General features: G+C 48.5%; 1 protein-coding gene and 2 pseudogenes across 3 annotated transcripts; 2 read left to right on the top strand and 1 right to left on the bottom strand.

Annotated features, from left to right (window-relative positions):
* Nucleotides 1-7,930: 7,930 nt before the first annotated feature.
* Nucleotides 7,931-15,316, bottom strand: CFC1 (cripto, FRL-1, cryptic family 1). 3 transcript variants are annotated; one of them, XM_025405357.1, is made up of 6 exons: nt 14,906-15,316; nt 14,550-14,599; nt 14,282-14,455; nt 13,499-13,613; nt 13,173-13,282; nt 8,496-8,794 (listed from the first exon to the last, which is right to left on the bottom strand). In XM_025405357.1, exons 1-6 carry the CDS (start codon nt 14,926-14,928, stop codon nt 8,562-8,564), a joined length of 705 nt encoding a protein of 234 aa, XP_025261142.1. In that variant the 5' UTR covers nt 14,929-15,316; the 3' UTR covers nt 8,496-8,561. The 3 variants fall into 3 exon arrangements, with proteins under 3 accessions (XP_025261143.1, XP_025261144.1, XP_025261142.1); XM_025405358.1 differs by lacking the exon at nt 13,499-13,613 and having other exon boundaries at nt 7,931-8,794; nt 14,906-15,310; XM_025405359.1 differs by lacking the exons at nt 13,173-13,282; nt 13,499-13,613 and having other exon boundaries at nt 7,931-8,794; nt 14,906-15,310.
* Nucleotides 15,317-40,619: 25,303 nt separating this feature from the next.
* On the top strand, nt 40,620-41,563 carry LOC112636434 (annotated as a pseudogene).
* Nucleotides 41,564-44,692: 3,129 nt separating this feature from the next.
* LOC112636432 lies at nt 44,693-56,629 on the top strand (annotated as a pseudogene).
* The last annotated feature ends 867 nt before the right edge of the window (nt 56,630-57,496 follow it).

Raw genomic sequence — 57,496 nt, 5'->3', positions numbered from 1 at the left:
TTTTGAGACGGAGTCTCGCTCTGTCACCCAGGCTGGAGTGCAGTGGCCAGATCTCAGCTCACTGCAAGCTCCGCCTCCCAGGTTCACGCCATTCTCCGGCCTCAGCCTCCCGAGTAGCTGGGACTACAGGCGCCCGCCACCTCGCCCGGCTAGTTTTTTGTATTTCTTAATAGAGACGGGGTTTCACCATGTTAGCCAGGATGGTCTCGATCTCCTGACCTCGTGATCCGCCCGTCTCGGCCTCCCAAAGTGCTGGGATTACAGGCTTGAGCCACCGCGCCCGGCCAATTATTGTTGTATATAAAAACTTACAACATAAAATGCAAAAAATATCACCAAAGCAAATTCGAAATCTATACCATTAGTAAACTAAATAACCAAATATTACCAAAGCTAATTCTAAATCTATCCCATTCGAAAACCAAATCACTAAATTAGCTGATTTGAGAGACAGGTGTTCAGGGAGGAGCTGCGTGGCAGTTGCTGTCCTTTAGCCAAACGTCTGATTGAAGCTTCAGCTCCTCTGAGGCTCAGCCTTTGGCCTTCTGGTCACGGTCAGGTCACAGTCACAGCCTTCGCAGGGTGAATCCCAGAATCTGCAACACAAATGCAGGTGCTAGAGTCACTGGGGAGGCACAGATGTGACTGGAGGAACCTCAGGCTGTGTGTGGCATGTCAGCCTGAGACATCCAGGCATCAAGGCCACAGGGCGCTGAGGCCTTTTTTCGCCTCGGTGCTGAGGGTGTGGGCCGTTGCACACAGAGGCAGTTTAACCTGGGCGTTCAGCTGGGCAGCTTGTAGCTGACTGGTCCCCTGGACAGTGAAACGGATGCTGAAGGAAGAGAAGGCCCCAAGACTCTGGGATGAAAATCAGAGTCCCACACACCTGGGCTAGGTGAGGAGCTGATTAGTCTCAGGTCTCGTGGAACGGGCTGGAAGAGGCAACCTTTCCTTCTACTCCTCCACTCATTACAACCATGTCATGAGATCTTCATGTTAAAAATGAATAGCTCCTGGCCAGGAGCGGTGGCTCATGCCTACAATCCCAACACTTGGGAAGGACGAGGCAGGAGGCTTGCTTGAGGCCTGGAGTTTGAGACAAGCCCAAGCAACACAGTGAGATCTCATTGCTACAAAATAGACAACTAAAAAAAGTGGCCAGGCTTGGCGGCTCATGCCTGTAATCCTAGCACTTTGGGAAGCTGAGGTGGGTGGATCATCTGAGCCCAGGAGTTGGAGACCAGCTTGGCCAACGTGGTGAAATCCTATCTTTACTATAATAAAAATACAGAAATTAGCCAGCCATGGTGGTGTGCACCTGTAATCCCAGCTTCTCCGGAGCCTGAGGCAGGAGAATCCCTTGAGCCCAGGAGTCTGAGGCTGCAGTGAGGTGTGATCACGCCACTGCACTCCAGCCTGGGTGACAGAGCAAGACCCCGTCTCCCAAACAAGAAAAGAGTTTCCTGGAGCTCTTTCTTTGTCCCCTAATGATAATTTTTCTTTCTATAAACACAACCACCAAAATTTCAATTTTAAAAACATATGCTCTGTTAAGAAAAACATAGTTCTATGATTAACAGTATGTTCCAACATGAAAATGTTACAGAAGATACTGCTGTTTAAATGTGAAAAATCGACCTATATTGATTTTTATTTATTTACAAAATTGGGAAACAGGTAAAAGGAACATAAGTAATGTCTTAGTCTGTTTGGGCTGCTATAATAAAATGCCATAGGCTGGATGGCTTGTAAAGAACAGAAATGGCCGGGTGTGTTGGCTCATGCCTGTAATCCCAGCACTTTGGGAGGCCAAGCCAGCTGGATCACAAGGTCAGGAGTTCAAGACTAACCTGGCCAACATAGTGAAACCTTGTCTCTACCAACAATATAAAAATTAGCCGGGCGTGGTGGCGGCACCTGTAGTCCCAGCTACTTGGGAGGCTGAGGCAGGAGAATGGTGTGAACCCGGGAGGCGGAGCTTGCAGTGAGCCAAGACTGCGCCACTGCACTCCAGCCTGGGCGACAGAACGAGACTCTGTCTAAAAAACAAAAAACCCAGAAATTTAGTTCTCACAGTTCTGGAGACTTGAAGTCTAATTTCAAGGTGCTGGCCGACTTTGTGTCTGGTGAGGACCCACTTCCATAGATTATGCCTTCTGGCTGTGTCCTCACTTGGCAAAAGGGGTGAGGGGGTCTCTGTGGGGCAAACAATTCTATTTAAACACAATGTATTTCACACATATACATGAGCCAGAAGGAAACTCAAACCAGCGGTCTGTTTGAGGTTTGTTTTGTTTTGTTTTGTTTGAATGGAGTCTCACTCTGTCGCCCAGGCTGGAGTGCAGTGGGGTCAATCTCCGCTCACTGCAACCTCCACCTTCCAGATTCAAGTGATTCTTCTGCCTCAGTCTCCTGAGTAGCTGGGATTACAGGCATGTGCCACCACACCCAGCCAATGTTTGTATTTTTAGTAGAGAAAGGGTTTCACCATGTTGGTCAGTCTGGTCTTGAACTCCTGATCTCATGATCCATCCACCTCAGCCTCCCAAAGTGCTGGGATTACAGGAGTGAGCGCCACCGCGCCTGGCCATCTGTGTTTTTATTTATTCATGTATCTGAGACAGAGTCTCATTCTGTCTCCCAGGCTGGAGTGCAGTGGTGTGATCAGGGCTCCCTGCAGCCTCTACTTCCTGGGCTCAAGTGATCCTCCCTCTTCAGCCTCCTGAGTAGCTGGAACCATAGGTGCACACCACAACGCCTGGCTAATTTTTAAAAACTTTTTTGTAGTAAGGAATCTCATGTTGCCAGGCTGGTCTCGAACTCCTGGGCTCAAGTGATTCCCCTGCCTTGGCCCCTCAAAATGCTGAGATTACAGGGGTGACCCACTGTGCCTGGCCTCATTTTATATTTATGTTTACTCAAAATGACAGCCTTGACAGGTTTCCCTGCAAAGGTGTGCAGAGCACAGCAAGAATTTAAACCGGTAAACTGGGCGGACTCAGGAGGGGAGTGGCACCTCCTCCCGCATCCCCTGCGGAGCTTTTCTCAGTCTGCGCCTCCCAGGGCAGGAAGAGGGCCGCGTGCGGTCCTGACACTCCTCCCTGAAGAGCCCCTCATGTATTAGTGTTTTTTATCCACCACACAGGAATGGCCCGCAGGAGTGAAAGAGACAAGGCTTTCCACACGAGAAAGGCATTTCCTATTCTTGGCAACATTGTTTAAAGCCAAGTGTTAGACCCCAAATGGTGAAACCTGGAGGAAGATTCCCCCAGCCCTGCCTGGTGGGCCTCTTTTTCCTGAGGTTCTCAGCAGCGCTGGGTGGATGCAGCTGCACCGGGGTCTGACTGCAGAAGGCAGGAGCCCTGTCCTGCATTGAAGCTATTGAGATCCTGGAAGGGCTGACTGAGGTCGCCTGTAATACCAGTGGGAATGAGGGAGGGGCAGGAGTGATGCTGCAGTGGGGGAAGTTTCTTTTATTAAAAAAATATATATATTATTTAATTTTAACTTTAAAATTTTTGAGACAGGGTCTTGCTCTGTAGCCTGGGCTGGAATGCAGCAGTGCCATCATACTATAGTTCACCGCAGCCTCTACCTCCAGGGCTCAGTGGTCCTCCTGCCTCAGCCTCCCGAAATGTGGGGATGACAGGGGTGAGCCACTATACCTGGCTGGAAGCTTTCATTTGATGCTAGAAGTGTCTGAGGGAGCAAAGACTCTGGGATGACTGAAGTCTCAGGCCTGGCAAGCACCCCACACAGGGAGGCTCAGGAACAAGGATTAAATTGACGTCAAACTTGTAGTGGAGGTTTACAATCTCTCCTAGACAGCAGAGAACATGCCTGGGGGTTGGAATCAAGGAACCGAACTGCAGCCCCCTGGTTTCCCGTTCGCTGGCTTCGGGACCTGCTGGATTCTCCCACCTCCTCAAGCCTGGGTTTCCGCATATGTCAAACAAAGACCATAAAAGTGGCTTTTCTTTCATCGTGATCTATCACGTGCCATGAAGGAAAAATACAAAGGTCTGCCTGGAGGTGAGATTTATTATTAAATTAAGTCATTGATTCAGTGACGGATTCAGAAGCAGAGTGTGTCTGTTTAGAACCCAGTGAGCGTTTTCTGGGTGGTGATGAGATTTCCCCTAGGTTTAGTGAGGTGCCCTTGGCAGAGAGTAAACCTCAGAGGCAGCAGCAGGCTGCGGAGCACAATGCTGGGTCTGAGCAGATGCCGGTTACTCATCATCCTCGTCTCAGCTCTGGGCCGTGCCCCGCCAATGAGACAGAAAGTCACCCCACTAGCATCGCTGGAGCTTCAGCAAGGACAACCCAGGAGCAAGGCCTCAGTGACTCTTAGTCCGTGGTGGTTCTAATGGCGTCAACAGCTCTTATTTGTTTTTAATGGGTGTTTTATTGTTATTTAGGTAGGACAAGAATGCAGACATGGAAATGATGAAAAGACAGTCTGTTATATTCACAGGGCAAGAGGACAGGCCATTCCACATCACACAGGGCCACATGGAGAGGCACCAGGGTCGGTCAGGAAACAAAGGGAGCAAGGGGAAAATGTACCAGGCAACTAGGGACAGCCCCTGTGCCCTGGAGTCTGCAGAAATGACTCACTAGCCAACCCTACACTATCTGCCCCTGCCTCCTTCCCACAGAAGTCACAGTACAGGCTCCTGCCCATGGTGCCCGCTCCTTCTGCCTCCCGGCCCACCCTGGGGCTGCCCCATGTGGCCCTGCAAGACACACCTCCTGTTTCTAAGTGAGTATACACACTTTTTCCTCCTTATCATTTCCAGGTCTGTATTTTTTTTTTTTTTTTTTGAGGCAGAGTCTTTCTCTGTCGCCCAGGCTGGAGTGCAGTGGCGCAATCTCGGCTCACTGCAAGCTCCGCCTCCCGGGTTCACGCCATTCTCCTCCCTCAGCCTCCCAAGTAGGTGGGACTACAGGCGTCTGCCACCACGCCTGGCTAATTTTTTGTATTTTTAGTAGAGACGGGGTTTCACTGTGTTAGCCAGGATGGTCTCAATCTCCTGACCTTGTGATCCACCCGCCTCGGCCTCCCAAAGTGCTGGGATTACAGGCGTGAGCCACCACACCCGGCCAATTTTTTGGATTTTTAGTAGAGATGGGGTTTCACCGTGTTAGCCAGGATGGTCTCGATCTCCTGACCTTGTGATCCACCCGCCTTGGTCTCCCAAAGTGCTGGGATTATAGGCGTGAGCCACCACGCCCGGCCCATGTCTGCACTCTTACCTTACCTGATTAAAACGAATCTCATTTGAAAACGAACTGATTCAGCAAATAAATCACTCATGTCAACAAACTGGTAACATTCTCACATATATAGTGCCAAAGTTGAGCTGTTTCAGGTAATTAACATAATTTGTATAAGGATTAGAAATATCTCTACAGTAGATCTCATTTCAGATTTAATGGCAATAAATTTGTTGGAGAGGCCGTGAGTTAGGATGCAACTCCGTTTGTCAAATCATGGTTGCATCACAACTGTAGGTTTGAGTACAGATAGACGATCTCATAAAAATCAACAAACACATATAGGCTCTATGGAATACAGAGTATTGTATATTTTGTTATTGTGAATTCTGTGCTATAATGTACTTTATATCAGTAAAACTTATAATAAAGTGATATCAGCCGGGCGCAGTGGCTCACGCCTGTAATCCCAGCACTTCAGGAGGCCAAGGCAGGTGGATCAAAGGTCAGGAGATCAAGACCATCCTGGCTAACACGGTGAAACCCCATCTCTACTAAAAATACAAAAAAATTAGCTGGGCGTGATAGTGGGCGCCTGTAGTCCCAGCTACTCAGGAGGCAGAGGCAGGAGAATGGCGTGAACACGGGGGGCGGAGCTTGCAGTGAGTGGAGATCGTGCCACTGCACTCCAGCCTGGGCAACAGAGTGAGACTCTGTCTCAAAAAAGAAGGAAAAAAAAGTTATATCAGCATACTGATGCACCTTTTTTGTTTCTGGAGAGCCAGTTCTTACACACTGAGCAGCACATCCTTCCCCGTGGGAGTGCTGCAGACATTTCCCAGCCCAGCACTCCACTCACTTGGCAGCATTCAGCTTCTGGGGATCCAGCTAGCTCTGTGGCCACAAACTTCCATAGCACTGTGCCAGGTTCCGAAGGGGTCCAGGCGCTGGCCAGATCAGTGGGAGTTGAGCAGCTGTAACCGTGAGAGACACAGCCCCTTGTTTTCGTTTCCCCATAACAGACAGTCCAAGTGAGATGAGAAGTGCCTGTGCATAGAAAGCTTATCAAACTTAATTTTAAATACTCAAAACTGAATTCCACGGAAAAGTCACTCCCAGAAACTTTTGCTGGTGTGATGTATGACTGTATGTGCCAGAGTGGCTTTGCAGACAACGGAAACTGGGAAAATATCCAGAGGCTGCTTCTGAAAGCTCACAGCCAGAAAAGACCATTTGGTTCTAGGCTAGAGCGGGGAAATTGTGATGTGGCTGAAAGGACCAAGAGCGCCCCTCAGCCGGCAGGCATGCACTGGGGCTCTGAAGTGAAACTCCGACATAGGAATGGGCTGAACATACCAGCCCTTTGCTGGTGTAAGTCCTTATGCGTCCCCTGTATCTCCTCCCAGTACGCCTGGCGAGTGGCTCCCTCGGAGAAGGCATGTGAGGACAGATTTTGCTCTTCTGGGATGTGTGGGGGATGACTGAGCCAGGGCTAAGCTGGCAAGTAAAGTGCAGCTTCTACAAACACTGCAGAATGGACACAGCTGGGGACTGCTCTGGGAAGGGAGGTGCCCTCCCTCCATCTGGGTGAGCAAACCCAGGGGTGTGAACAGGCTCTTCCCAGCAAGGGGTGCTGGCAGATAGTGGCCTAGAGGATGTCTCTATTTGTCCTCCTCAACCGCAGGGGACAGATAAGATCTGGGACACATTTATATGATGCTAACAGCCATGAGCCCAGCATTGCTCTTTTCTCTCCTGAGAAGTTTCTCCTTTTTAACTGTCTCCCTGGACGCCTGGGCTGCGAAAAGAAAATGCCTTTTTTCCTCAAATTCTCCTTGTCTTTTCAGGGCTAGGCAGGTAAAGGCTTTTCAATTAGTAGACAGATAAATGGTGACTCTGACTTTCTTGCCTATAATCAAGAATCATTTCACTGGAAGGACCCTTTCTAGTATTCCAGTACAGAAATCCATAGAGCCTGATTTCTAATTTTATAATTAAAACGTATTTATACCCTAGATATTCATACTAATATTGAACAGTTCTGGTTTCCTTTTAACCACAACTGTGACCTCTCAGTTCCATTTCCTAAGTGCACCTACTGAAAATAAGGCAGTGTCTTTTTTGCCTGGCAATGTTGTAAAAAATAGGCATTCTGTAAACACAAATTTTATGAATAGCATATACATATTCATCAAGCTCTTAGGATAATTTGCAAAGTTTATCACTTGTTTATTCCTACAATAAACTGAAATAAAAGGCACTGCTCAGAATGCACTTGAAACTACCTTAAGACAACTTTGGTATAAAAAAAATACATATATATATATATAACATATATATGTATTTTTTTGTCACTTTGTTGCCCAGGCTGGAGTGCAGTGCCACAATCTCGGCTCACTGCAAGCTCCGTCTCCTGGGTTCACACCATTCTCCAGCCTCAGCCTCCCGAGTACCCCGGACTACAGGCGTCCGCCACCACACCCGGCTAATTTTTTTTTTTTTTTTTGTATTTTTAGTGGAGATGGAGTTTCACCGTGTTAGCCAGGATGGTCTCGAGCTCCTGACCTCGCGATCCGCCCACCTCGGTCTCCCAAAGTGGTGAGATTACAGGCGTGAGCCCGGCCTCAAAACATATTAATGCCTAGAAATATTTATGTCTTAAAACTTGAATAATTATTTTTCTCATGAACCACTGAACTCCAAGCCAGCCCTCTAATGAAGTTCTACTCTATTTTTATTTAATACTCATTTGAATGTTACGTTAAATTCGTATGTTCATAGCCACTAGTTGAAAAGATTGAAAATGCCAATAAACTCATTGACAATATAAAGCGTAAAAGTAATTGTGTCACGCAGGCTCATGAACTACCGTGCATTTTAAAAGCTGAAGCGCTCAATGCAAGTGTCCTTTACCTGAGGTGCTCGCTCATTCCGCATGGCCAAGCCTGTGTGGTGCGGCCCGGCCGGGCATGCTCACCTCGCGGCGCCCGTCGCCCTGGACTGGCTGTGGAAGCGGCCTGAGAAGCGGCGCTGGGGAGACGGGGGAGGCTGCCTGGGGCTCTGTAGGCTGAACTCTGCCTGCCTCGCCTTGCGGTGGGTTCCGCAGCAGACGCGCCCCCCTTAAGGGAGATGTTGTGAAAGGAAGGTGCTAACTGTCGGGGGAAGGAGGCGGTGCCAGGCTTTCTGGCTCCAGCTTTGGCTCCTTGCTGTTGTCCTACTATCTCTACCTACAGGTCCCAGCCGTGATGGGGACACACGGATCTGGATCTGGAGCCAAAGGCGCTTTCATGAAAATGTTTATTACCCCGTAAAAATATCCACCCAGCGCTTCAGCTTACGGTAAACTAAACACACCTATTATTTACAACAGTGAAAATGAAAGGCAATGCCCAGGTCCGGGCCTTCCGCAGGGGGCGCCGCTCCCCCTGCAGGACGGAAGGCACGAGGGAGCGAGGGTGCGCGGGCGCGTCCGGGCGCAGGAGGCGGTGCAGGAGCGCGCAGGGCAGCAGGAGCAGCAGGCTGGGCGCGCCCCCGGCGCCGCGCCCTGGAGCGTGGGAGGCCAGGAAGTCTTTCGGGTCTGGAAAAAAAGACAAACCGGAGATGTATGAATACAGTGTTGCGGCTCGGTTTGAGGGCGTGCAGTAGAAACGCCTGCTCCCTGCCTTCCGCAGGCCCTTTTCTCCTAAGCCCTCACTAGGCTCCGCCCCTGGGCCGCGCTGTAGGGCGAGGTGTGCGGGGGCTGGTACCTGCCGGCTGCACGGAGGGTTTCCTCTAAGTGTGTGTAGAACTCAGAGCGCTGAAGGAGAATTACAGTACTGTTTTTAAAGGGGAACGAAGAACAGCCCTTCCGTCTTTCTCATTTGGCCTATGACCTTTCAGGGAGTCCCGCTCCAGGTCATTGAGCGATTGGGCAAATAGACCCGATTTAAAACAGTGCTGTAGTATATAAATCAGCTCACCTCCATCTGCTGCAACAAAGGTTCCACTTTTCCCCAAATGAGTGCTCGAAATATTTCTTTGACGAGGGACAGCTGATGGAGCAGGAGGGTGCAGCCACTCAAAGTCTGGTTGCTGTTCTGAGGAGGCCTAGCCCTGTGAGTGCCCTCGCCCCCGATGGGACTCACCTGCTGCTCCCCTTGTCCACATCGCTGGTCACAGGAGGCCATGCCTGAACGCCTAGTCCCTGTCTCCCCTCCCCACCCCTCACGGCAGGCCTCATTCATGCTGAACCCTGAGGGTCCCTGAGCCTTGGTTTCTATGTAGCTGGGACCCCAGTCCAGAACAGTGGAATGGGAATCTCTGGAGTGGTGGGGCTGGGCAGGGTCTTGGCTAATGCCCTGGGTGGTGATTGCCATGTGAAGTGGACAACCTTGCAGGCATGGCAGCCAACACCACTAGAACATTCTCACAAGTGAGTTCAGGCCTGGCTTGGAGTGGGGTCAGGCTGGTGGAAGAGCATGGCCAACTACAGGGACCCTCTCCCCGGGGCAACTGAACAAAGGCCAGCCACCTCCCCACCTGCCGACCAGGTCCGCCCCACCCTCTACTATACCTCCAGGAGATGCCCTCTGGACTTGGGAACCTGGCATGAGTATGAAACTGGAAATTAACAAGGAATGATGCAGACCAGCGCCTGCAGCAAGAACCACTGTACACCTGTCCACAGGTAGGCTGTGGTGGCATTGGCCAGGTCAGGCTCACTCCAGGCTTGGGTGCCACCTCCCCAGAGCACCCCACCTTGGGAGAGAGGGTTGTTCCAGGGGTGCCGGAATCCCCAAACAGGAATACTAACATCTAGGTTCAGACGAGGCTCCAGAGAAGCTGATGCTAAGACAGGCGCTCACAGCATGTGAAGCTATTCAGGTGGGAAAGGGGTCAGCAGTACTGGGTCTGTGCTGGCCTTTCCCTGATGGAAGGAAACAGGAGGGCTGGACACAGGGTGCATACTTACAGACTCAGAGCCAGCTGGACCTGCGAGAGCCATTCCAATGGCATCCCAGAGGTCTGTAGACTGGGTCTGGCCCACGGATGTTTGTTTGCTTGTTAGTTGGTTGGTTGGTGGGTTTTTGCCAGAATTGCATTTTTAAAAATTAGTTTGCAGCAGTGTGGTGAGTCCTGACCTTGCCCTGTCTCACTTCTGTGTTATCTGCCCATCTCTGAAGACACCTGACTTGGCTACATCACCGTGTCATCGTATAGACTCTAAATTTTAGAGTCTATGGAATTAAATTGTCTCTTGATACTTGTGAAAACTGATACTTGATGCTGTAGGGCCACAGTAGAAAGAGCCACCCACTCAGACTAACAAGGAGATCCTGGCTAGCTCAGGACTGGGGAAAGGTCCCTGCTAGATGGAAGCTTTTCATTCTTGGACCCGCAGAGCATCAGTCAGAGCAATGAGTGCTCTTGGAGATCCCCAGAGAGAGAGTCCCTGCAGGAGCCAGGGGGCCACGCTTTTGTAGCAACATTCTATCTTCCACATATTCTTCGAAACCATCCTAATCTCCCATTAAAGGATTTAAAACATTTACTTACCTATTACTGTGCTGTTGGCTTTGGACCATGACCAAACTTTCTGTATTCTATACAACACTATAAAAAATATCTTCATGTGTTTCATATTTATTCTTTCTTTTCTTTTTAAGAGAGAGGATCTTGCTCTGTCACCCAGGTTGGAGTGCAGTCATAGTTCACTGTAACCTCACACTCTTAGGCTCAAGTGATCCTTCTGCCTCTCAGCCTCCCAAGTAGTTGGGACCACAGGTGCTTGTCACCACACCTGGCTAATTTTAAAAATTTTTTGTAGAGACAGGTCTTGCTATATTGCCCAGGCTGTTCTCAAACTCCTGGCCTCAAGCAATCCTCCCACCTAAGCCTCCCAGAGTTCTGGGATTATAGGCATGAGCCATTGTACCCAGTCATATTGATAATTACTCTTATAGAAAGAGTACAGGAATGGGCCGGGCATGGTGGCTCATGCCTGTAATCCCAGCACTTTGGGAGGCCGAGGTGGGTGGATCACGAGGTAAGGAGATCAAAACCATCCTGGCTAAGATGGTTAAACCCCGTCTCTACTAAAAATTAAAAAAATTAAAAAATTAACCAGGTGTGGTGGCAGGCACCTGTAGTCCCAGCTACTCAGGAAGCTGAGGCAGAATGGTGTGAACCCCGGAGGCGGAGCTTGTGGTGAGCCGAGATTGTGCCACTGCACTCTAGCCTGGGCGACAGAGCGAGACTCCATCTCAAAAAAAAAAAAAAAAAAAAAAAGTACAAGAATGGCACAAGGTTAAGAATCAGAATCAGACCCTTTTATCTATCTGTAGGAGTTGATCTGTTTGTGTCTCAGCTTTCCCAAATGTAAAAGGTGTACCTACTTCATTGGCTTTCGTAAGAGTTAAATGGGATAATGGGTATATAAAGTGCCTGAAATACACTGAGATCTCCTCTCCTGCTGTAACACCCAGAAGAGCTTGCCCTACTGCAATGGCACCTGCCACGGAGGATGTTCCATCTATCATCACTCTTGTGAACTTGAAGTCCTCATAACCACCATCTGCACAGCCATCACAAGCATCACTGTAACTTGCCTTGAAGCAGGATGAATGGGTAAAAGAACACAAAGGTGTTACTACCCTCTCTGCACCTGACAGATGACTCTGAAGGATGACTGTACTATTTCGTCCAGCTTTGATGAACAGAGGCCACATTTTCAGAGCCACTATCACTGTCCTTGGTAAATAGCAGTCTCAGTACTGGATGTTTCCAAGAATGTAAAATCGTGACCAGATATCCTGGAAGTCATCACAGCTAGTCCGTTCCCCACGTTCCAACCTGGGCGGTCTAATGGCAGGTGGGAACTGACTTCATCTATGAGGACCACACAAGCACCCGCTGTGATTCTGATGCCTGTCCGTGAAATCTGTGTCTTCCTGTCTCTGGGGCCTAGAAGAGCAGCTGGTGACTCAGAGGCAGAGGACCAGCAAAAGGAGCACACATATAAGAGGGGGTGCTTTGGGAAAATGTGGGAAGTGGGGTTAGGGGCTGTGCCTGTATTAAGAGTGTTCCTTGACTGCTGGTCCTACCAGGGAGAGAAGAGAGGACAGGAAGGTGAAGGAGAGCTAAGCATGCATTAAGTGTTCTCCTCCATTGCAGGCCTCCAAGAGCAAGAGGGAAGCTGAGGGAGCCGGGTTGAAGATCTTTGGCCACTGGTACTGCCCTCCACACAGCCCTAGCAGGATGGCCTGAGGACGACAGGTGGGAAGTGGGGTTGCAGGGCTGTGCCCTTTGACAGATGGAGGTTCCCAGGGCTGACTGAAGTGGAGGCAGGGGGCAGGAGAGTGGCTCAGGGGCCTTGGCCTCATCAGGCGTGCCCCTGGACACTGCACCACCAGACCACCCAGGCCTGGGAGAGGGCAGAGCCAGGGTTGGGGCCGAGAGGCTGGGCCTTCACTGGCTGTGCCCTCCATTGCTAGTGCCAGCCAGTGCTCGCCAAAGAGGAGAGGCTAGAAGGCACAGGATTCCAGAGGGAAATGCCGTGCTGCCAATGCCATGCTGCCTGTGCCCCTGCTGGTCCCACAGCTGAGCAGATGGTGCTGGCCTAGTGCAGAGAAACCACCTGATATTTACACAGCTAACTTGTCTCCCAGATTCCTCTTCGGTTACCAGTTGGTCATCTCCTGAAATTCCGCTCACTGAAACAGACACGTGAGGACACTGGAAATCATTTTTAAACTCAGCAATCTGGATATGAGCAACTTCAAACCAAAATTTAATTCACTATATGATTCCCAATGAATGCGATTTTCTTCAATGATGAATCCATCTAGTTTGCTGAATGCTATATAGCCTGGCAATGGAAGATGCACTGTGGATCGGTATGGAGGGTGAGCTGCAGTGAAGGCGCAGCAGTGTGTGGTGTGGTGGTGAGCTGGGGACCGAATTGCAGGGCCTCTTACCACAGCTGCCAGGCGTCTGGAGGGGAAGGCAGTGCAGGGTCCCGAAGACGCACCTGCAGAGGTGGCAGCCGCGGAGGGTCCACGCTCCATGCTCCAGGGCACCGCATTCACTGAGAAGACCCGGACCTGCGTCAATGCGGTGGCCTTCGTGCCCCTCGCCCGGCGCCCACTCCCGCGACCCCCGACCCGCACGCCCCTCGCCCGGCGCCCACTCCCGCGCCCCCGACCCGCAGGCCCCTCGCCCGGCGCCCACTCCCGCGCCCCCCGACCCGCACGCCCCTCGCCCGGCGCCCACTCCCGTCCTCCCCGCGCACCCCGGTGCTCACCTGCGCCTCTGGTCATGCTCGCAGTAGCGGCCGGTGAAGTGGGCCGGGCACACGCAGAAGCTGCCCAGCACGCAGGTGCCGCCGTTCCGGCAGCAGCGCGGCCTCGCGGACGCACCTGCGGGATCACCCGCACGTCAGCCCCGCGCCCCCAGCTGCCCGTGGCCCTCCCGATTCTCCCGTAGGGACGGGGCCGAACGTGGCCGCCCCGGGGAGGCAGTAAAATCAGCTCCCCGCCAAGTGTGTTTGCTCAGGTAAACCCTGCTTGTTAGGGACATGAAACAAACGACCAGGGCTGCGGCCTGCAAACCCGGCTTGCTCTCTCCCTTCCTTTCACATGTTAACCTCTGGCTGTGGCTTCACCTGACAGTGATTAAGCACAGGCCTCCCGGGCGGGACCACCCACGGGTGTGATGACGCCAAACCTACCGGCGAGGGGCCTCCTGGGGACGCGGTGTCTGCGATAAGCCAAGCAAGGGTCCACTGTTATCTGGGCTTGGGATACTTATTTGCAACACATTTAAATCACAGTTCTCTACATCTGCAGCAGAATAGCCATTGAAGAGCAAACACGACGTTTTGCCAGTGAAAGAATACAACTTTTTAACACCTCACTAGGAACTGTCTCTAGCTTTACAGCTTTATAAGTGCATCATCATTTGAAGACAACAAGATGCTCTCCTTGAATTTTATCCTGAATTTATACTACATATTCTTATATCCTAAACTCTTGAGTCCGCAGACTGAGATGACGCCCCGGATTTTGTGGGCAGCACCGCAACTTACCCTCTCGGAAAGCCCGGGAGTAGGGGAGGGGCTCCTCCGGCCCCCAGCCCTGGGCGCTCCCAGTCACCTCCCCGGAATGACTGGAGGTCCAGTTGAGCGGTGACTGTTGGTGCTTCTGAGTGGCAACCTTGGTGACTTCCTCTCTACGGCCATTATGTTTCTCTCTTTGATAGCCTTTAAAAAATACCGAAAATGTGAGACTGATAATGATTGAGAAACAAATATTTTATGCAATTAAAACTGAAATTATGAATAAAATGTTTCTTACTGTTTCCCAAATTGATGATCTGTAATGCCAAACTGACCGTAAACAGAAACCTAGAATATTTAAAGAAAATCATTGAAGTTGAAAATGTCTTTAAAAGTATAAGCAGAAATTCACCTATACCTAAAAATACAATGCAATCATTATATATAAATATAAAATTATGTAAAATAATTATAATGAATAAGGCAGTCATTTTGTAACTTGTAGCTTTTTGTTAATTTTGCTATGGCTTAGAAAGATTTTGAGACAGAAAGTGTACACCTCCTTTAATGAACAGTGGCTCATGCACTGCGATTGATTCTGAGGCTCTCAAGATGCCCCTCTTGGCTCTAAGATCTCATGACCTCTGTCCTCACCTGACATGGTGCCTCCAGGTCATTTTTGGTTTGAGAGTCTCCTTCTCTTAGTGCATTGAAGATCAGTTTCCAGGAAAGCTGAGTCTGAAGAGCCTCTGCATTTGAAGGTGTCTTTACTCCAGGCCCCGGGGACACAGAATGGACAAGTACGGAAGGTGTGGACGTTCCTTTCCCTTCCTCAGCCAGGAGAAACAGGATGGTATCTCGAGTTCTACAGCCCCTGAGCTAGGGTTGGGGGTGCAGTGACAGGCAGGCCCCTCCGAGCCTGAAGGACGATCCCCTCTGAGACCTGGCTGGGGGTGGGGACTTGGGCTGACTCCCCCCAGCAGTGTTTACAGTGCTGACAGCAGCAGGAGTGACCAATCCCTGGGGTAAAGCTTTGGTATCCAAGGTGACGAGCCATATTCTCACTGGAAAAAAAAAAAAAAAAAAAAACCTAACATGAACAAAAAGCTTTCATAGGAAGATGGAGATTTTCTATCGCATACTCCTTGTACTGGGAGATGGTGAAGGGCCCTGCGGGAGAGGGAGCTGCCGTGTGGGGCACAGGCCACAGCCTGGGGTCCCAGCTGCCCTGAATGGGGAACACAAGGATAAGGGAAAGCATGTCCCCCCTGCTTTAAGAGAGTCCCCATCACTCCGCAGATGGTGCCTCTTCTCTGTGCCCAGCAAGTGGGGGAGGGGCACTGCCCCCATTTACTATAGGACCCTCTAGGGTAGGCACGATTATTATCCCCTACATGAAAAGAGAGATAGGGAGGCTTAGAGAGTTCCAATCCCTTGGCAGTTCGATCTCTGAAAAACATGCATGGCACAGATATGATGAGATACCCACAGGTATTTAAGGCAATTACAGGGAGCCCTTGGGAGCACGGGGCAACTGCAGCGCCTGCCCTTGCCAGAGGAGCCTGCTGAATCCAAAAGGAACTCAAAGAGGGAGTGATTTGTGGTCTTTTCTAGCACCTTCTAAATCTGTTTTTCTAACTACGGGATTAGAGACTGAGGCCCTTTTATCAGCACTAAAGAAAACACTTTGCAACCTAGTGTTGCAAATTGTTCTGTGATTTTAATATAAAAACTTATTTCTAAAAATAGTATTCTTCCTCCAAGGCTGAAATAATCTTCAGTGGTGATTTAATTTCTTACACCTTTACATGTGAGGTTTATTAAAGAGGCTGTTGAATAAAGCAAAGGGAAATTGGAGGACCGGGCTGTCCCGGCGACCTCCCAGCAATGGGTCCTGTGGGCTGCCAGGACCAGGTCAAGGCCAGCAGACCCGAGTGGGCAGAGCACACGGAGGAAGGTGCCCCAGAACTTCATCAAGCATCTGTAAGTGGAGTCATGAGACAAACACCTTGTTAATTTTGTTTTTTTAGAGGCAAAGTGTCACTCTGTCTCCCAGGCTGGAGTACAGTGAGTGATCATAGCTCACCACATCCTCGAACTCCTGGGCTCAAGTGATCCTGCCACCCCAGCCTCTGAATGGCTAGGACTACAGGCTCGTGCCCCTATGTCCAGCTGATTTTTTTTTTTTATTTTGTGGAGATAGGGTCTTGCTATGTTGCCCAGGCTGTCCTCTAACTTCTGGCCTTAAGCAATCCTCCTGCCTCTGCCTCCCAAAGTGTTGGGATTACAGGGACAAACCCACCGTGCCCGGTGAAAAGTACATTTTTTTTTTTTTTTGAGACGGAGTCTCACTGTCACCCAGGCTGGAGTGTAGTGGCGCGATCTTGGCTCTCTGCCAGTTCCGCCTTCTGGGTTCACTCCTTTCTCCTGCCTCAGCCTCCTGAGTAGCTGGGACTACAGGCGCCCACCACCACGCCTGGCTAATTTTTTGTATTTTTAGTAGAGACGGGGTTTCACCGTGTTAGCCGGGATGGTCTCGATCTCCTGACCTTGTGATCCACCTGCCTCAGCCTCCCACAGTGCTGGGATTACAGGCGTGAGCCATCGCACCCGGTCAAAAAATACACTTTTAAACTCAATGGTTACTACTGGTTAATTACATCATTTAATTATATGTAAAAGTAAGTACATTTTATGACTTTAAATTAATAGAATCTTCTGCATGAGCTAAATTGTTTGTATACTAAAATGAAGATGTATATAAGCTAGAGGATTGTATTTTTTGTCTAAATAAGTTTTAAAACTGTTCACTTTACAGAGTGATGTTGAAACCAAACTTCTCTGACAATACGAAAGCTTTAAAAGCAGCGTCTAAAATCTAACTTTCCCCCATAGTTTATTTATTAAATTTTACCTTAGTGGACATTTCCAAACATACACAAAGGCTGGGAGAATGAGCCAATAAGCCCAGGTTCAGCAATTCAGTATCAGCCTTGGCCAATCTTATCTCATTTGTTTCCTCCCTAACTTTTTTCTTGAAGTTTTAAAAACTCCAATACATCATGACATTTCATATGTAGAATAAGATTTTTGAAAATCTGCACTTTATAAGTGGAAACTAGGAAAAAAAATGTCTTGCCAGCAAGACAGAACCGAGAGGCAAGAAATAGTGCGATATGCTTAAGCTGCTTGCTTAAGCTCTGCAGTTGGCTCTGAGAAGGGCCGACGGCCTGGCGATAAAGCTTCTGATGACCTATTTTCGCCAAACTGTCACTTGCTCTCCACACAAAGCTTTGTGGTCCCAGGTTGCCGCGTTGACTCAAAGGTCTTATAAAAGGGTTTTGCATTTTACTGCAGAGGAGCTGCCCTGTTTGCCATCAAGAGGCCCAGCTGGAAGCGTTGCCGGGAGCACGGGAAGGGTGGAGGTGGGTCCCTGCCAGGAAAGGCCTCTTTCCTCCTTATCAGCTGTAAACAGATAAGGCTGGAGCCGACCCACCCATCAAAACTCCACTGGAATGTTCTGGCTCATAGAGTGTGTGGGACCGGAACCCGTGCCAGGACTGGACGCCCCGTCAGTGTTCTCGGCACATCCATCATGCAGGAAAATGCTCTGCAACAAGTTAGGTGTGAAGGGATTCTCTGAGGAGGACTTGAAAGCGATGGCTGTCCAAGCAGGCTGCCCCTGGCACCTGTGGGGAGTGAGAAACACCTTTCTCCATCGTCCTGGCTTCTTGGGCGGGGCTGCTGTCTGTCTCCACACATTTTCCTCATCTAGAGATTGCATGTGAGGGGAATCATGCAGTATTTTCCTTTTGCGTCCGGCCTATGCCACATGGCATAATGTCTTAGGTCCGTCCGTGCTGTAGCGCCCATCAGGGCTTCACTCCTTTTGTGACTGAATAATAAATATTTCACGACACGCATCCACCTTGTTTTGTCTATTTGTCATCTGTTGACGCATAATTGTTTTTTCTGCTTTTTGGAAGAGCACAGTGAGAAGACAGCTATCTACATGCCGATGAGGGAGGACGCGGGGGAACCCAAATCTGGTGACGCCTTGATTTCAGACTTCCAGTCTCCAGAGCCGTGGGAGGAAACATTTCTGTGGCTCAGGACTCCCAGCCTGCGGCATTTGGTTAGGGCTGCCCGAGCTGACGGATACACCAGGTTTTTGTTTTTCCGTGATTGTGATGTATTATGTAATGTAGTAATTTTTGCTGCATGTAGAGTGCATTTGTACTGGTGGCTTTCCGGAAGTACAGAGAACACCTTTTACGAAGGGTCCTTACACAGACATTTTCATTCACGGGGGGACTCTGCAGGCAGCCCTCACAGGCAACGGCGTGAGTCCGGCTGATGTTCCTTTAAATCAAATGGTGAACCTGAACTGTTGTGTGGCCCTTCAGAAAGCCCAGCACAGTCTGAGATGCTCATTTTGGCCACCAGGCAGCGACCATAGTGGACAGAACATCACCTCCGCAAGCCGCCGGCATTCCAGCCTGGGTGACGGAGTGAGACTCTGCCTCAAAAAACACACACACAAACAAACAAAACAATGGATCATGTGAATCTGGGAGGCGGAGGTTGCAGTGAGCTGAGATCGTGCCACTGCACTCCAGCCTGGGTGACAGAGCGAGACTCGGTCTCGAAAATAAGAGAGATTGGATATTTCAGGGAGACAGGCGGTCGCATGCTGAAGCACAGGCCTGGCGTGCAGGGGCCCTCCTGGGAGCGCAGGCTCACGAGGGGAATCAGCCTGTCCTCAGCACCAGGCTCAGAGCTGGGCCAGGCATCAGGACCATTTCATCTTCCCATGGCAGTGCCGGTGCCGCTGCAGAGCCCTGGGGACTGGGAGGCAGAGAAGCACCCTCCCTCAAGAACTTCCTTCTCAACTGCGTGGCACCCTGCAGTGCCTGAGTGCTTTGACCAGAAGCATTTGGGCTTGGAAGGGTCTTTCCTGCCCTTTCCTCCACCCAGCCCCCACACCCTCCACTGCCAGCCCCGTGGCCTCTCCCCTGCACCAGCACCCACAGCCTCCCCCAGGGCAGGAGGAAGAGGGTGAGAGCCGGAGTCCCCACCTTTTGTGACCTGCTGTCTGTTAGAGGTGAGTCCAGGCCCACTCTCAGGGTGGGGGTCGCACATCGGCCTGAAGACCAGGAAGGACTCTTTGGGGCCCTGTCAGAGACTCAGCCACACACATAGATTAAACTTGTTTTGCCATATTTGTTATTTTGTTTTTAGTGAAGAATTTTAAAGTAAATTACATACATCATGACGTCTTCTTCTCCCTGAGTATTTTCACGTTTAGGGTGTCTGAAAAGTGAGGCTGTGTTCCCACAATCTGTATTAGACGGAATGGAATTAACAACAGTGCTCCAGGACCCCAGACCATCCAGCCCAAATTCCATTTGGGGATGAGATGCCTTTTTGTCTGAGTCCCAAGCGGTAAGCACCATGAACCCCTCCGTTGGTATCTCAATCTTCCTTTTTCTTGGATTTTATTCTCAATTTCTAACTTCTAAACTCGTAATTAGATTATATCTCATTTAATATTATTTATTAAAGCTGATTTATTCTAAAATTTGATGAAGCAAAAGTCTGGATTTTGCCTCAATATAATAGGAACCACTTAATTATAAACATTTATGCAGGGCTTTGCTAACCTGCATTTTGTTCTTGGTATAACCACTTGTCTTTTGGCTCCTTAAAAGGTAATCTTCTATACGAAGCACTTCTATACAGATCTACGAGAAGAATTAACTTTGAAACTAGTATTTTATTGGCAGATGATGCCCTGCTGATGAAACTGTGAATCAACCACATTTGCTCATAGATAGCACTTGGCACAAAAAGAGCTTAACACTAGTCCCTCCAGACTGCACACCAATGTTCTGGATTTCACAGTGAGACTCAGGGTGCGTGGGCTTTGTCACCTGCAGCTCTGGGATCCAGCCAGTTGGGCTGGGGCTTCCTCCCGGTTTAAATTTGAAAAGTTGGCCGGGCACAGTGACTGAAGCCTGTAATCCCGGCACTTTGGGAGGCTGAGGCGGGCAGATCAGAAGGTCAGGAGATCGAGACCATCCTGGCTAACACGGTGAAACCCCGTCTCTACTAAAAATACAAAAAATTAGCCGGGCGCGGTGGCGGCGCCTGTAGTCCCAGCTACTCGGGAGGCTGAGGCAGGAGAATGGCGGGAACCCAGGAGGTGGAGCTTGCAATGAGCCAAGATTGTGCCACTGCACTCCAGCCTGGGCCACAGAGCGAGACTCCGTCTCAAAAAAAAAAAAAAAAGAAAAAAAGAAAAAAAGAAAAAAAATTGAAAAGGAAACCAGTTTTGAGTAAGAAGTAGATTTTGCCTTGAAACAGCCAACCTACCAGTTTTAATCATTGACAACTGAGTTCACATAGAGAACTGAACTCAATTAAAGAGTTAATAAAATGGGCCAGGTGTGGTGGCTCACACCTGTAATCCCAGCACTTTGGGAGGCTGAGGTGGGCAGATCACCAGGTCAGGAGATCGAGACCATCCTGGCTAACACAGTGAAAACCTGTCTCCACTAAAAATACAAAAAATTAGCCCAGCGCGGTGGCGGACGCCTGTAGTCCCAGCTACTCGGGAGGCTGAGGCAGGAGAATGGCGTGAACCCAGAAGGCAGAGCTTGCAGTGAGCCAAGATCGGGCCACTGCACTCCAGCCTGGGCGACAGAGCGAGACTCCATCTCAAAAAAAAAAAAAAAAAAAAAAAAAGAGAGTTAATAAAATGAACAACCTTTTTTGAGGGACAAGTTTAAGGTTTTAAGATAAAAAGTAATAACCAGGCAAGGCGTGGTGGCTCGCACCAGTAATCCCAGCACTTTGGGAGGCCGAGGCAGGTGGATCACCTGAAGTTGGGAGTTTGAGACCCGCCTGGCCAACATGGTGAAACCCCATTTCTACTAAAAATACAAAATTAGCAGGGCATGGTGGCACATGCCTGTAATCTTAGCTACTCAGGAGGCTGAGGCAGGAGAATCACTGGAACCCAGGAGGCAGAGGTTGCAGTGAGCCAAGATCGCACCATTGCACTCCAGCCTGGGCGACAAGAGCAAAACTCAAAACAAACAAAAAAAACCCAAAAAACAAACAGCAACAACAACAACAAACCAAACCAGTAATAACCATAGTTTTACATAAAATGCAGAGACAGATTTTCTTTTCTTTAGGCCCAGATTCAATAAGGGACCTGGAGGGGCTGTGTGGAGTAGAGGTGTGCAGAGTTCTGGATGCCCACCTTGCTGGGAATAAGGTCATGCTTGATCCAAATGACTGCAGACCCAGCAAGGGACTCAGTTCTGATAAGACCTCAGCAATTTCCTGGATGAATTTCAAGCCATGTCATTAATAAGCCAAAGCTTCACAATTGCAAAGATACGGAATCGACCAAGGTGTCCATCACTGGATAAATGGATAAAGATAATGTGCCATATATACTCAATGGTGAACTATTCAGCCATAAAAAGAATGAAATCATGTCTTTTGCAGCAACGTGGATGGAAATGGAAGCCAATATCTTGGGTTCTTAATTGAAACAAGCCAGGCATAGAAAGACAAACATTATGTGTTCTCACTCATAATTGGGAGCTAAAAAATATGTATGTTGAAAGTAGGATGAGAGACAATGGAGACAAAGGGTGAAGGGGTGGCCGGGAGGAGGAGGAGGAGGAAGAGGAGGAGGAGGAAGAGGAGGAGGAGGAGGAAGAGGAGGAGGAGGAAGAAGAGGAGGAGGAGGAAGAGGAGAAGGAGGAAGAGGAGGAGGAGGAGGAAGAGGAGAAGGAGGAAGAGGAGGAGGAGAAGGAGGAGGAGGAGGAGGAGGAGGAAGAGGAGGAGGAGGAGGAAGAGGAGGAGGAAGAGGGGGAGGAGGAATTGGTTAACGGGTGCAGTGTACTTTATTCTGGAGATGGACATCCTAAAAGCTCCGACTTGACTACTGCAATCTATGCATGTAACAAAATTGCACATGTGCCCCATGAATGTGTACAAATGAAAAAAAAAAGCTTCCTGTTTTCACAAAGACAATAATCCCCTCATGCCACATAGTTTATTAATTATTGACTTTGTGTTTTAGCTGCAAATAACTGTTGTCACACAGCTGTCTATGAACAATAGCTGCTTAGGGATTTCCTGAAATCTCTCCAGCAGGTGTGCCTCTGGTGGCATGGCTGCACACTCCCACCCCCCTAATTCAGTCGCCAGCACTCCTGAGAGCCTGCTCAGGCCCTGGCTCACTAAGGTAAGAAGGCACCTTCCCCCTGCCAGCTCCGGTGTGAGGTGTGATGGAGGTCACTTACTGGGAGGGGTACCTGATTTGAACAGGAAGGAGGGGTGCGTGAGGTATGGCCATTCTGGCTGGAAGAGAAGAAGGAAGAATGGGAGCCTTTCAGGAAGACTGGATGGGACTCCTGAGTGTGGCAGAGGGTAGTAGGAGGCCCTGCGGCTCATGCTGTGTGGCTAAGTTGTTAAGTTGCAGGGTAGGCTGGGGTCCCAGCCTGGGTGGCATGAGAAGGGGGTGGCTATGATGGCAGTGTTTGTCCTGTCTGAAACTCCTGCTGAAATTGAATCCCCAGAGTGGCAGTGTGGAGAAGGTGGATCCTTTAAATGGTGATTGGGTCCGGAGGGCTTCATTCTCACGAATGGACTCATCCACCAGGGGTTAATGGATTAGTGCGTTATGATATCAGTGGGACTGGTGGCTTTAAAGGAAGAAAAGGTAGCATCAGCACGCTCCACCTCCCTGCCATGGACTGTCCTGCACTGCCTTGGGACTTTGCAGAGTCCTCACCAGCAGGAAGTTCCTCACCAGACATGCTCCCTCGACCTTGGGAGTGAAATGAAAATTCGTTTTCTTTATAAACTGCCCAGTTTCAGGTTTTCTGCCATGAGCAGCATATAACGGACTAAAACAGGTGCTGTCTGGGTTCAGTGCTCGACATGTGATTTCTTAGCAAATCGCCGAAGGCTGGGCTCAGTCCCGTGTCTCTGAGGCAGATTCACTGTTGGTGGCACTGGGCAAGGGCTCAGGGCAGCTGGGCAGCCTCAGCAGGGTGCACTGCCAGGTCTCTTTCCGGAGGTGGCAGGTGTGGATGCACAGCGGCGGGGGCCTCGCTGGCTTTGGCAGACTGTTGAACGTCTCAGAGCTGGTTTCTTCAAGCACTACTTCAGCTTGTCTCAGACAAAAGGCTGCGGGGCTGAGCTTAGTGTGGAAGGGAGGGGAGATAACACATCAATCCTTAGCGTTCAAGAAGAGATGTGGAGGAAGGACTCTGGCAAGAGAAAGCAGGGAGGATATTTTCTGCTTGGAAGAGACAGCAAAGCTGGGCAGAGGACACAGAGTGGTGGAGAGAGGGGCTGAGGTCAGCATTTGTAAGGTCAGCGTGAGCAACGTTAAAGAAAAATTACTCAACGTGACTAGCACGGCAGGTGGACTTTATTCCAGACCATTGAGGCAGGTATAGGTGGATCGAGATAGATCAGGTTCAGCTCCAAATACAGCATGGGCGAGGGGGAGCTGATAACCAAGCAGTGGGGTTGGGGGCAGTGGGTGGAAAAGAACTCAAAGGTCATTCAGAGTAAAAAGGACTCTGGCTAATCCGGCCCAATAGGATTCTTGCTGAAGACAGGCCCTGGTGGTCAGACTTCACCTTGGGGACAACGGAGGATGAGGAACCTGATCAGATATGGAGGGCGATGAGGTATTGAGGGTAGGCGCTTCTTGCTAACCTGACTTAGCAGGGTTCTTGGTGAAAATAGATTTTACAAGGACGTGCACAGATGGAGGTAGGAGGAGGTTCAGGAGCCGGACTATTGTTTGGCCAAGCAGAGAATCTTTGTCAGCAGGAATCTGAGGGTCCGTTGCAGGGCAGCCGAGTGATAGGTAAATAGGGGGAGCATATTCATTCATTCTCTCAACAATTAAATATTAAATGTGTCTGTGCTACCAGGGATACAAAAGTACACAAAGCAGGATAAAATGTTCTGCCTTTATGGCCAGTACATTCTGTTAGGAGAAGAAAGAAAATAAACAATGTAAGTAAATAGTATATTAGAGGAAGAAAAATGCTATGGAGAGTCAAAACATGAGGGCATAAAGGGACATTTGGCGTGTTTCACAGAGAAAGTGACACTCTGGCAAGGGAGCGGGGATGCCTGTGAAGAGTGAGCTGGGCCCAGGAGGGAGCGGGGAGAGCCGGCCCCTGCTGGAGGCCTCGCAGGCCTGGTGGAGGTGGGGGGCCCCATCTGACTTTTGCGCCTGTGTGGAGCGTGAACTGCAGGGCGCAGGGTGGAGGTGGCTGCGCGGACCCTGAGCCTGGGTCAGGGCGGTGGAGGCTGGAAGCGGGTATGAGTCGCGGGGATTCATGCTGGGTTGGATCTGGGTGTGAGAGAAAGAGCACACGGGGAGGGAGGACTCGGGGTTTTCTGTCCTGAGGAGCCGGGACCTGAACCGGAGACAGTTTTGTTTGGAGCTGTTTGGGAAGGAAGGGCGAGAGGTGGTGTCTATGAAGTGGAGAAACGGAGGACATGCTCCCAGCGAGGGAGAAGAGGCCTGGGCGGGGTGCGATGAGCAGGCAGGTGGCATTTGGAGCTGTGGGAATCAATGCAACCCCAGGAAGCAGGTGCAGACAGAAAACGGCAGAGCGGCCTTGGGCAGCCAGGAGTCCCGAAGTTTGCACGGAGGAGGGGGCTTGGGGGGGGAGGAGAGTGGTTCAGGAAACCACCTGCAGGAGGTGCTCAGGAGCAGCAGGGAGGGGGGCCACTGTCTTACAGCTGGGGGCTGCACGTCTGCATAGGCTGTGGCTGCCGGCAGGAGCAGGTTCAGGGCAGTGCAGAGGCCGAGAGCCGGACTGGAGTAGCTCAGATAGCCAGAGGGAGGAGGGGTGTTCAAGGTAAGTCGAGACCACGCTTTGGAACCATTTCGCTCTACAGGGGAACAGAGAAATGGGATGCAGCTGCAGAGCAAAGCATGCAAAAGATGTTTTAAAGATGGGTCAGGAAAAAGCACGTTTGTACAACTCACTAGAGAAGAAGATGTGGGTGATTTAGGAGTGAGGTGGAAGGCAGAGGTGTCCTTAAGAGGTCTAGTCCGCCAGGGCAGGGGTGTGGCCCATCCTTCTGCAGTAATGCAGGCGAGACACGTTGCCGTGAGGGGGCAGCCTGCAGATTTATTTTATTATTTATTATTTTTTATTTTTTTGAGATGGAGTTTCGCTCTTGTTGCCCAGGCTGGAGTGCAATGGCAGTGTCTTGGCTCACTGCAACCTCCGCCTCTTGGGATCAAGCGATTCTCCTGCCTCAGCCTCCTGAGTAGCTGGGAATACAGGCATGCACCACCATGCCTGGTTAATTTTGTATTTTTAGTAGAGACACGGTTTCTCCATGTTGGTCAGGCTGGTCTCGAACTCCCGACCTCAGGTGATCCACCTGCCTCGGCCTCCCAAAGTGCTGGGATTATAGGCATGAGCCACTGCACCTGGCCAGCCTGCAGATTTATTTTAATGAGAAAATCAAAGCAAAAGCAGGGTCATAAGTGGAGCATATGGATGGGACAGAAAATGTTGGGGGCCTTAGGAGAGAGAGGAAAGGGCATGAAGGAGTCATCCACAGGAGGGGAGCGTGCTGTCCTGTGACCGCTGGCACCACAAGAGCCCATGCGCTAGAAAGCACGGCCCCGACACTAGCAAAATGGTGAAGTCCTGGCTTCCGGGTCCTGAGAAGAGTCTGATCAGAGGAGTAACATCATTTCAGCATTGGCAGGGCACGGTGGCTCATGCCTGTAATTCAACACTTTAGGAGGCTGAGGTGAGAGGATCATTTGAGCCCAGGAGTTCGAGACCAGCCTGGGCAACATAACTAGACTCCCATCTCTACAAAAAAAAAAAAAAAAAAAAGCAGAGGTCAAATGTGGTGGCATACACCTGTAGTCCCAGCTACTTGGGAGGCTGAGGTGGGAGGATCACTTGAGCCTAGAAGTTTGAGGCTGCAGTGAGCCACAGTTGCACCGCTGTGCTCCAGCCTGAGTGACAGAGTAAGACCCTGTCTCAAAAACAAAACCAAAAACACAAACAGGTGACAGGGGAGGGAACCCAGGAGTCAGTTCAGATGCTGATGGGTCGGTGGGTCTAGCAGGAAGGCCGTGAGCTTTGGCCTGCGGTGGAGAGGAGAGAATGGAGACACAGCCTTTGCAATTCACAACAGCATAATTAGAAAGCTCCTGCCAGGTCCAGTGTGCTCTGCGTTTTGAGACTAAATCGAGACATTCTGTTTCACTCCATTCATGTTGTTTGTTTGTCAGCTTATTTGCCAGCCCAGGTAAATTCACAAAACGCTACGTGCCCTCTGGAAAGGTGAACTGCTCTGGAGGATATGGGCCATAGGTTTTTGTGTTTCTGTGTTTACTTCTTTTTCTCTTAACACTCCAAATAAGACTTAATCTACATACAGTAAAATTCACCTGTTTTCAATGTGCAGTTAAATGAATTTTGATGTATTGAGAAGGACCCAGTGCCTTGCACCACCATGACAACATCAGTCTAGTTAAAATGTCTGTCTCACCAAAAGAAAAAAAGCTCCTGCCCCCCTTGCCCCTGCCCCCTGTTAGTCACTGTCCTTCCCACCCTCCAATCCCACCCTCCAACCTGGGCAACCATTAATCTACTTTCTGTCTCTCTACTTTTGTCCTTTTCGGGTGTTTTATATAAATAAAATCATACAACAGTTGTTCTTTTGTGACTTCTTTCACGGAGGGTGACGTTTTGAGGTTCCTGTGGCGGAGCACAGGTCTGTGGGTCCTGGCTTTGTATTCCTGATGGTATTTCTACGTGGACATACCGCGTTTGGTTAGTGAATCCTGGTTGGTGGACATTTGAGTTGTTTCTACTTTTTGGCGATTGTGAGTAATGCTGCCACGAACTTTCAGGTACGGGATGTGGTGTGGATGTGTGTCTTCAATTCTCTTGGGTGTACGACTCCTAGTGACAGTCTGGGTCCTCTAGTAAATCCGTGTTTAACTTTTCAAGAAACTGCCAAGTTGTTTTCCAAAGTGGGCTGCACCTTTTTACCATCTCACCGGCAACGTACAAGCATTCCGGTTCCCACATCCTTCACAACACTCACAGGAGCCCCCTCCCGCCAAACCCAAATTCTTACGCACACAATTGTTTGAAACATGTCCGAATAAGCACATTGTTAGTCCCTTAGAGCCCACTTGCATTGCATGCCCCGTAAAACTGTACCCAAATCTGTCAGTCACAGAGAAGACAAACCCTGGGGCCACAGAAAACCCCAAGCCACTGCCGCCCTTCAGAGTCTCTGGCCCAGGTACTCCCCATTGGCTGCTGAGCTGGCATCTCCTAGACCTGTCAGCCCCCCTCAGATTCTGCCTTGACCTCTTCTCCTTCCGGGGGTGGCCCTGCTTCATGACTTCCCTTTCTGTGCAATTCAGCCAAAGCACTGCCCACATCAATCTTGTGTGCTACTGCCACCACACGGTCATGTCTGTCTTTCTTTTCTCTTTTTTCTTTTTTTTTTTTTTGAGATGGAGTCTAGCTCTGTCACCCAGGCTGGAGTGCAGTGGCACGATCTCGGCTCACTGCAAGCTCTGCCTCCTGGGTTCAAGCGATTCTCCTGCCTCAGCCTCCGAGTAGCTGGGATTACAGGCACGCGCCACCACACCCAGCTAATTTTTTGTATTTTTAGTAGAGACAGGGTTTCTCCGTGTTGGTCAGGCTAGTCTTGAACTCCTGACCTCAGATGATCCACCCGCCTCAGCCTCCCAAAGTGCTGGGATTACAGGCATGAGCCACTGCACCTGACCCCGTTTTACTTTTAACAAGCATGAATGCATCTGTTTCTGAGCTATGTGGGCAACATGCATGTGAGGTGCGGCCCTGCCCTCCAGGACACCCACCTTGGTGAGTCGAGAAGAAATTTTATCCAAGGGCGAGTAGCGAGAACACAGCAAACCGACGCATGCAGAGGGAGATCCGACAGTCAGACCAGGCAGAGAGAAACAGCTGAGCGTCTTCAGTGGCTCGTGATGGGAGAGACGGTCTAGTCTGAGAAACTGAGGCAGGAGGGACTGCCTGGCTTCAGCAGGGAGAGGAGCAGCCTGTCCCAGGCCCAGCCACGTTGGCGACAGCAAACTACAGAGCTACCAGAAGGAGAGGCCTGGGCTGTCAGGGAGCACTGCCGGCTGCCGAGAGGGTAGGGGGCCCCGGGCCCGCCCTGCAGAGGTTCCTGCTCAGGTCCTCCAGAGTCTGGGTGGAGCAGAGTAGGGTCATGACCTGTGTGGACCCCGCAGTGCCTAGATTTAGAATTCTGCCAACCTCCAAGCTCACCATCAGCCTCCTGCGGCCCCACTTGTTTCTGGGGCAGCTACTGTACCCCGACCCCATCGTCCCCAGGCAGAGGGTCCCAGCCGCAGCTCCGTGGGGGCTGGTGTCTGGCCTCCCTCCTTCTGGCTGGCTGAGCAAAGTATCTGCAGGGCACAGAGCAGGTCACAGGGATGCTCATTAGAAAGGATAAAGCTTTTGCGGCCTAAGGCGGTTGTGGGGTTCGCTTCCAGTCTTTGAGAACACAGGAGACTATCTGTTTTGAAATCAACATAGAGGTTCCCCAAATCAGTACAGTTTCCCCTCCTTTGGGGCTATGACAGTGGCTTTTCCATCTGAAGACAGCAAAGCAAGTGAGTCGGTGGCTGGGTCTGCTCTCCGCTCGCGTGCAGACGTGGCAGCAAAGAGGCACCCAGAGAAGCCCCCGTGGCCTGGGGCTCTTTGTAAAGAAGACAAGGCCCTGAGCAACAAACTAGCACCTGCTGCTCAAAACGACAACCATGCTCCTGCCCAGCGGGTCCGCACCGCCTGCCGCTCCAGTGTCCTGTCCACTCCGCAGCAACCCCAAGCTCTACCTCCTGTCCACGCGTGCGTCTGTGCACACAGTGTGTTGCTGTCAGTGAATGGCCTTCTACTTCTCGAGCGCCGTGAGGCTGGATTTTGTTTGTGTTTTTCTTACCTGGGACTGGAACAAAAGATGGCCTGAAGCCAGGAGGTGCCGCTCACCAGTGGGGCTAGGCTAGGAGAGCTACTTTCTCCCCACCAGAGCCGCCTCTGCTGTCAGTCCCAGGCTGCACCCTGCTGGCCTTTCTGGGCCACACTGGGACCATTCTCTTGGCAAAATCTGAGTGAAGTGAGGAAACCGGGGGCTCTTATGAAATGGACAGAGCGCAGGGTGGGCATCGGCTGGGCTACGTCCCTGGCCAGAGCTGTCCGCCAAGTTGGAGGACAGAACAGCGTGCTGGGAGGGAAACATGGATTCACCGCAGTGCTCAGGCCACCAAGCACACCATCCCCCAGACACCAGGGAAACCCAAGCATCTGCACAGGAGTGAGATTTTGCTAGAATCTGGCCCTGCCAGTTGAGGAGCAGCTGGTGGGAGGTGGGAGATGTGCAGGCTGAGCACAAGCTCATGGTGTGCGATGACTCAGGCCCCTCACTGGAGACACCAGGTGAGAGGAGAGACTGCAGGGCCTGGCACACACAGGCCCACTCTTCCTGCTGCCGGCCAGAAGGAGCTGTGTACACAGCAAGGCGGAGAGAAAAACATTAACCAAATTGCAAGTTTCGGATCATTTGTCTTATTGTGGCTTCAGGAAAAGTTTATCTTTCAAGCAGGCCCACCTGTTCTTGTAAAACCTTATCTGGGCTATTAGGGGGCGAGTCATCAGTGCTTGTTCAAACATTCCACTGAAGAGGGGAGCGGAAAGGAGAGGAGGTGCGAAGGTCACTTTCAAATTTGGAAACCTCTCTTCCCTTGCTTGAAGACAGCTCTGCACTGAATGGGTTTGCCCCTCACATTTCCCTCTGATCTTTCAGGGAGCCCAGGCCGGTTCGGGGTGCAGCTGCACCCATTTGTGGGCACACGCCAGTCAGAAAAGTTGTGTTAATTTGCAGTGAATGTTTTCAAACTCCTTTCTCAAAGATGAAAGTGTTGCCACCTTGTCTTGGCTCCTGCCAGGTTGTGTGGCGAGCGTGTGTGTGAGTGCAGTGTCCTGATTCCCGGAGATGCTGATTGAAAGCCCAACTCTGCACGATCCCCTGGCCCACACCTCCGAGCCTTCCCTGCTGGGAGGAGCACCTGGTGTGCACAGGCCCTTGGATCAGGGATGTGTGCGCCTATCTAAGATTATGCTACAGGAATTCAGGCCAAAGGTAATGACTTAGATTTTTGGCAGACTTAGATTTTTAACTGATATTTCACATCACAGTGCTGTAATTGTAATTAATTATGATGCTATGTTTCTTTACAAGGTTGTAAAGCACAAAAGCTGAGGTTGCAGGATGGTCTCGAATGATTGACTAAAATTGTCTGCTTCTCTAATGCTAGACAGAACATATAAAAAGATAAATCCTATTAAAATCCCTCCTTCCGGAGAGCAGAAAATAAAGGGACTCAAAGTCCATCACTCTCGTGTGCCGCCCAGGGCAGCACTGGGGCCACAGACACTCTTGCCGATGGCTATTTTGTGTGTGCTGCAGGCTTCCTAACAGAAAGGAGGCTTTGTAAGAGCACAGAAACATGCCCATGCTTCTTGGATGTGCCCTGGGACAGAGCTGAGCAAACAACATGAAAGCAATATGTGGTATTGATTACTCAGCAAATATAAACAATCCCATACTCTTCACAGCTATGCCTTTATTCAGCATTTTTCAACCTTTAAAAGAGTTGAAGTCATTCTACTTTGCTGCCTCTCTCCTTTGCTCAACTGCCTTCTGCCTAGAACAGGCCACGTCCTACTGGGGCAGGGAGCTTTGTACCCAGCTCACTGGCCTCCAAGGTCCTGTTGATGTGCAGCTTCAGTGGAAGGAGGTCCACTCTCCTGCTGTTGCCACCTCCTGGTTGAGCAGCACCTTGTCCAGAACTGCCTCGTCTTCATTCTCATTGTATTTATTTCTGCTGTGCTGCTTTTATCTCATGCATATATGAAAGCCTTTAAGACACATCAGAGAGTAATGGAGACGGAGGTGCCGAGGATCAGCAAATGCAGAAGCCCTGGGCTCTGTTCCCCAGTGCTGTTGTATTAAAGGATTTTGTTATTGTCCGTGGTGGTTTGCCCTTTTTGAAAAATGGAAGCATCAAAGTTTTAAACTCATGTTATCATTAAAATAACAACAACATTCATTGTTTGAAACACAAATTAATTGTGAAGTGAGTTTGGGAAGTCTTAGCCAGAACGCAGTGCTGACCTTCATCTGCATTTTGTAGCCACCACATCCAATCCATCACCCGCTGGTTGTAGCAGCAGAGAGAAGGACGCAACCCCTGTCCTGCTGTTGTTTTATGGCTGATGATTCAGGAAGACAGAAAAAATGCCCTCATTTTAACAGCTTTCATTTGATCATTCTCTCCCACCTTCCCCAGCCTCTGGGAGATGCGTTTATTGCCAGCTTCACCGCAGAGGAGACAAATAAGTAACCCAGATGTTGGCGTTTGTGGCGCCTTTACAGACACCTCCATGACACCTGTCATATCATACACTGCGTATTGGATGTAATGTGAGCAATTTATGAGTCCAGATGCATCGACTGCTCTCCTTGTGCCCCTGCTGACATTCCCCGGAGATCGATATCCTGTAAAAAGCCTGAAGATTGCTTCCTTTCAATGGTGAGTGCCTGCTCCATGCCTTGGAGATAAGACATTTCTACTCTTGGTCCTTAGTCACCATAAAATCAAAATGTGATTCTGTAGAATTGAAAGGTGATAAATAAGCTTAGGAAATGACGGTGTTTCAGGGAAAAAAGTGGACTCACTGCCGCGTCTCCTCAGTGCTTCCTGCCGACACTCCTCTGTTTCCATGGAGACAGTGCTCCAGCAGGGCCACCTGAACAGGCTGACACCCATGGACTCGGATTTCTTACTTCTCATTATTTTATTTCAGAGATAGTTTGAAAGTGTGCATCATGTCCATTTAATTTTATTGACAATGTTTATCTAATCTATCTGCCTGCCAATCTACTCATCTATCCACACACACCTACTTTATTCAAGAAAGAATTTAAGGTGCTTTCTTCACTAGAAAAGGTATCTATTATTTTTCAAGCTCAGAGAAAAATGTTAGCTTTTAAATAATGACACAACTGTATTAAGTTGTTTCTTCTATAACATTTTGTTAAATGAATTCAAGATGCTGTAAAACTCCAAATGCTTAGGAAAACATGGCATCCTTATGGGAAATTGTGTTTTGAATGACACATGCTGTAAAGGACAACCAAACACATTTGTATGTAAAGATAAAATTCAAAAACTTTAAAAAATGTTTGCAAACAGATCCAAGATTTAAAAAAATAAGATAATCTATACAGAAGCTGCATTTCGTATTTGATGAAATTTAGTGTTAAAAAACTTAATAAAATAGGATTTGATAAGTATTTTCATAACATTGTAAGATACACCTATCTCAAACCAAAAGACAATATCAAGTTAATTTCTTCAACAAATAATAAGAAAATTAGTAAGATGTAGGGATAAAATTGATGTACAGAAACCAATAGCTTTGGATGATATAGCACAAGAAATTACTCCTATTTAATTAGCAAGAAAAAGTTCCTAGGAATAAAGTTAGCAAGAAAGTTAAGATCTATATGAGATATGTTTTTATCCACTCTCAAAAGTTTATAAAAGAAAACTTGAACAAATAGAAAGACTTATGATGTTCTCGACTAGGAAGACTCAACATCATAAAACGCCAACTTTCCCTGACTTATGCAAATTAATGCACCTAAATAAAAATAGATTGAAGTTTTTCTGGATCTTTGTATTTTATTTATTTATTTACATATTTTACTGTGAGGTGAGAACTAGATAATCTGATTCTAAAGTTCAAATAGAAAAAGAAGCAAACAAAAATAGGAAAATCCAGAAAAAAAAAGAGTAAAGAGAAAGAATTAGCCTTACCAGTTCTTAGATCATATAATAATTTTAATAACTAAAACACTGTTGTACTGGGTCATGAATAAACACACAGAACAACAGAAAAGCACAGGAAATACAGATAGACACAAAAATAGGAGGGAAATTAGTAAGTCATAAAAGTGACATCTAAAATTGTTAGTGAAAAAAACTGTGATAAATGGCATTAGGACAACTGAGTAGCATTCAGCAAAATAAATAATAAAAGATGAAAGTTGCACCCATGTCCCACAATGTATATAAAAATAAATTTCAAAAAGATAAAATATTTAAATGTTGTAAGTAAAGACATAAAGACATAAAAATACTAAAAGAAATCATGGACAAAGTCCATGATTTTTTTTTTTTTTTTTTTTTTTTTTTTGAGAGGGAGTCTCGCTCTGTCGCCCAGGCGGGAGTGCAGTGGCCGGATCTCAGCTCACTGCAAGCTCCGCCTCCCGGGTTTACGCCATTCTCCTGCCTCAGCCTCCCAAGTAGCTGGGACTACAGGCGCCCGCCGCCTCGCCCGGCTAGTTTTTTGTATATTTTAGTAGAGACGGAGTTTCACTGTGTTAGCCAGGATGGGCTCGATCTCCTGACCTTGTGATCCACCCGTCTCGGCCTCCCAAAGTGCTGGGATTACAGGCTTGAGCCACTGCGCCCGGCCAAATTCCATGATTTTTAAATTAAAACTGAAAAATCCAAATGCAATAAAAGAATTTGTAAGTTAAGCTACACAGAAATAGGAATTTCTGCATGAAAAACTACCATCAGCAAATTAAGAAATCAAGACAGACACTGAGGGAAAGAATGTATTTTCACCTCTTATCACAAGTTACATCCTTAATATATTAAAAGCTCCAAAAAATCAATAAGAAAGAAAAAGATAAAAAAAACTCAATAGATCGATAGGCAAAAAACTTTGATGGAATGATCCAGTGAAAATAAACTAAATAGATGGTCAGCCTTACTAATAATAGAATAGGAAACCTATTCAATCAGCAAATGTCAGAAGAGATTCACTATGTGCAGGTAAGGAGCCATGGAGAAGCAGTGGCCTTCATGCCTGGGAAGAGCAAATCGCATGACCACAGGCAGGATAATTTGGCAACACCTACAGAATTACCAAGATATGTGTCCTCTGACCCAGCAATTTCACGACTGATTCTAAACACAGATGCAAAATGATATATTAGCAAGAGAACAGCATTATCTGTTATACAGATAAACAAAAGATTTGAAAGAATCTGTGTCTATCAACTCCAACCATCCATCCAGTGTGGGACCGAAATACTCCACAGCTGTAAGAAAATGGAATGCTACATGTATTCATATGGGGGATTATCCAATTTATAAGAGCAAAGTGTGGTAAAGTGCATATAATCTGCCACCATTTGTGTAAAACACAGAGAAGATGAAGGTGAGCACTCACATTCCTGTGTGTTTGCATCTGCATCAGGAAGCTCTAGGGATGCACAAGAAGTTAATCATAACTCATGCCCTTAGTGCCACATATAAAGAGTTCCTAGAAATCAATAAGAAAGACTTTGTTACACAGATGAGTGCAATGAAACCAGACAGAGGAGGACATGGACGGAGAACAGACTATACTGAATGCTTTTCATGTTTTTCATTTCTGAGCCATGGGATTTATCTCCCATACAATAATTTAAAATTAAAAATTAAATTTTAGAGAGTGAAATTATCACTTTTCAAGCATGATTTCTTCAAGATATAGGCTGTTTTGTTCAGTTTATGATGCATCTTTTTTATTTCTATAAATGTAGGGGGTACAGGTGTAATTCTGTTACATGGATATGTTGCACAGTACTGAAGTCTGAGCTGTTAGTGTTCACCCAAAAGATGAGTATTGTACCCATTAAGTAATTTCCCATTGTCCACTCACCTCGCATGCTCACACCCCATCTTTTTATTTAAACAACACTTTCTTTGATGTTTGGGGCCTCAAAGAATAAATACTACTATTTTCCAACTAGACAGACTCCCACTGGCTTCACAGACTAATTATTTTGGCACTAGAGACAACAATTAAAAAGCAAATGTTAAGTGGTTTGTATTTATTAAGGGGTTAATTTAACAAGAACAGCATTTTCAAACACTGCAAAGCATATTTTCTACAATAAGATTTTCTATTTTTTCTTTTGCCTTTGTTTCCAGCTTCCTAAGTACAGATTCTACAAAACTATTTCATAAGCCAGTTCTGTGGAACCCCTTTCTGGCCATTTCCTGAAGCAAATTTCTTTCCTAATCATCCCCACAACACGAAGGCCAGGTTCTGCAAGTAAAAGGGTGGTGAGACAATTCTGGACTCATTTAAGTGGCAAGCCCAGGAAGTGGAGGCTCGCGCGGTGTGGAAATACTGACCAGATGGAATTAACCACCTTCCCGGAAGCAAGACTGGAGAGCGCTGTGGAGCTTGCCGCAGGTTCTGCTGGATAGGAAAGTGTGTCTCCTCCACCTGCTGTCTGCTTCTGTCCTGTCTTAGCCTAGCAGAGCTGTTTTAACGCAGACATTTGCAGCCTGCCCAGAACTCTCCTGGAACCAGTAAGTCGCCAGTTAGGAAAAAGATCAGCACTGACCAAACAGAGATGTTGGAAACCTGCATTCATCCCCAGTGGAGGCAGAGGCTCTGAATGCTGAAGCCACAGCTGTGACATGGCCACACTCTGCACATGGCCCCAGGCACTCAGATTTCTGCACCCTCAGGGTGGCTCGCAGGCTCCAGAGCTGGGGTTCAGGCCCTGCTGACCACAGTCAACTGTCCCCTGCTGCCTCAGACCAGGGCCGAATTCCTGGTGTGCTTCCCTCCTGCACCCACTCAACGGCTCTGTGGGCCTTTGCAAGCACCTGCCTGGCAGGGCTATGGCAATGTGTGGAGTCAGACGATGGTGCCAAGTTGGGAGAGGACTTACAGTGAGACAGTGTAGATAAAGCCTGGGGCCCAGCTCCCCAGCAGCACCTGCTCCTGCACTGTGGCCACTGTGGCCACGTGGCTGCTTCTATTTCCTTGAGCTCCATTGCCATCTTATCCCAGGCAGGGCCCCTTCACCCCCTGCACCTGCCACCATCCATCCTCGCCCCTGACTCCCAAGCCTCCTATCAGTCTTGCTCTTGGGAGGGAAAGAACCCCTGGCTTGGGGAGCCTCCCGGTCCTGAGGTGGCCACCTGCCAAGGCTCTGGCGTCCCCCATCCTGGGGCTCCTGCCCCACCTCTGAGCTCTCTCTCTCCCTCTCATCCCATTGGCCTCTCCTGGCTGGGGCCTTGCTGTCTGTCACCCCTGAACAGAGCTGATACTGACACCCCGGAACGGCAGGGACCTGGAACTGTTCCACTCACCTGCTTCAACCAGCACCTTGAGGACAGACCTTTACCTGCACTTAGAGCGTTTAGTTGAACTGCAGTTTTGATAATAATGTAACTGTGTGCAAATACTAGAGCAGGTGACTGTGGTGTGAAAGGGTGAATACTCGGGAAGTGTGTGATTTTTGTCTGAGAAGTTTAGTCAGCAAGCAGCTAATTCATGGCAACATAAAGAAAGTTGATATGAAAACGGCCTTTCCCCTACATCCCTAAGGAGACTGCCAAGAAGACCAGGACATGCTATTACGTATGTTCAAGAAATGATGAAGGGGAGCACTGAGGAGCTAAGATACACGGGTTTAATCTCAGATTCACTTCAGATGCACCGCCCGCGTGTCTAGAGAGGAGAATCTGGACTCCTTCCTGTATCCGTTTTGAGAGGCGTGGCCCCAGTACGAATTTGGGAAGCCTTTGCAGTGGCAAAAGTCATGAAATTAGGTGGCAACACCTTAGGACCGTCAAAAGGGAGGGTTGTCTTGGGAATGAAGGCTTGGTGTGAACAGATTTGGCTTGTTGAGTCTAAAGAACAACAGAGTATTTCTCCCTGGCTCTTGGAATTCAAGGTCCTGAGCTCTTCAATCCTGGGCAATTTCACATTTGCTCATTTCGCACAAGCAGGAGGCAGGGAGAGTTGTTGGGATTCGTGCCAGGCAGAGCCGAGCACATCAGGGGCCCTGGGTAAAAGGGGGTGGGGATAGCGCAGGCATCAAAGGTCTCCGCATGGGGTTGCCAGCTGCCAGTGGACACCAGATGGGAAGGGAAACTGCATGCCCACCATTTGCCTCTGCCTGTGGGGTACTGCCCCCACAGTGCGTCTCAGGTGTCTGCAGCCTCACATCTTGTTTCTTCTCACCCCCAATGTGGATCACAGCCGCTGCAAGTCTCCGTAAGCACCACAAGGCCAGCGGCCTCCCCTAGGGCTCATAGGATGCGTGAACCACCAGCCTCATCCTGAACTCCCCTCCATGGACGTGAGCCCCATTAGCTTTTCCCCCATTTAGAGGCAATGGAAGGCCAAACCCCCTTAGAGAAAGAACAAGAAACTGGGGTGAGCCGCCTCATGTGTTGAGATGTAGGAAAGTGAGATTTATTTGCAGAGAAAAGAACCGGGCTCCACTGTCCTGAGGGTGCCTCTGGTCTCTCACAGTTGGATCCCCTCATGTTTCCCAAACCCATGTCCGGATCTCCCCCTCCCCACCCTATCTCTTCACTCCTCGAAAACCAGCTCCCCTAGCTTTGCCCAGATCACACAGCAACACCATATCAGGTAAATCCTTCCTCTTTACAGTAGACACTGAAATTCGCCCTATGTTCCCACTCCCCTCTTCATCAATGAAAAGGAGCAGCTTGTGGTTTCCAGCACCCAGTGCCTCCTGTCTGCAGCCCCTCCAGGACATGGGCTGTAACGTTTCTCTTCCTCCAGACGCCTTTGTGCACTGGCCTGAACCGACCATCCCGACCTCAGCCCACCTTTTCTCCATCCTGAGCCACAGCACATGTCCCCCAGGAATCTGTGGCTCTGACCACCTCTGACGATTCACTCCCCCGTCAGTCCCCTGGGACCCCTGAGACAGTTCAGCCTGAGCCCCTGGCCTTCCGGGCCTCCCCAGCTGTGTTTCTGGTCATTCCTTTCCTTGAGTGCCTCCACCCTGGATGCCCAGGGCACGACCCTGGCCTCCCCTACACGCTGGCTTGGTTCTTCTCAACCATTGCCATTGGCTTGGTTTCTGTTGTGTTTGGTTTTTAGGGGTCAGGCTGCCGAGTGCTGTTCTTCTCCTGGGTCTGTCCTCCTCTCTCTCCTTGGGTTGCAGCATCCAGGTCTGATCCAACAACTCCACAGCACACAATGTGGTCCAGGCCATGCACGGAGGAAGACAGCAGAGCAGCCATGAGGCTCCCAAACGGAGCCAGGGCCCAGGCCCAGCACACCCTGCCCTCAGTCCCCTGCATCCACTGCCCCTCCTGCACCCGGCACTGGGCAGCGTGGGCTGTGTCAGCGGTGTCCGTCCTCCCTTCTCAATATGTTGTGAGTTCCACTAGGCCAGGACTGGTCCTTGGAAGCTGTGGGACCCTCAGCCTCCCTAGCAGAATGGCTCGCACATAGCGGTGGCTCCATAAAATATTTATTTCCTATAATGTCCATTTATTTTATAAATTTCATGCAGGCCAGAGAGACTGGAATTATTAATTACTTTAAAAAATAAAAGGATAAAGCAAGACCTGGAAATACAGACCCAGCAGCACTGGAATGCACCAACTAAGGCAGAGAGCTCCCCTGAGACTCCGCGACTGCTGGACCATTTAAGGCAACATCATATCTCAGGCGGAGAGGGAGAGAATCTGCCGGTCTGGGGGGGGGGGGGGGGGGGTTTTTTAAGTGGATTTAGTCATGGTCTGGACTTGCCCAATTTTCTATGCTATGCTGTGGGAAGGGACAAGGTCCTAAACTACGCTCACAGGACTTAAATCAAACAAACAACACACACAGGTGGGTGAGAAGGCAGGCAGATGACTCAATTCTGTGCCCACCACCCATGGCCCCTGATGGGCCATGCCTTCTGCTTAGACAACAGCCTCCTGGAGCCCACAGATGGGGGCAGTGGCATAAACTCAGACCTGCAGCTGAGGCCTGACTCGCCGCAATGGCCCTGTCCCCCATCGCCAGTGACAGACCTGTCACTTTCTCACTGATCCTTCATTTTCCTATGCAATGGGGCTAATATTGCCTCTTTCTAAGGTTGCTATGAGGATTAATTTTTGAGATAATAGACATTGAGATAACAAACCTGCCAAGTGCTACATCAATGTGATTATCCTGAGATTGAGAGGAAATGTCAATGCGGCACTAGATGGTGGCATGACCGTGAGTGGGAGAGAGAGTGTGGATGTTCCAGATGTCCCAGGATCTCTACCAAACAGAAGATGCAGCGAAAGGACAGCCAGTGTTCCTGGTGTCTCCTTTTCCCCTCAGGGCAATGAATTACAGGTTTTCTGTGCCTCAGTTTTCTTCCTTTCAAATGGAGTTAATAATACTGTCTGTCTCGGGGATATTCACAGACGTGAACAATTAATGATTGCAAAGAGCTTTGAAAATAAATGAGTTCACTCATAATGGTGGTGCTTGATATTTATAATAATAAGCCTGTGCTGCTGGCTTCACGAACTATATTCATTGGTACAGGGCTTAGTTTTATGACTGGCTTTTTCAAACTTAACATAAAATACTCTTATTTTAAAGTAATCAAATGACCTTCCTGCATTCATCCAGGGTCTTATTTGGAAAAACTTAAGATTTGATCATAGATCTATTTTAAACAGTGCCAAGTTAACTGACATTGATGCCATCGTATCTGGGGTCCCTAGGAAATCCAGAAGGGGACAATGAATGGTAGGAAGACTTGGACTTGGGTCTGCCTGTAACACTCGGAGCCTGCAAGGCAACACAGTTAACTGAGTTTTATTAAAATGACTTGGTGTGGCTATAAACCAAATCACACCCTTCTAGCCGACAGGAAGAGCTTCCCGTAAAAGCCGTGCGGTGGGAAGGCCTCTCCTGTCTCCTCTGCGCAGCAGGCAGACATGGATGACACGGAGGTGTGAATTCAGCCTGCACCTCCTACAGATGAGCTGTTGAAGGCGATGGCCACAGCAAGTCCGCACCAAGTGCTCTTTAAACTCAGCAAACTATCCAAAGAACAGAAAACCAAACAGCGCATGTTCTCACTCATAGGTGGGAACTGAACCATGAGATCACTTGGACCCAGGAAGGGGAACATCACACACGGGGGCCTATTGTGGGGTGGGGGGATGGGGGAGGGAGAGCATTAGGAGATATACCTATTGTAAATGAGGAGTTAACAGGTGCAGCAAACCAACACGGCACATGTGTACATATGTAACAAACCTGCACGTTGTGCACATGTACCCTAGAACTTAAATTAAAAATAAAAAATAAAAAATAAATGAGTATTTCTTTAAACAAAGAACCTTCCCGGCATTGCCTCCCGAGGTATGATTAATGAGGCCCGGCACCTCCTTCCTCACTCAGCGATCACTTCTCTGCAGCGCCTTCCCAGACGCAGGTTCGCTCACGGAGGCGGGAAGATTTCAGGCGATGTCTGTTCTTGTCTTTTGTCAACACAGAGAAGGATGGAGACCCCACTGGTCAGGCGAGCCCCGCGGTCCCTGTTCCTCATTTCACCGCCTGGGGAAGCCTGGTCCCCATCGATTCGCCAAGGAACAAGGAAACAACGCGTCTTACCTGGATGGCGGGTTCCCCTCACGGTGGCCTTGGATCCGGCTCCAGCCAGAGAGGCAGCGCCTCGCTCACGGCTCCCCCGGCCGCTGCCTTACCCGGGAGCGCCACCCCATGCCCCGCCAGAGGAAGTGCAAGTACCCCCGCAGCATGGGCCGAAAGCCACACTGTGGACCCGCAGCGCAGCTCCAAGAAATCCCAAGTCCATTCACCAGAGGAGCTTCTCCACCAAATCATTGAAAACTGAAACGAGCCGGGCGCGGTGGCTCAAGCCTGTAATCCCAGCACTTTGGGAGGCCGAGATGGGCGGATCACGAGGTCAGGAGATCGAGACCATCCTGGCTAACACGGTGAAACCCCGTCTATACTAAGAAATACAAAAAATAGCCGGGCGAGGTGGCAGCGCCTGTAGTCCCAGCTACTCGGGAGGCTGAGGCAGGAGAATGGCGTGAACCCGGGAGGCGGAGCTTGCAGTGAGCTGAGATCCGGCCACTGCACTCCAGCCTGGGCGACAGCGCAAGACTCCGTCTCAAAAAAAAAAAAAAAAAAAAAAAAAAAAAGAAAACTGAAACGAGAAATGAGTCTCCACGGGTATCCCCCTGAGTAGGCTGTACGGAAAATGCAACCTGGTCAGCTGCATTTCTGCTGCCAGCCCTCCTCCAGGCAAGCACTGGCCTCGAGAAGGGCAAAGGGCAGGTAGCAGCTCCGACGCAGGCGGCCGCGGCGTGGGGTCACAGTTCAGAGGCCTTCTCAGCTGAACCTGAAGTTAGTCTAAGCTCGGGCCCCAGAGTGAGGACACGGGGTGAGGCATCCGATTCCCCATCAGCTCCTTTACCTAAAGCTGTGCAGAGAATCCGAGGCTATGAGTGGAGGTGGGGGAAAGATGTACAGGGGATGCTCTGGTTTCACTCCTGAGATACGAGAACGTCCTCCGAACACACATGCAGATAGCTGGACTTCTAGACAGAGGAAATCCAAATCGTTTCTTTCCTCCCAGCATAAGGGAACGATCCGGTAAGAGCTGGTGTTCATCGGTGCTACGTGTACAGAATGGGGCTCAGCACCCACCTCACTGTATCCTAACATCTGTCTAATGAGGCAGGGAATGTCACTGTCACACTCTGCAGACGAGGAAGCCAAGCTGTCAGCAGGTCCACATCTTGCCACAAAACCAGTAACCTGTGGTGCTGAGATCGCACACCAGTCGTCCACTGCCACCTCTGTGGCCTCCTTCTCTGGGGTTTGCCTGCCTCCTGATGGCTGCCATGCCTCTATCCCCTCACAGGGACTGGATCTTCCAGTGGTCAGTACTTTTTGGCTGCAAGCAGCAGAGATTCCCTTGAGGGCTTGTTGAAAGCACTCACGTCAACGTGGCCTCAGAAGGGAGCTGAGGCCATGCAGGGCGCTGCAGTTTCTCCTCACACTTTGCATCCCTGGCCTGACTCTTCCTCAACATGTCCTGCTATCTCCACAAGGCGGCCAGCCCAGCCCTGTCCTCCTCACCTTCCAGCCCCAACTGAGCATCCCTCCCTGCATCATCTCCAGCTGCTGCCCAGGCTGCACGGAGCAGGTGTCCAGCGCCCATCCAGTCACTGTCTAGAGGGCAGAGCAACCAGCTGGGACGTAACAACACATGGCCCCGCCCACACGCCCTGCAGTAATGCACTGAAGAGTGCATGGCAGCACATATGTGCCTCACGTGTCCTGCTGTGATGCACCGAGTGGCACATAGCGTTATTGTGTCAATCATGTGTCTTGATGTGATGCACTGGTTCAGACAATATCACGAAGGCAATGTTTCTTTAAAACTGTCAAATTTGAGGAAACAATCTAACAAAAGTCACTTGATGAACATTCTGTAAAGGTGACATAAATATTTCAAAAATGTCTCTGACATCGAAAGAAAAAAACAAAAAGGGAGCTAGTCCAGATTTTAAAACTAAAAGATATAGTAACTAAAAGCAGTTGTGGTGCTTGGATAAAAACAAACAACAGAAGGTATAAACAACATTATTAGACACACTGGGAAAAACTTTATATGGACCATGTATTCGATAACGGTGCTGTGTTATTGTTAAATTTCCTTCGTGTGGTAACTGAAGGGAAATGATTTTGTTCTCAACAGATAATGCTCAAGTATTTGGGGGCAAAATTTCACAATGACTAACTTCCAAAATGGTTCAGTCAAAAGAATGACATATGTGCAATTAAAAGGGGAAAATAAGTGTGACAAAATGCCAACGACAGTTGAATTGTCATGTGGGAACTCACTGGACTATTCTAGAAACATTTCTGTAGCTTTAAAATTATTTAAAACAAATGTTGTGGGGGAAAGAGCATGCATTTAAGGTAGTAAAAATATTCAGGACACACAAAGAGGGGGTACAAACAGGTAAAACGACAGGGTTTCTGACCTCAGAGAGCTTCCTGAAGCTGTGCACACGCCTGTCAGGAAGGCGGTGGAATGAGCAGAGCTTCGAGGGGCAGGTCATGTCTCTACTGAGTGGAGCAGAGGTTGGCGTGTCTGCAAACAGTGAATTTTAAGCCATTTGTTTAGTCCACATTACAGTGAATCCAAATAAGAGTTTGGAAAGCCAGTCACACCGGACTATCTTCACTTTGTTTAATGATAGACACAGGTAGGGACGGGGAACAGACGTCCCAAATGGATTCTCAGCCACATGGTTGGAGACCCAGAGGAGCAAGCACAGGAGATAGCAGCAAGGGCTTGGAACAGTCCAGGCTATTCCATCATTTAATTTAAAAGAGGAGGTGACTCCTGTTCACTCAGGAAAAAGTCAGGGGCAGGGCAGGTGCCAAAAGTACTGAAGTGATGCATTCTTCTAATATTGTTCAGAACATGTCTTCACATCTCATCAAAACAACTTACGAAAGCAGAATATTCATCCTGTAGCTAAATTCCATGTCCCTGCATTCAGGACCAGGCACAACTACCTTTACTCTCCAATATGGCCTGTTGGATGAACACCTGTGAATTTGGACCAATATTTACTGTTGCTCTTTGAAAAGAAGCATTTTCATCATTGCTTTTGATAGAAAGCAAATTTAGCTAATCTTCCATTTTTTCTTTGCCTCCAGTAATTCTGGTCTGCTCAAGGTATTCAGCCAGCCAGCAGAGATAGAAAATAAAGGTCAGGCACAGTGGCTCATACATGTAATCCCAGCACTTTGGGAAGCTAAGGTGGGTAGATCACTTGAGGTAGAAGTTCAAGACCGGTCTGACCAACATGGTGAAACGCCATCTCTACTAAAAATACAAAATTAGCTGGGTGTGATGGCACATGCCTGTAATCCCAGCTACTCGGGAGACTGAGGCACGAGAATCGCCTTAACCCGGGAGGCAGAGGTTGCAGTGAGCCAAGATCGCACCACTGCACTCTAACCTGGACAACAAGAGCAAAACTCTGTCTCAAAAAAAAAAAAAAAAAAAAAAAAAAAAAAAAAAAAAAAAGAGAGAGAGAGAGAGAAAGGAAGAAAAGAAAAAGCATGGGAGCCCATGAGTTGGAGACTGGAGTGAGGTATGATTGTGTCACTGCACACCAGCCTAGGTGATGAAGGGGAGGGGAGGGGGAGAGAAAGGAAAAAAGAGAGAGAAAGAGGAAGAGGAAGAAAGGAAGGAAGGAGAGGAAGAAGGAGAGGAAGGAAGGGGAAGAAAGAAGAAAAAAGGGCAAAAAGAAAAGAACAAGCATGCAGGAGAATTTGAAGCAGCTTTGCCATTGAGTTCTTGGGTTCCCCGAGTCACGCTATACCGTGGACCATCAGCCAGCAGAAATCCGTTCTTGTTACACCTGTGACCCCTGCTAGCAAGATGGTCAATGTGGCAGGATCCCTCAGGAAGGTGAGAACAGAGGACATTTGCCTCTTAAAGGTTAAACTCTAAGTTACTTCAATTGTGAGCAGAGACATGTAACACTGTTTAAGGAAAAACAACAAATTGCAGCCATATACGTTGTCACTGTAACCTGAATGGACATATACTGCAACTGACCAAGGAAGGGTCCATCAGAAGCAGGATGGGCAACTGGGGAAAGAATACCAAAGGAAGGTGAGGTAGCCCAGCAGCATGGCTGCCCACGTACCTGCAGGGAACAGAGCCACTGCTTAAGACAGCAGAGCCTCCCAGGGACACAAGACCCCAGCCCAGGAGCCTGAGCATCTGCTACTTCAGATGTGGTCTCTTTATTGGAACAAATCAATATAGTCCCAGATCTCTGGTCTGCAGCCACTGATCTGGCAGATGATTTTTCTCTGTACCTACTGATATAGGTTGAGGTTTTGTCTCCTGCAATCTCATGTCCAGAAGCTGTCTTGTTCTCATCTGGCAGGGACAGCAGCAGCCTTGGTGGGAGTGCATCAGGGCTGTGCTACCTCTCCACTTCCTCCATGCAACCTAGAGCTCAGGGCTGCTGGCTGTCTTGCCATTCCATAGGACGCCACCGCGGCCCATCACATTAGTGATGTGGACAGGAAACAAGACACCCCACTGTTTTGGTGAAATTATGACCACCTGGGCTGGGATGTAACTCTCGTAAGAATGCACAGGGCTGCTGCTTTGAAGTTTCCGAGGCCCGTGATCTAGGAAGGTAAGGATGCACTCTGTGAGGGGGAGGACTGGGTGCTGTGCCCACGTCCACTGGCACTAGAGACGGGCAGGCACTTGGAGTCTCTCTGGAGCTCTGCAAGCAACATCCACCAGACCATACACGCTACTCTGCTCACTTTCCAATTAACCTACAAACTGCCAGTTCCACATGAGACCTAGAAAAAGCAAAGCCTCCAGAGCAGGTCGATGTAAAAGCTGGTCTCCCCATCAGGCCACGGTGGCAATTAGATCCCATGATGCATGGCAGAGTCATAGGCCCAGAGCACAGACCCCTAGGGTTCTGGGACAAAACCACACCCTCCTCTGCACATAATTGCTCTTCTGAGAACCAGCTCTCAGCTTGTCCTCTAGGCCCTGATGGACACTGAACATCTATACTTTACCATGGCACAGCTAGTGACAGTTAGCTGGAACTTGAGCAGACCACCAAAGACTGCGTTTTCTGACCTGTCACGTCACCAGGTGAGTCAACTGCGGGAGCATGTCATCATTACATTCAGGCAAGATGTATATATTTAATAGGTATATAGGTGTACACACACACACAAGCATGCATGCACATGCACGCACACGCACACACACATAGGTTAGGCTTTGGCATGTTCTGGAACACAAGATACACAAGCAAGTGGTTCCGACGCTCTTCGAGCCCACAGCTGCATGGACAGCACCCCTCACCATGCACCTATTGGCCCCACGGGGACTTCCCTAGGACCACTCACCCGAATTAAAAGTTGGATTTGATTTCTGCAAAAGATGCTGACAGCTGACACCACTTGAAGGTGAAAGTTGGCAACGTTCTAACTCATTTGAGTGGCCCTAAAGAACAGTGGGGGAGGGGCCCATGCTCTCAGTAGGCAGGTGGCACAATGGCTGCCTCATGCATGTTAGCCTTTCTCTCCAGCCACCCAGCCTTGCTCAATGTTCTTATCAACAAAGTGGCCATGGAGGCAGTGAAGGATGTTGTCAATGGCTTCAACCACATGGACGTCCTCACTCCAAGGCTAGTCTGGCTAAGGTCCACTGCTAAATGTATAAATCTGCTAATACTAGGAAATATATAAATCACAATTCCTAGTATGAAAAACTCAACTGGAAAGAAGAGCCAGCCCCCAAGTACATCGGGCCATGTGTTCTGGGAGGGACAGAGACACTTCTTGGCCACTGCACCTGGCTCACAGAAGCCTCATCTGCTGTACGGGTTGCTTCCAGTACTGCTTCCAGGAGACCCGTCTGACAGCAGAGCTCAGCAGTGAGGCCTGTGACAATCGTGATCCCAGCGCACACCCCACTACATCAGGGAGCCTCCCAAGCACCAGGCAGTGCTGGCTGTGACAAGGCCCCCCTTGAAGGCTGCTGGGTTGCCCAAGACGTGCCCTGTACTCCGAGCCATCAGTCAACAAGTGGTATGGGTTCTCCCATGGCCGGAAAACACGGGTGGAGGCACACGTGGAACGGGAATGGCTCCTCTCATTACGCCCCCACACAACTAGCAAGGTTTTGGATTCTCTGCTCACAATTCTGGACTCTGCTGGTTTGGGTGTCTTCATTCCTCAGATACTTCCACAGACGGACACGAGGTGCCCACTGCCCTGCAGGTGGAGGCTGCCACCCAGCCGCACTGGATGCCTTGTGCCAATGAGCCAGAAGAGTTTACTGCTATGGTGAGGGGACTGTTCTCAATTGTCTTGGGGAAATATAGCTCCCACCACAGATTGGGGGGCTGGGAGGAGGGTCTGGAATTTATGGTATTCTCTAGGGAACCTCTTAGTATTCCTAAGTCCAGGGACAAGTCAATGGAAACCTACAGCTACCCAAAACAAGAAAGATTTCTAATGGGAAAGACCTTTCAGGAATGAGGGCTGGGTTAACTCCGCAGGTGAAAAACCACCACCCAGAGAGGCAAACGAAAGGAACATGGACCAGTGGCGGAAAGGAATTTTCAAACACAAACTTCTGCCAGATCATCAGGTTGCAAAAACAGGGCACGCAGCAGCTCTGCGTGGTCTCCTCACTGCTTTGGTAAGATACACCGGTATCTACGAGCTAACTCTACCAGTCAGTTCTTTCTTTCCCTCTTCCCATCCCAGCACCACCATTAGCAGGATGGTCAACCCTATAGTCACCCCACATGCAAGTGTATCAGAGAAAGGTGTGACAGCTCTATAAAAGAACAGTCCCAGAGTGGGAATACTGACACATGGGATTTGTGCTTTGTGTCTCCACTTTTGGGAAGAGGAAGAACCATCTTCAGTTGCACAAGAGAGAGTTGTATCACATTAGCCAGAAGCATCACGCTTCCCCAGAGGTGCTGTTTACAAGGGGCCGGAGCTGAGCCGGCAGAGGACAAATAGCATGTGTTCAGCTCAGCTGCCACCCATGGCCCCCAGGTCTCCTCAGCTGAAGCAGCCTCAGAATGCCAGTCCTTTGATGGCTGCCAGCTGCACCCTGTCAAGGTTTGGAAGGTGGAAAAAGAGAAGCAGTGATTCATGGAGGGTGGGGCAGGGTGGCCCATGCCCAAGCAGACATGAGGTCAGGGTGGCCGCCCAGAGGCTTCCGGAGAGCCCCAGCTTTGCAGCTGCCAACTCAGACAGTGGGGGCTCTCAGGCACCCTCAAGAGCTGCAGCGGCTGCAGGAACCCTCGAGTCAGAGACTTGGGTTCGTCAAGCAGGGCCTGTGAATAGCAGCTTCCCTAATCTTTCCCCCAGCTCTCCCAGACCCTGGGATGTGAAACCCCCACGTCTAAAAACAGGGAAGGGCACCTGCTAGTTTTGCCAAACGCTGGCCAGGAGGCCTGCTGTCCAGCACCCATGCCTGCCCACCTCCCCTTTCAGGAGCTGGTCTCCAGCACTGACCTGGGAAGCTTAAATTTATCAGTCCTCTCCTCAGTCCCAGGGCCTCACCCTCCCTGCCCTGAAGGCTGGCCTAGGAGTCAACATCTCCCGAGGCCTGGCCGGTGAATGCAGGGGAAGGTCCCAGCCACAGCAATCATTCTCAAGAGTAGGCATGTGGCCAGTAACAATGGAACTACACATTTCTGAGTAACAGTCGGGTGAAAGCAGCTCCCCCTTCTTCCTCTGGACAGTGTGTTATGGAGAGATGGATCCAAAAACTACAGCAGCCATTTGGTTACCACAAAGGAAGCCAGACTGAGACTCACATTGACCACTCGGAAAGCGTAAATCAGAACACTGCAGAGAAACAGAACCTGGACCCCTGGTCAAGCAGACCCTCAACTCCACCTTACCTTTGGGTTTTCAATTAGCATGCTGTTAAAATCTGTTAAAATTAAAGACATCCTGACTTCTAGGTTTTCATGAGTACTTTACTTGTGGATTTCTTGGCTAAATGTATTAACATTTGCTTCTTCTCACTAAAAGTCCAAATTTTCAACAAAGCTCTATGTGTAAGATTGATAGTTTCATTCCACTTGTTCTTTTTGTAACTGGTGTAAGCCACCAGATTCTCAGTGTACTGCAAGATTGACTTCACAAACCTATAAAAAAAATTAATTTCTTTATCCATTCCATTATAAAATGAAACAATGAATTAAATGTCTTCTCTTCATTCTTGGAATTATTCCTAAACTGCACTTAATTTATGTCTGAGGATTCAAGAAAAATAAATCCATATACAACAAAAATAAGAGAATACAAATTAGAGGAAAGAAAAAAATACTGAAATGTAAATGCTACTGGACACTTGGACAGGCTCCAACACAAGCACCTTTTCAGACATTCTTTTCCAGCCCGGACATGACAGCCGTCATTCCAGGAAGGAACTTAAGGGTCATCTGCACCAAACTGACACTTAACACATAATAAACACACAACACAAAATAAACACACAATACACACTCATCTGTTGGATACCAAAATCCAAGCATACTCAAGTTCAGCGTGAAAAAATCGGCCCCCTGAACATGCGGGTTTTGCAATAAGATTTTTGTGTTTTGTTTTTTTCCCCACATTGATGTTTGCAACCAAGACCACTGCAATTTCAATCTGTGTTTGCATGGGATGCAGAGCCTGCTGATACAGAGGTCCAACTGTATTTATTGAAAAAGCTCCCTGGACAAGTGGACCTGGGCAGTGCAAACCTGCATTGTTCAGGGGTCGGCTGCAATGACAAGCAGACCTTTTAGCCCCATCAGGAGCCTCTGGGGCAGCGTGCCACCCCCTCCTCACACATCCAGCTTCCATCCCCCATGATGGAGGGGCCAGCTCAGAGGAGACGCGTGCCAGAGACAGCTGTTGCTGTTGAAGAGATTTTACTTAAGATATTTGTCAAAATGTTAACAGCGGGGTCACTCTGACTGATGACAACAAATGTCATCTTTACTTTTTCCACGTTTGCCAGGTAGTTTTCACCAACATTTTATCTTGAAAATATTCAAACCTAAAGAGAAGCTAAAAGGATAATATAACGAAAAGCCACAGAACACTTTGTCTAGAGGAGGGGTCTCTACTGGGTGATTTTGTCCCCCAGGGGATATCTGGCAATGTCTAGGGCACTTTTGACTGTCACGTGGAGGGTAGGGGTGCCACTGGTATTTTGTGGGTAGAGGCAGGGCTGCTACTGAACATCCTACAATGAGCAGGGCAGTCCTGCACCAGCCCCACAATACCAGCAGTGCCAAGCATGGGGCACACGGAGCTGGAGTCCTCAGCTGCTAACAGTCTGCAGGTTTGCTCCCCTCACTCTCAGCAGGAGTCTATGCTTCTTTCCACAAGACACCCCAGGTGTATTTTCACGTTCACTGAAACGTGTACTGAGGTGCCTGGCACCTGCAAAACTCTGGCTTCAAACCAACAAGATATCCAGAACTTCCTGGCAGCCCAGGGAGGCTGGAGCCGGAGCTGCACTCGAGCCCAGATGATAGCTTGTGTCACCGCTGCCTGGAAGCCTCCTTGGTTTGGAATCTCTGGATGTAAAGTGGGTCACACAAGTGTCANCATCCAGCCTCACGTGAGATCGCAATCTCCTGTCACTCAGGGCCTGAGGGGGCGGGTCCTGAAGCCCCATACAATCAGGGACGCTGGGTGGGGACCCGTCAATCAGGCGCGCCGCCGGAAAGGAGAGGGCGGCTTCCAGGATCTGGCTGGCGGGCGCTTTGTCTCGCCTTCGCCACCGTAGGCTCTTCCTGTGAGTCTCCGCTGCTACTTCCTGGCTCTAGGAGGCCCGGTGGCTCTGCAGCAGCCTCGGCCACCCTGTGACCTGCGGGTATTGGGACATCCCTAGCTGACGCCGGGACACCCGGGAAGCCGAGGAACCGTGAGTGGACTGCGCCTGGCTTCCGGAAGTGGGGAAGAGGGCTGGGTGAAACCTGCTGGAACCAGCCATGGGCTGCGGAACCTGCGGACCGAGTCGGCGGCGCAGCCGGGCCTCAGTCCCCTTCAGCGCAGGGCCGGGCGGGGCGGGCAGCGGGACCCCTGCGTCCTGTCTGTACCTGAGGGCGCCACTTCCGCTGGCCGGAGCCCTCTCGGAAACCCCGCGCCTCCCCCACCCAGGTAGTGCGGTGACCACGGGAGGGTGATCCGGGAGAGCCCGGACTCCGTGTGCGTGGTTCCAGCGTGGGAGGAGCTGTGGTTCATGGAGCTTCCGGTCCCACCTTTCTCCCCCGAAAATTAACCTGAGGCTTTGTTAAAACGTTAAACGGCGTGTTTGAGCAAACGCGATTCATAAACGGGTACCGCAGTCATGGTTTGTGGTTTGGGGTCCACGGGAGGGGCGTAAATGAGAGGCTTTGATAAGGTGAATGAGGAAGCAAACCATACATATATATACACACACATATATACACATAGATATACACATATGTCCACACATATATATATATATTTATTTATTTTTTCTTTTTTTTTTTGAGACGGAGTCTTACCCTGTCGCCAGGCTGGAGTGCAATGGTGCAGTCTCAGCTCACTGCAACCTCTGACTCCCGGGTTCAAGCGATTCTCCTGCCTCAGCCTCCCAAATAGCTGGGCTTATAGGCGCCACCACCAGGTCCAGCTAATTTTTGTATGTTTAGTAGAGACAGGGTTTCGCCATGTTGGCTAGGTTGGTTTCGAACTCCTGACCTTAATTGATCACCCTCCTCGGCCTCCTAAAGCGCTGGGATTACAGGCGTGAGCCACCTTGGCCAAAATATTTTTCTGTTTCCAAACATTTTACATGAGAGGAAAGCGGAGAATAAATCATCTGACACTCTACTGTAAAAAAATCTTTGTGCCTCTCTTCTTTTCATCTTTCCTAAGTGTACATATGACCAAAATGTCTTTAGGTTGAGGTCCCCCCTGTGAAAGCTTGACAGGGTGTTGTGTCCTCAGCCACTCTCCTGTCTTTTCCTAGTCCTGGCATTTTAGAACTGTCTGGGGATGACCCAGGATACCCACAGTGGCCATGTGTATTGGAGGGTCTAGTGAGTATCAGCCCCTGCATCATCTCATCCCCAAGGACAGCCTGAGGTAGGGGGTGGAGTCTCTCAGGGGAGCAGCTGGATGCTCTTAGCCTTAGAGGAATCTCCTGGTATAGTTTCATCTAAAATGGTGAGCCCTTAGGGTCATTAAAATTTTAGGACATTAAAATTAATGGACAATACAATGTAATGTCATGAAAGTTAGGTCATTAAAATTATTCCTCCAGCCCGAGTTTTTATTCCTTGAAGACACATTGATGGTTTGCCAATTGGATGCTGATATTGAGAGGAAAAGGCAGAAATGATTTCTGCTCTCTAGCTTGTCTCAGAATTGTGAAGAGAGAAAAACTGTCCCAAAGGACAAGGAAAACCCACCCCAGAGAGGATGTGCAAAAACCTGAATATTAAAATGCACTTAAGGCACATAGGAGGACAAAGAGCAGTGCCAGTGCCTCCTAGGTGGTCATTGAGTACTTTATGGAACAGGATGGGTGTCCTAAGGGATAGAATGGCCTGCCGTGACACTTACAAAGGTCTGCGTTGGAGTCAGCACTGCCTCTCCCTGAGTTTGTTACCTTGAAAAGGCTTGTCCGCTTATTTGAGTTTCAGGTTTTCACTGACTGTAAGATACATTTTGTCAGTGCAGCTTGAAAGATAAAAATACTATTTCCAAAGAGGCAAGGTAAAATGATGTATTTCATTTGCTAAAAATCCGTATTTATTTCTTCCCCAGAGTGAGTGTAGTAAGTTTTAAAGTTCTGTTCTTTTTAAGGGTAATTTCAAATGGAATTGTAGGACTTAGCTTTGTAAATGCTACTGGTGAAATAAAAGTGTGATAGATAAATTGATGATTTATAAAGATTCACCAAAATGTCAGTTCCCCTCTTGTAGCTTGGTGAAGAATTTATGACAGTGGACACATGTGTATCCTCTTATCTGAGTGTCTGTGTGTTGTTTTTTGTTTTTTGGAGATTCTGTCTTACTCTGTAGCCCGGCTGGAGTGCAGTGGCGCCATCTCTGCTTACTGCAACCTCCGCCTCCCGAGTTCAAGTGATTCTCCTGTGTCAGCCTCCCGAGTAAGTGGGATTATAGGCGCCCACCACCACACGCAGCTAATTTTCATATTTTTAGTAAACACAGGGTTTTAGGCCTGGCATGGTGGTTCATGCCTGTAATCCCAGCCCTTTGGGAGGCCAAGGTGGTCGGATCACGAGGTCAGGAGTTCCAGAGCAGCCTGGCCAACATGGTGAAACCCTGTCTCTACTAAAAATACGAAAAAATTAGCTGAGCGTGGTGGCAGGCACCTGTAATCCCAGCTACTCGGGAGGCTGAGGCAAGAGAATTGCTTGAACCCGGGAGGTGGAGGTTGCAGTGAGCCAAGATCTTGCCACTGCACCCCAGCCCAAGGGACAATGCGAGACTCCGTTTCAAAAACAAATAAACAAACAAACAACAAAAAGACGGGATTTTTGCCATGTTGGCCAGGCTAGTCTCAACCTCCTGACGTCAGGTGATCCCGTGCCTCAGCCTCCCAAGGTGCTAGGATTACAGGCGTGAGTCACGACGCCTGGCCCACTCTATTTTCTTTTTATTCCCTAAATTTTAATATGTTTGAGTTTGTCTGTTCCTTTATCACTTTTTTCTTACATAAAAAAAATTCTGCCTAATCCTTCATTAAAAAAAAAATCTTCCTGTGACTTCTGAAAGTATTCTGGTTTTATCTTTTGTATTTGAATATATAATAAGATGATTATTATTCATGGAATAGAGAAGAATGCAATGCATTTTCCCAAGTGGATGCCAGCCTGGTTTCCCTCATATTTTAAAGTGCATGTAATTTCTTTTTCTATTCTATAGTGCCTACTCTATCATTCCTCAACTTTCCATATAGATGCTGGGTCATTAAAACTTTTTTTCCCCTTGGTTTGCTTGCTCATCTCTCTGCTAACACTGTGCTATTCTGAATATTTTTGTTTGAAAATCTTAGAAGTATGTTAGACAAGCCATCACTCTTTTTTTACATGACTAAAAATGATTAGACATTGGTCATTTTTACTACATATGAAAGAGTAGCTTTTCTTGCCTAAAACCACCTGATTTGGGAATTTATGTGGTTTCATAGGAATAGCATCTGGAAGTGGTGACATTAATGTCATTTTAAAAAGCATATGTCCTATTTCCTCTTATTCCTTTCTGCCTTGATATTGTGCAATAGAAATTTGAAAAATGGTTGTATTAGTATTGTTAAATATCAATTTTTGGTTTTATTTACTACTCAATTAAATTTAATAAGCCTTTTCTCTCTTGGTGTAATCATATGGAATGGGCTCAACTCCCCAGTTAACAAGTGACAGCACATGTAAAATATTGTCTACCAGGGAAATTCATTGAACACTTAGTGTTCAGACTGTGTTTTTGTGTCTGCTTCCCCAAGCACCACTGCAGTGACACAAAATAATAGACTTTCAGCAGAAGGAGTTTTGGAAAATATACTGCATAAGCCATTTAGATGCAGTGAGTCATTCTTATTACTTGGGTTGGTGGAATCCCTTTCAAAATGTAAGTTCCTAATACAAACAAAGATTGAACTTTGCGAGCAGGCATTTTTAAGAATAAGTAGTCTCAGGACTGATAATATTAACTCACTTATGCACATCAGGTAGGACTTTAGTATGACAGATACTAGAAATGTACAAAATGAAGTTAAAAGGTAACTCCTAGCAGCATATCGTAATCTTACTCCCTGGATTCTCTAATGAGATGGGTGTTTCTACTTTGCTGTTGTCTTTTTGAATAGTTCAATTCTAGCATTAGTACTGCTGTGTGGGAGGGAGTATGTGTGAACAGAGTAAGAGTTATGACAATCAAGTCATAGAATAAATGCTTGGAAATTTTAGAATCATGTAAACAGCTTACGAATTGAGTATAGATTCCCAGTGCTGTCAGTCTCACCCATCCTTCTGTCCACATGTGTGGAATGTTCTAGGACTCCGTGGCTTTTGAGGATGTGGCTGTGAACTTTACCCAGGAGGAATGGGCTTTGCTAGATTCTTCTCAGAAGAATCTCTACAGAGAAGTGATGCAGGAAACCTGCAGGAACCTGGCTTCTGTAGGTGAGAATGACAACACATTTCACTTAATTACAGAAGTATTTCCCTATCATCAGTGCTATTTGTGATTTGGAATGGGGCAAGGGAATGATTTGGTGAATAAATCAGGCATGGGCACTGTGTACAATGAACATGAAATCTAGTAATGTTTCTATAGTTTGAAATAATTCATGATAATTTTGTGCATCTGCATTTTAGGAAAAAATGGAAACACCAGAATATTGAAGATCACTTCAAAAAACTTGGGAAAGATACAAGATAATTTGCACCGAGAAGAGGAAATAAAGTCCTCTGAAGGAATCTTAGCATGTCATGAACTTAAAAACAAGCAATCAAAGCAAATAAGAGTCACTTGAAATTCATTTCCTTTTAGAAAAATTTCACCCAAAATGTAACGTACATCAGTGTAGCAGTCAGTGTTTGGAAAACAGTTTACTTGAAAATAGTACTACAAAATTGTGTATATGAATGTTACTATTTTGGTCATAGCCATGCAGGTGGTAGCTGTGTTTTCAGTAGTAGCCCATTTACTTTCAAATAATTCAGTCGTGGCACAAAAACAAAAACAAAAAAAAATGCATTTTCCCTGGTATTGGTAGCAGTGTAAGTCGAAGACCTATGAATGAGTAGAAAGTTATTAAACCAACCAATAATAATGTGCTTGTCAGTTTTTTTACAGAAATCCTATGGTACAGAGACTGCGTGAAAGCAAAGAAGGTAGTCAGTATGGACAGTTGTCAGCCACATTCCAAATCTTGATCTGAATGAGAACATTTCTACTGGATTAAAACAATGTGAATGCAGTATTTGTGGAAAAGTCTTTGTACGTCATTCCCTCCTTAATAGGCACATCCTAGCTCACTCAGGATACAAACCATATGGAGAGAAGCAATATAAATGTGAACAGTGAGGGAAACTCTTTGTTTCTGTTCCAGGTGTTAGAAGACACATGATAATGCACAGTGGAAATCCAGCTTATAAATGTACGATATGTGGGAAAGCTTTTCATTTTCTCAATTCAGTAGAAAGATATCAGAGAACTCACACAGGAGAAAAACCCTATAAATGTAAACTATTTGGTAAAGCGATCACTGTTTCCGGTTCTTGTCTAATACGTGGACGAACTCACACTGGAGAGAAACCCTACGAATGTAAGGAATGTGGGAAAACACTCAGATTTTCTTGTTCTTTTAAGATGCATGAAAGGACTCACACTGGAGAGAGATGTACCAAATGTGATAAAGCCTTCAGCTGTTCCACTTCCCTTCATGACCATGGAAGCATTCATACTGGAGAGAGACCCTATGAATGTAAACACTGTGGCAAAGCCTTTAGTCATTTGAGTTCCCTTTGTAACCATAAAAGTACTCATACTGGAGAGAAACCCTATGAATGTGAACAATGTGACCAAGCCTTCAGTCGCCTCAGTTCCCTTCACCTCCATGAAAGAATTCATACTGGAGAAAAACCCTATGAATGTAGGAGATGCGGTAAAGCCTACACTCGTTCCAGTTACCTTATGCGCCACTAAAGAAGTCATGATATAGAGGTTAGGTGTAGTGACTCAGCCTATAATCCCAGCACTTTGGGAGGCCAAGGTGTGTGTATTGCTTGAGCCCAGGAGTTCATAACCAGCCTGGATTAAAACAATGTGAAACAACCTGGGAATCGTGGTGAAACCCTGTCTCTACAAAAAATAAAATAATGCCGGGCCCGGTGGCTCACGCCAGCTACTCGGGAGGCTGAGGCAGGAGAATGGTGTGAACCTGGGAGGCGGAGCTTGCAGTGAGCCGAGATCGCAGCACTGCGCTCCAGCTTGGGCGACAGAGGCAGACTCCGTTTCAAAACAAAAACAAAGAAAATAATTAGCTGGGCATGGTGGCACATTTCAGTTGTCTTAGTTCTTTTTCAAGGACATAAAAGGCCACGGGGGGTTGGGGGGAAGCCGTGTGCATGCGGATCACGAGGTCAGGAGATGGAGACCATCCTGGCCAACATGGTGAAACCTCGTCTCTACAAAAAATACAAAAATAGCTGGGTGTGGTAGCATATGCTTGTAATCCCAGCTACTCAGGAGGCTGAGGCAGGAGAATCACTTGAACCCAGGAGGCGGAGGTTGCAGGGAGCCGAGATTGTGCCACTGCACTCCAGCCTGGCGACCGAGTGAGACTCCATCTCAAAAATGAATAAATAAAGCCCCTTGAATGTAAGAAATGTGGTAAAACATTTACTCTTTCCCATTCCCTCATAAACATGAAAGAGCTCACACTGCAGAGAAACCTTAAGAATATAGGAAATGTGGGGCCGGGCGCGGTGGCTCAAGCCTGTAATCCCAGCACTTTGGGAGGCCGAGACGGGCGGATCACGAGGTCAGGAGATCGAGACCATCCTGGCTGACACGGTGAAACCCCGTCTCTACTAAAAAATACGAAAACTTAGCCGGGCGAGGTGGCGGGCGCCTGTAGTCCCAGCTACTCGGGAGGC

This window comes from Theropithecus gelada, chromosome 12 (assembly GCF_003255815.1).
Source record: "Theropithecus gelada isolate Dixy chromosome 12, Tgel_1.0, whole genome shotgun sequence".
NCBI lineage: Eukaryota > Metazoa > Chordata > Mammalia > Primates > Cercopithecidae > Theropithecus > Theropithecus gelada.
This window is presented reverse-complemented; position numbering and strand designations above follow the sequence as displayed.

What these genes read in the sequence shown, in the direction of transcription:
- CFC1 (XM_025405357.1), bottom strand. Translation starts at nt 14,928, where the DNA reads ATGACCTGGAGGCACCATGTCAG. An exon ending in ACCTGGAGGCACCATGTCAG is followed by an intron (nt 14,600 to 14,905) that starts GTGAGGACAGAG and finishes TAAATATTCTAG; the next exon opens with GTTTCTGTTTACGGTCAGTT. An exon ending in CCAGACGCCTGGCAGCTGTG is followed by an intron (nt 8,795 to 13,172) that starts GTAAGAGGCCCT and finishes CTTTTTTTCCAG; the next exon opens with ACCCGAAAGACTTCCTGGCC.